Genomic DNA, 60,948 nt, shown 5'->3' with positions numbered 1-60,948 from the left:
TATTGTGGTGTTTAAACAATGAGGACTTACATGCAGTCTCATAAGTCAAACAAGAATAATTATGACATGAGACTAAGAGTCTTCAGCCATAGCAGCTAAAAACAACTGGACCTACAGTTTGTTATAGATCTTGAGTTGTGTACTCTCATTATCCCAAATGTTTCCAACAATGTTCAAACTTAAAGAAATCCCAACGGTCCGTTACATTTAGTCGCACTTAGAGGTGTTGTTGTTAACGTGGTTCTGTTGTTGTTAACGTGGTTCTGTTGGTGTCAACGCGGTTCTGTTGTTAACGTGGTTCTGTTGTTGTTAACATTGTTTTGCTGTTGTTAACCTGGTTCTGTTGTTGTTAACCTGGTTCTGTAGTTGTTAACATTGTTTTGCTGTTGTTAACCCGGTTCTGTTGTGTTAACCTGGTTCTGTTGTTGTTAACGTGGTTCTGCTGTTGTTAACGTGGTTCTGTTGTTGTTAACGTGGTTCTACTGTTGTTGACGTGGTTCTGCTGTTGTTAACCTGGTTCTGTTGGTGTTAATGTGGTTCTGTTGTTGTTGACGTGGTTCTTTTGTTGTTAACGTGGTTCTGCTGTTGTTAACATGGTTCTGTTGGTGTTAATGTGGTTCTGTTGTTGTTGACGTGGTTCTTTTGTTGTTAACGTGGTTCTACTGTTGTTGACGTGGTTCTGCTGTTGTTAACGTGGTTCTGCTGTTGTTAACCTGGTTCTGTTGGTGTTAATGTGGTTCTGCTGTTGTTAACGTGGTTCTTTTGTTGTTAACGTGGTTCTGCTGTTGTTAACATGGTTCTGTTGTTGTTAACGTGGTTCTGCTGTTGTTAACCTGGTTCTGTTGGTGTTAATGTGGTTCTGCTGTTGTTAACGTGGTTCTTTTGTTGTTAACGTGGTTCTGTTGTTAACATGGTTCTGCTGTTGTTAACGTGGTTCTGCTGATCCCCTATGAGCATATGTCAGCGTTGTGTTTGTTTTTACGATACACTTTAGATTTTTCTTTTTTAAGAATATATTTATTATCAGATGAAGGATTTAAGTCATCGGACGACTGGATCTTAAGTTAGCAGAAAAACGAGCTGAGCAAACACTTGTGTCTGCTGAACAGCATGAGAAACGCTGAATTTTAATGTGAAACTACTTTATTCAGTATTTTTACCTGTTTTAATCACCTGGTCGGTTTGTTTCGGAGAAGAGACCTCTGCTGATAATTTAGCTCCTAGTAAAAAACCTTTGAACGATGAAAGCTGAACTGGGAGAAGCTGACTGCAGTGACGCCAACGGCGGTGAAGACACAACTCCCGTGATCCCGCGCTACTTCAAAACATTACAGAACTCCATCTTTTGTTATTGTTTCAATCGTGACAAATGACCCATGGTGCGTTTAAGGGTTCACAAAAGTTAGTAGAATGAATCCTCTCTAGTTGTCTAGATAGTTTACTCTACACCAAAACAACCTCTCTGGTGCATGAAAAGAAATAGTCAAGGGATCACAAACCTCAAAAGGCTTTGGCTTGTGGGGAACATGACGGTCTGTACAAAATTTCATGCTAATTCATCCAGTTGTTGAGATATTTCAGTCTGAACTGATCGTCTGACAAAACAATGCCAGCCACAGCGTTACCATGGCTGGAAACACAGTAAAACATGCTTTCTGGTGAAAACATACAGATAATAGACTTAACAGATTGCCTACTCCAGCCCAAACCTTGAACTTGATGTGAAGAACTCTGCTCTATTCAGACTTCTCACAAGATGTGAGCATATTTCTTAGTCTCATTTATTTAAGTATAACGTCACTGTGTCCGTTTGTTTACATGTACACAGTCATTGGGTTAACAGCTCCTGGCTGTCCTCGTCTTGGTTATATTCAGGACAAACTGTTCGTGTGTATCATCACATCCTGCTCATAAATATCCGGATGAGTATGGATAGAAAAGATACAGTACTTGAATGAAGACAAAAGTTCATTGGATAAAGTGGATCCATGTTTCATTCTCCCAGTTTGTTTTTTTGAGTGATGCCTTGGTAAATTGTGTTATTTTTTTCCGCGATAAAATATGATGCTCACATGTTCCAACTATAAAACATAATACTTGAGTAGTCTAGATATAATGTCTGTATGGAAACACATGATACTCACAGTATTGTTGTACAAATCCACAATGAAGAGAAAGACAGCAGGCGATCACCCTCATTACTTTTATTAACATTTTTAGGTCCCCTTCCCTTAAATCAAGTGACAAGTTACTTACTGAAAATCACCATCTGTGAAACTGAAGCAGGGTTCCTGCAACTCATCCGCTCGCACATCCACGTTAAGAAACAGTCATTTGTGTGAAATGCCTGGCATTTAACTTATCATGCAGCTTTGGAAGATGAGAGGAGAGGGTCATTATGAAACCTGATTGAGGCTGCAAGCGCTTCTTCGAATGGTTTTTCACTCTCTCTTTTGCACCTTGCACGTCTTTCTTTTGCCCAAAATCTGTCTTTGCCTTTGGTGTCCTTTCTACTTTCTTCGTGGAATGTTTTTATTTTAGTTTTTCCAAATGCTCTCTTCACATTTTCCTCAGAGCAGATCAGATTCAATTACAAAACCAGAGAGCACATTCAATTTCACTTCAACCAAACAGTAAGAAAAAAACAAAAAAGGAAGCCCAGTCGAAAAATGTCTGACTTCTTTGGTCTTGGAAAAACGGTGATGAGTGCAAACGTAGAAGAAATGAAAGCAACGGTTTGTTAGAAGGTAAACACACACAACACCACATTTAGCCAACAAAGCGTTAAAGGCTGCAGATGTGGACAGTACCAGTAACTGAGACACTCATATCTGAGTCACACACAAACACTCACACACACACAGGGACCATTTGTTTACTGCGAAACCTGCACTGAATCAGCACTTCTTTGTTGTTGGAGAACCAAAATAAGGCTCTAACCTCCAATTCTGAAACTCTTGTGACAGGCAGATGTGTCACAAAATACATTTTCCTTACATATTTCATCCACACCCAAACACACCACTGAGAAATCAAACCCTCTTCCATCAAACTTAAGATTCTTTGTCTCACAACGGACAAATAAACTCTGGGAATTACTCGAGGAGAAGCGTGTCAAGCTGACACAAACGTTCCCTACACTTCTTGAGGTAATGCTTATAATTGCTACGCAGATTCCACATAAACGTCTAAGGTTAACACAATGCTAAAGATAGTCTAGTAAAACGAGCGAGTTGCCATGAATGTTTTTTTCTTCTCTTGTTAAACAGGATGAGTAATGCTACTGGAACAACTCTATTTAGTAATAAACACTCATTCAAGAAGCGAAAAGTGGGACTTGGATCCTCACAGTCACTTAATTCTCATTCAGTGTGGAAAATTTAGTGAACTAAAGAACAAAATGTAAAAAGTGAGCAGCTCACACAGCTGGAAGAGCCTGAATATACAGTATGTTAAAGTAATACTTCAACATTTAGGAAAATATGCCTATTTGCTTTTTTGCCAAGAGTTAGATGAAATGGTTGACACCACTTTAATTTAAGGCCCAAGCCAGCAGCTGGTTAAATTAGGTAAACATAAAGACTGGAAACACATAACGCATGTCATATTTAATTTGTTCAATGTTCCTTGAACCCAAGGAAGTTCAGTGTGGAGTTCATGCCTCTGAGATCTACGGAAAATATTTATTAGTAAGGTAATGTACACACTGTGTAGTGTTTTTGAGTGGAGACTACTCGCTTTCTGTTGCTCACTACAGTACATCCAAGAACATATGAAGAAAGTCAGACTGGAGGGACCGGATATGTTACATTTTCGCAAACTTTCAAGCATCAGCTGAATGAACGCTTGTGTTCCCTTGAGATAGCCTTGTCCCAAATAGCTAGCTGTAAGCAAATGACTCGTGTACTCTTGCTAGGGGACGCAACTATGCTATAGCTCAGGACCTAAGTAAGCGCAGTGTCCAGTGTGAAGTTGCTTGGATGAGCGGTTATCGAGAAATACCAGGGATCAAGTAATCGTCCCTTTACGTCTAGTCTTTATGCTTAGCTAAGCTAGCCATCTGTTGGCCATAGCTTCATATTTAACAGACAAATCTGAGAGTGGTGTCAATCTTAATGAGCTTCATGGCAAGAAGTGAATAGAGAATGGGTGTAGAGATAATCTAGATGATATAATGTGATTTTATTTGTGCATTAGCTGTTGCTTTAAGATACTTGATATGAACATTAAATCACACTGGGTTCTTCTTTAACCCAGACTACATTAAACACAAAACTGTAGCAACAGGAAGTATTTTGTCTGAAACTATGAGGTCATACAAACATTGAAATGCAAAGCTGATGTTCTGCCTCACACAACCAGTTAATCAACGTCAACTATACGACTGTTTCACACTAGGTGGCTAGATAAACGAGCTCCTACATAAAAAGATATCATTTTTTTTATTTTCCATTGTGGAAAAGGGAGTTGATCAGCACAGTAGTTGACTCATTTCACTCGCTCACCCACTCATAAACACACCCCTAACACTATGACCCACTAGTGTACAAAAACATGTGCAAACTTGTTTCTAAATGCAACTCATTGGAAATAATTTTCCCTATAAGACACAAGCCACGCTACAGACAAATGGTCCATTTAAGAATATTCCATCAGAATGCCTTAGATCCTTAAAGGCACTTAACCGCATGAAAATCGTAAGAAAATTACACTGCTAAACTGAATTACATTGTATCAGTAAGTCTTCGACACGGTGCAAAGTTAAGCTAGACATTTGTGACTTGTACTAAGAGATACCAGAAAAAGAAGCTAATATGAATTTCAAAGCAGTGAACAACTGTGCAAGATGAGCACTCAACAAGACCATGGTGGAATTCTACTTTCGTATGTACACTTAAGTGCACTTGTTTGGCCAGACATATGATATTTTCATGGTAGGACAAGAGAAATCAGGTACTTCAGGTATCCCTTAAAAAACATTTGGAATGTTTATCAGATGTTGGTGAGAATATTGTGTTGAATCAGTCCCAGGAGAAGCCAAAGTGCATGATGTTGGAGAGAAGGGGACGATTTCCAAACAGAACCCGTTTCATGGTGTTACACTACAGAACAATCAGCTATAGATTCACAATGAATCTGAAACCTATATTCTTATTTTAATGTTACAAGCACCTTAAATTATGTAAGTAGCAATATGCTGCGACATTGCCTATGTGGTGTGTAGTTCAGAAATAAAAAGGTACAGTAGCTTGTGAAAAAAAAAATGCGACTTTGAATCCATCAAAGTGAAAGACTGACTGGCTTTGTACGTCTTTCCAGCAACTATTGTTTCATTTATCTGCAAGTCTTCAAACCAACACAGAACACCTTGATAAAAGAGCCAAGACTTGGATCTTTCTTTCCTTCTCGTCCGTCTTTTTTTTGGCATCTTGAAGTGGGCAGCAGTTCGGTGTCTTCACAGACAGTCGTACATGCGCAGGGTGCGCTCCAGTTGCTGGACAACGCGCTGGTAAAAGGCTATCTGCTCTGTGAGGTAGGCCTGCATCATGTCTTTGAAGTCCACCTCTCGCTGCTGATGGAAGTGGCTCATCTCTGCCTGGAGAGCAAATCCAACTGTCCGGCAGCGTTTCCTTATGCCGTCTGCCTCGTCCTGGTCCATCTTCCCTTCGTCACTCATCCGCTGGCTCTCCTTCACCTTGTTAAAGGCACCTGGGTTGAGATAGAAAAGTTACATTATTTTAAATACTTTGATATTCTAAACACAAAATGGCATTGTCATTCATTGGTTAAAAAAAGAAAGAGAAAAGAAATACTTATATGCAGCACTCTATAGATCGGCTTATTTGAAGCTACTACACTTACTCAATAACCTGCTCTTCTGGTTTGTACCCTAATTGTTGGATGTACTTATTGGAAGTGAATGAAATGTAATGTAATGCACAGACAGTGAGCCGGTTAAAGGCCTTCCAAATGACAATACAAAAAAACTACTTTTCCTCAAGTGTTATGAGATGCAAATAGTTTCCTTTTTACTTTTTGAGATATCCGTCTCTGAGGTTTCTGCCTCCACCCAAGTACAACAAAAACATATTAGAAGAAGAATTCCTTTATAGGTCCCGCAACAGGGAAATTAGATTTTTTCACTCTATTATTATTATTCATGTTACACACACACATGCACAAACATATATATATATACATATACATGCAATTAATGGAAAGATGTTAGAGAGTTAGTGCGAGGGGGCTGCCAGTGACCAGCGCCCCGAGCAGTTGGGAGTTCGGCGACCCTCCGGTTCCCAACCAAGTCACCCATGGACAGAGCTACTGCCACCCCACATAGTGGTACCTAGTCTTATTTTTTGATATCTTCTTTTCATAAGATGTCTGCCTCCATCCCAGTACAATGCAGGTATGGTTTGTAAGTGCTGCTCACATGATTGAATAATTACATCTTCAAATATTTAACAGCAAGGTCTTTACAGAAACATTATGTACTGGCTGCTCTGGATACTCAACAGAATACATGTGTTAATATAGGGGCTTCTTCCTACCAAAATTGAGTTGTTAAATAAACTGCTGAAAGCGCAGGGGATTAAACAGAGCAACAGGGGCACTGATTCATGTTGCTGTTGAATTCTCTGATTATCATATTTTAAGCTGTGAGCACCACAAACTCATTTCTGTAGGTTTGTTTTCATAAATATCAAAGAAGCAGAACTGGGTAAATGCAACCAGAACTATCCCAAAAGCTAGATAACCTTAGAATAAACTGAGAAATCGTGTTTTGTTTTGTTTTTGTATCTGGTTGGACCTTTGAAAAGTCACCATCAATTAAAAAGTCACTATTTTTAGTAAAACTTATAAAGTACGTCCCAATAAGTTGCAGCGATGATGAGCTTGTGTTAAGGATAGAAAACCCTACAATAAAAAGGTAAGTGTAGTTAAACAACAATCTCAGGTTTTCATTGCTCTTTGGGTGTGTCTGCATTACTGTACATTGTGCTATATGAAAAACACTACCACAGTAATGTAATACCAATATCTCCTCCCAGGCACTCCGCAGTAAAGATCAGCATTTTAAACATTTCCCAGTAAAACTGTACCCTTTATGGGGTAGAGCAGGGAGCACGCCACACAATTACTTTTTGTTTCATAAACGTCTAGTTTCTGTTCGAAGTTGTAACCGCATTCACCCAGACTGAACATGACGTCACTTTCCAAGTAAAGAACACGGCAGCCTAACGGCATGTCGCCGGGCTGCATTTCCCACCAGATTAGTGAGTCTGTCTCGATACCAGGAAGAACACTCATTTTAGTCATGCAGATAAGATAACTAGCAGGACTAGTTGGCACAAGCTACTTGCTACGTCTTAGATGCATACGGTGCAGCGTAGAGGTTTTATCCATTTACTCTATCTGTGAGTTTAATGCCACCCTGGATTTCGTATGGACTCTTCTGGCAGAAGTCTGGGAAAGCATGAACAGCATTTCTAGTCTGTTCCAGCAAGGAGGCGTGTGGACCAGAGTCTGTGGCAGTGACCTACATTCATGTATTCTGTTTTCCACATGAGAGGAGAATGTGCATCACCAGATAGCATGTCCGTGGGACATAAAGGAAAGGCCCTAATGGTTGTGTGTATGTGTGTGTGCAGGAGGGAATAATTGGGGGGGGGTTGAATCAACATTTTTTGGATCGGCTAATGCAAAATCTCGTCACAAAGAAAGCTTGATGGGCTCTTCCTTGCAGCTAAATCTGCTCTCTAACTTGACGCAAAACTCTGCTATAAAAGCATCAAAATACAAGCTGTAAAAAGAAAAACTGTGACCGAATAAAAAGGAAAGCTGTGTAAGTTTCTTACTATTCTAAAACTCAATCCCTCTGTCTCACTATAGGCTTTTTGCCTCTTTTCACAGAGTTAACAAATGCTCTATGATACATGGCCAGTGGTCTTGAAAGTCACCAGATTTGTTTATCTTGCCCAACCAGACTGGCCACCGCATGTTTTATGGCTGTGGCCAAAGAAAGAATTTCACATGTGACAGCTTCAAGGGTCTGTGCTTTGTAGATATTTGTACTCAGTAGGGGATTAAGAAGGAGTGAGAGGAGGGGAAAGAAAAGAAGGACAACAGTGTGCGGGGGAGCTAAAAACACAAATAAAACTTTCTAGTAGGATTCAATTTAAAGGGGACATGTTCTCATTTTCAGGTTCATACTAACTGTATATTTTGACTTACTACTAGAATATGATTACATGCTTTAATGTTCAAAAAACACATTTATTTCCTCATACTGAATATACCTGTATTCACCCTCTGCCTGAAACGCTCCGTTTTAGCGCCTGTCTCTTTAAGACCCCCCTCCTTAAAAAGCTCAGTCTGCTCTGATTGGTCAGTGTTTCTAGGACTGCTGCATCACTTCAGCAGGGACTGACTGTAACAGCACTTGAGCACTTTCTACATAAAGATATAACATAGTTGTGACGTTATAAATGTACTGAAATCCTGACGGCACATTTAAAGGCACAGTTTCTGAATACGCGCTGTGTGTATTCATCTGTGGATTGAGTGTTTTGATACTTCCACAGTATTTATTTGCACCTCGACCTGCCTTATATAAAAAAAAAATGGAAATCTCAACTTTTAGAATATGGTACCTTTAAGACATTTTTTTTAAAACCACAGAGAATACAGTTTAATAAGCAATCTCATTATCATACCTTCCAACGTATGAAAGTAGTCAATCACAAACCAGTGGGTACAATGTGGCCTTGAACTATTTATTATCATGTCACTTTTTTCATCAGTAGGTCCAAGACCTTCTCCAAGTCCAAGTAAAAATAAAAAAAAGCTGACATAATGATGCAATTACTTAAATCAATGCAACCTGGACCTGCAAAAGCTGCAATAAAAATGGATGGATGGCTGAAAAAACGATTGACATTTAAATTTGTTTAAAGAGTTTGCCAAAATTGACACCTTTCAAGACCTCCAGATACCTTGTCTAGTTAAATAAGTCATCCCATATGTGAGACAGAGCAAAGGAATGAGGATCGTCAAGATTAATCATGGCCACAACCTTCTGGGGAATTGGACTCAGGCATCTGCTAAATTCCCCCCTTCCCGCAGCCTGAGGTCACTGCGGGATGAATTCAGGAAGTGCAGCACTTCTCCTCTACGTCTTCATCTGTCTTCTGTCCGTTTGACACAAACCGAAAATGAGAACGGAAGTCCCTCTTTAAGTGATCTGTGTTTGTTTTTACAACGTGTGTTGCTTGTGTGCGTGCATTTATACATTAGTGTTAATGACATTTCCCCATACCCCATAGCTGAACTCCTTTCAAGCAAAGCCAGCATTTTCTTTTTTGCACAGACTGCAGATAACTCTAAGACCCAAACATTACAGCCACTTTAAGCTATGTGTGTCTAATTTTAACTCATTCTCATCTGGGACCACAGTTTCCAGTCACAGCTAATTCATTTATTCTCCCTGTTCATATCTTAAAGTGGGGGCGTCATTAAACGGGAGTGGAGCCCCTTTAGTTGAGGCTATAGTTTGTATAAATCAGCTGACCCTTGTAATGTGTATGTAATCAATCAACATAACGTAACATGGGCTGATAGGTGGTGTAACCCATTACTGTAATGAAGCTGTATGTAGCATGACGTGATTGGTCGGACTTGCTAGTAAGCTGCTCTCAGAGCAAACTTTGCTTTTGCAGTATTATAGCCCAAGAGTTTAGTTTTCCTCCAAAGTAACTAGCCCTCATAACCTTGTTTTTTTGCAAAGATGACTATATTCCCAAAACTAAGACATTAGGAAATTGTTATTGGGTTGAACTAAAATGACCCCATCATGACAAATCAAGATATGTTCCTACAAAGGTTGCACAAAGGGGCGGAAGTAGCTCAGTCCATAGGTGACTTGGCTGGGAACCGTAGGGTCGCTGGTTCAAGTCCCCGTGTGGACCATGTATGGAGTGTGGACTGGTGGCTGGAGAGGTGCCAGTTCATCTCCTGGGCACTTCCGAGGTGCTGTTGAGCAAGGCACCGAACCCCCAACTGCTCAGGGCGCTGGTCACTGGCAGCCCCCTCGCTCTAACATCTCTCCTTACTTGCATGTATAGGCCCTGTTTGTGCATGTGTGTATTTCGGGTCTGTGTGTGTAACACGTATAATAATAAGAGTGAAAAAATCCAATTTCCCCGTGTGGGATTAATAAAGTAATTCTTCTTCTTCTTCTTGCCCTTTGGAGATTAAGTCGGACACAATCTCCAAAAACATCGCTTCTTTCTTCAAAATCCTCTAGAGGTGTGTGAGTATGTGTGTGTGTGTGTGTGTGTGTGTGTGTGTTAACAGCACTGGGCTAATATGTGAAAGCACAGCCACAAGTATGTTATGACGCTTGCTGCAATGCAGACCACAAAAAAACAACACGCCAATTTTTCCTTTCAAGAGTTGGAACTGAGCTGAAATTCTCTCAAAAATGTTTGGCAAATAATGGCATGACACTTTCAAATCCAGTATAAATGACTCATTGTTTGGTGAATCCAGTGACAGTGAAACAGCCACTACTGACGTACAGTATATGACCATACCGCAGTTAAGTTCAAATAATAGGAGACGGAAACCCTTAAGCTGCTTTAACGTCCAAATACAGAATAAAGAAAATGTTGTGCAGGCCGATTCCATTTCAAATTTGCATTATAATCAGAATGACTCATTTGTGCTTTCTGTACTGTAAAATAAACCAATCTGTGTGTTAGGTTCAAAGACTTTGAACACAGGAAGAACTTACATGACTGAGTAAGATTAGTGGATGTTATTCACATTGGACAGACGGGTAAACAGAGACATTTCTCAACTGGGGACAAATGAGGCTTGTCGCCACAAAACACTAACCATTAGTAAAGTGCTGTGTTTGTGTATGTGTATGTGTGTGTGTGTGTGTGTGTGCCTGTGCGTGTGTGTGTGCGTGTGTAAAGGGGCTGCTGACGTCTGAGTCAAGCACCACAGTGAACTGATGAGACGTTTGTTCTCTGTTGATCTCTCAAAAAAAATGAGATAGCAACAACAACAAAAAGGCTTCTTATACTGAAACCCTGACGCTACAAAGTGTTTTTTTTAGCTGAGATAACACCAAAATAATGTATCCGTGGTGAATCGGTGTGAAATAGGTGAAGAAGAAGCCCCTGGAAAATGTCCCCACAACTTCCTTCCTGCAGCCGAAAAAGTCTAATAGAGAACCTGTAGGGTTAGCGGGTGAGCTAGTGAGATAGCAGCTAGCACCCTAAGTCTAAAACATGCTAACACTAGCCCGACACATATTACCTCTGGCCTTCGTTGTCCTTTCACTGTACTGTGTGACCAGTACTAAGTTATATGAAATAAGTTATTAATGAGGGGGAAAAGAGGTTATGTTAGGTCTCTAATGAGATAACACAAAAGACAGATTTGTATCTTTGACTCCTGTCTCATAACTTTCTGTAACCATTCCTTATTCATGGAGAGGCTTATAAGCTTCCGCTATTTTGGAGTGAGGTCAACATTGACAAGACGTTAGGGCTGTACCGCATGGTCTAAAATTTATATCACGGTATAATTTGAAGCATAGACGGTAACAGTATTATATCACGTATATTTATCTTAAAGTACAAGTTTGAGGGTCTTGTTTTCTACTGGAGTATTTTCTTTTCATGCTACCTTATACTTCTACTCCACTACAATTCAGTGGGAAATATTCTACGTTTTACTCCATAACATTTATCTGATAACTTACTGTAAGTTACTAGTTACTTTACCAATTAAGATTTTAGCTTCACACCGATATAGATAGACACCCAATGCAGAGTAAACACACAGGCTTCATAGTGACAGTTATAAGAAAATACTTCTCTGTCCATTCGCTGTTGAATTGCAGGTTTTCTGTGTCAACCTTTCGTAGAAACAGACATTATGGTGTTGAATCAACCACGGATTTAACCAGACTGAAATGACTGCAAGAACAACAGGCGTGGAGGTGGCCATGAATTACTCTTTCACAGAGTCTTCTACTCAAAGGGCCAGTAACTTTTCCCCTGTGGGCCGACTCCGTTTTTGTTTTGCCTGTGCGTATTGTTCGGTTACGTCAGAGCTGCAGTGCCGGTAACACAGCAGAGTCAAAATCCATATCGTAGTACAAATTCCTACCTTCCTACCATCCTACCGTCTATACTGTTTATACTGTACACCCCTACAAGATGGCACAGATTTTGTGTGCCAAAGTTAAAAAAAATGTAAAATAATAATAAAGCAAATGCAAATTTACATCTACCCGGCTGGGGAAATTACTAATTGTAGTGATTAATTGAGAAAATTAGTTAATATTGCCGTAAAAATGCGTCATTTGAAATGCTGGTATGACTGGGCATTTTGTCTATAATGACAAGGACGATTAAAGTAAAAACTGACATTTGATATTGATGGAAAAGAGGATAGGACCAGAGAGAAGGAAAGGAAGGAAAAAAGACAAGACAAGAAAATGCAGGAGAGCTGAAAAAATAAAAAATAAAGAGGAAAGGGAGGCTTTAGAAGAGAAGAAGAAAAAGTGAGGCAGCTTCAAGAATGCATGGCAGGGTCAAAAGGACTCTGCGATATCTGCCAATGTTTAATATGGGCCTTAAAAGCCCAGAGGACACGCAAACATGAAAAAGCCCACTGTTGATTGAGCTAGCAGTAATATGTTTACACCAGTCAATCAGATACACGGATCAAAACAGAGCAGAAGTTAATGTCCTGAGCTGGAATGCGCTCACGACCATTTGTCCGTTTATCTTTGAGGCTAATTGGTTATGGAACACTGAAACAAATATTTCCAATTCTTTGTGTTTTGTTATTCTTTATTATTACTTCAGAGATGAAAAATGTTCAAAACAGAACCACCCTCTCTAGTCTGCACAGGGAATTAGTTACCAGATATGCTTAATCTGTGACCAGGCAGCATTGCTCTGCACGCTCGATATTACTTTGTGCACTTTTTTTACTTTTACTTTTACACAGAAATGAGACATTGAAACTCCTAATTGAAGCCATGCAAATGGATGTTCAACAGATGCTAATTTAATATGCAATGAGGATTTGATCCCAAACTATTATTTCACACAGATGGTGTTATAAATCCATGCTGCTGTCGGGCATGTTCCTGTCAAGATGTATTGGTTTATGAAGAGGGATCTGCTCAGGACTGATTTTGAGGGGTAGTATAATTCATCACCACTAATAGCCCTGTGCGCCTCACACTGTTCCTCAGCAAAGGGATTTACTTAATCCCTTTGCAGCTCAGGCTTCAGGCATTTGTATGAAAAAAAGGGAGTTATCACAGTGAAATCAAGAGTTGGACTGGATATGTATTAAACATATTTGGGCTTTCCAGTTGCCATTTGGAACAAAATGAGCTGTATTATGAGTGAAGCTTTTCAAACTCAGCAGCCTCGCAAAGTTCAGACGTTAATAAATAGATCGGTTGTCATCACATAGCAAGTACAAGAAACAATTGTGTCAACTGTGACATAAATTATTTGGTTGACTTATTAGTATTACTTTAAGCTTTGTGAGACAGGAGTTGTGATGTCCTGAAATCCCTCCATGTCTTCAGGCTTTCTGTTGTGTTTCTGATTGTGACTTTCAATTTACAGTTTCATCTCTTGTTATGGAACAAATGTGTTATTTGCACGTAACCTGTTATTAATTACTACTGAAGTGTTGCAATGACACAAATGTTTGTTTTTTTTTTAAATGCAAAAGATGTTCCTATGATTAAAGATGTCAGAATGCTAGTTGTCTTTGGTAACACAATAAATTCCCCAAGCGATGCGGTTATGCAACTGGCACATTCTACTTAATTAAATACTCGGTCAAATTACAAAGGTTTTCCATTGTCCTAGGTTTTATGATGGTCTTTTCATGACACAAGTAAAGACCAGAGAATGCAACAGCTAACAATGCTCTCCTCTGAGGGATGGCGTCTCCATGCCAACCACAAGCAACGTGTCAGTGCTACCATGACTACAGCTACGTTGGCAGAAACCAAGCATCTCTCTGACAGCTGAAGCTCCATTCCTGTCGGAGGAGGGAAAAGATTAGAACATGGATGGGGTAAACACTCTGTTTCAACTCAACACTTGCAAAAGGGAACACAAAGAAGTCAGAGTTTTACTTTTTGGTTACTCTAGCTGCACTGGAGCTCAATGGACAGAGCCATAAAAAAGTAATCTGTGAGCTAACTGCTGATGCCAAAGACTGAATTGATCAAAACAAGAACAAATGCCTTAGATGACTTCTATTTTCCATTCATCCATTACAACGCAAGTACTTGGGGAGTTAACCTCCAAAAACCACTTTTCTTGTTAAGGTATGACAGGTATGAAACCCATCCCAGAATTCATTGAGCAAGAGGCTCAATGAATTCCTGCAGGTTGCCAGTCTATCACAAGGCTGCAACATATAGACAAACACATTCACATCTACAGGCATCTTCAGGTTTTCCATTTAACCCAACCTGCATTTCTTTGGGCCTGAGGAAACCCATGCAGACAGACAGAGATCATGTACACAGAAAGCCTCCAGCTGTGAGGCTAATGGTGCTAACATACTAAGCAGGCTTTTAGACTAAAAAAAAGCATTGCGTTTAAGCAGCATTAATACATTCATGGCCAGTCGGGAGAAGTGGAGAAGTTGCATTTTTTATTTGGTTCAGTTAGAGTTTAAACTGCACTTTGCCAACCGCACCTAACATTGTAAACAAATGTCATGCGGTCAAAGCGATTGCTTGTCTGTTGGACAGAATATCTATCAATTTCCTTTCAATCGAACATTTTAGAAGACGGTGAACAATATGAGCATCCGACGAGGCTGCGAGTATCAAGATTTTCATTCTGTGAAGGGCGGTAACATAGGAGAATATAGGCCCTGATGAGTGAACCGAGAGCTGTTTTCAAGCGGACCAGAGCTCTGTTGTTTAATCCGCACTAGAGTTCGAATGAGCTTTTACACGACGCCCAAACCAAGCAGATTATCCAACGAAATGCTCCAGGATTTGGTTAAAATGAGCAAAGCTGCTCAGGTGTGAAAGCTCACTAAAATTCCCCCGGTCCTGACCATAACTTGCACTTCTTTTTTTTTTTGGCTAATTCAGCGTACAAATTGAACTTGCATTGCTCTGTGGCAAAAGTTAAACCAGGTTCAACTTGGCGGAGCACATTTGAAATTAAAAAGGAGGCTGTATTTTTTTAACCCAACACTACTGAATGTCTGAACATGGCGTTAGCTAGCCTTAGCCCTAGCTACAGCCTACCATGCCTAGTTCAAAACTGAGTTTCAGTTTTCAATAGCATGCTATCTTTAACACTCCTTTGACAAGCATAGTCTTTGTTGACACAGTGTTTGAGGTGTTCAACTCTGTTGTAACTGAGGTCATGTTTAGTGGTGGTGTTGTATTTGACTGAATTGTACACTGAAAGGTAAAAATGTTTTGTCCAAGTGCAGTTATTCTCAGACATAATATGAAAAAAGGATGTGGAACAGCTATGGCACTGGTCTTTTCAGCATGCGCTAACTATTTTCTTACCTCATGCCTTTTCTAGTCTAATGACTCTTAACCACAAAATCTGTGGTTCTTTGAGAGGAGGAGGAGGGAGGCGGCGGTGGTAAAGACCGAGTTCTTGGAGACATCTGTAATCTCCTTCAGTGTGAAACAGCAGTGCTCCGGGCCAACACAGGCAGGAATGCAGAAGCATGTGGATAGACAGTGTGTGTGAAGACGAGGGCCTAGCCTTTGTCAAGATTTATGAGTAAGCAAACAGGCGAGAGAAAACATTTTCTCTCCATAGTCACCACAGACAGCGATGGGCACTGTAGCCAACAAAATTACATATCATCAATGTTCAAAAGGTGCCATAACTGGGCCACTGCACGCTCCTGAAACCCTGGCCTGGTTTCACAGATTGAGGTTTGTCTACCTGCTGACAGTTCAGTCTTTTCTTGTGTGCTGTATGGAACGTTAATCTGTAGCATGCTTGTCGGACAATATAAACACAGCGTGAGCTCCTGGTCAGCACTTTGAAAAATTCAACAATATGGAAAACTGTTCAGATGAAACTGACAAAGACGGTCATGACTTCATGCAGGCACGAAAAGTGAAGTTAAGGCGCCCCTCTGTTGCAGATCAAGGGGCGCATTTGCACGTTTCCACAGAAATGGCAAAAATAAATATTTTTCGTCATACTGACGAGTCCTGCGTGCGGTGTTATAATGTGTAGTAATATGGGGACAACTAACCTCTTCTCCAGATAAAAAGTCTGTCTGGCATGCTAGAGGCATCTGTGTAGCATTTAAAGTAATTTATAACCTCAAATCAATGTCTTAATTCATAAAAAAGTCCACATTTGTGTACAATTACCTCTGCCAACAATCGGACTTATCCTCCTGAGTGAATCACTTCTTATCTGTATTTCCAAAGGACAGGTAAGCTCTATGGAGGCGTATATTTGAATGCAATATACAATTTTAACACAAGATGCTACACAGCGCTCCTTTAATTGCAAAGTAAATGCCAAAAGAGTCAAGATAAAAGGAGAACAACTTAAGTCTGCACATTGCCACAGTACATTTGTTATAACTTTTGCTTGGTTTTACGTCACTTATGACCTTTTACTTCAGGATTTCTAACTGAACTTGTTCCAGTGTTGCCTTTTCTAGCTTACCCACAACTTGGAATTCAATTAAATCCTCATTGGTTTGGGGTTTACACAAGAATTTAACAGTAATTGTTGCCTTACTTTGCTCAACATGCTATTCTGGGGACACAGGTGATGCAGATCCAGATCTCATGCAGAGCCTCAAATTTCTTCTTACACAACGTGTTTAGATGAGATCAGACTGATACACACACTGTGGGGTGGGTTGGTTTCACTCTATTGTGAACCCTTTTGTGTTTTTTCAAAGCTTCATGAAGTGGTTTTGTCTCGGATTAGTGCCTCACTGGTACAAACTCTGCAGAACATGATATCTGCTTTATTCTCATGAATACCAGATACAATAGCCATGTCTCGAGCCACGTAGTTTAAGCGTCACATTAGTAAAGCTGTATGAAAATGGCAGAATTGGATAAAACTTCCTCTGAAGCATTTAAGGGGACATGGAAATGCCTCTGCAGAATGAGTTCTGATGTAGCGAACATTTAACCCACATGACTGATCAGCTGTTTTCCGCTGTTGGCTTCTTCCCAGATATTCCCATAATTTCCCCTTGTTTTATTTCCAGTGCACAACCTTTACTACAGTTGTAACGTCTGATGAAACCACACTGTAGCCCTAGTTTACTCGTTCCAAAATAGTTGATAGAAACAAACCAAATTTGCATCCTTTTATTGCACAACATTTCAAAAGTTGGCTTAAAATGTGCTTGACATTTAAAAAGGAAACACTATTAACCTTCCTTCCAGAGGATTACATATTTAAAACCAGATTGATACCAGACCAGCTTAGCTCAGTTTATGATTATACGCAGTAATTCAAAAGAGACAGCACAATAAGAGTCCAGGATTACCAACAAACAAGGCATTGTAACAGGCAGTGCAGTTGTAGCCGGCATTGCCTCGCACTAAAGCCTCAGAGTCCCTTCGATAACAATGTAATTAACCCTCTAGATCAAGATTTTCAATTGTTTTCAAATGGGATCAGGGTCTATGGGATTAGTTTTAGCAGACAAGCAACATTACAACAGAGAACAGTAAGAGGTCCAAGCCTTTGGACCATACTAGATTCACTTTCCATATTATTGAAACAAGGGCAGCTGTCCAGACAGACAATTCTGATGAGTGTCTTCAGGGGGAAACAGGAAGTAAAGTGATGAGAAGAAAAAGACGTACGTGAAGACGATAAAACGGTGACGTAGTGACTCAAAGATTCAGCAAAAGCAGAGACCAAAACAGACTTAAAGATCTGTGGACTAAAAGCTAAGACAGATAACAAGATAACAAAAAAAGATGGATGGAGCAAAACACCCTGACATTTTTCTGACATTACCCAAAAACTTCTCCTCCCTAAGGAAACCTTAGCCCTGACCTCGGTAAACCTCCTAAAGCTCCTATAGGAACTGAGTGAAGGAGAAAGTCAGACAGGAAAGACGCAATGAGTACATGAAGAGGAGGAGGAGTGCACCGGAAAAGGTTGACCTCAGTTCTGTGTGTTCTTGGGTGTTGCCACAGCTGTATCTGGTTCCGCAGAACACAAGTCACATGAAGGGAAGGTATCTGGACCGGCAGGAAAGACTCAGCAGAGGGAAAAGGTCTCCTTTAAAAAAAACACTGATGCACAACCTCGTGTACAGTATGTGTTGGTGCTTGGCCGAGGTTGGTTATAGTTTTAATTGTTTTTATATTGTTTTCAATACAGACCTTGCTTTGAGGAATATAAACATTTCATAGAAATCGTCTTTGTAATTCCACAAAAGATGCCGAACTTTGCAACAAAGCCAGTTTTACAAGGCATTTGTACCTAAATAACCTATCTGAACCTGGCAAAATCAAACAAACAATGTCATTACATATTATGTAAATACGACCACAAGGCATTTAAGGGTTAATTTCAGTCCCAAAACAACAACCAAATAAATGAATAGCAACTTTCGGGCAGGTTTCAAGGTTCAATACGCTACTCTTCCTTAGTATATAGCAATGCTAGAATAAAGTAAACAACATAAGTCAACTGATACATGACATTAACAAATATATGTTGACAGACTTTGACACAAGACGACCAAGGTTAGTTAATTCATGGGCAGTTGTCTATTCTCCTCGAGATCCTCAGAAATATTACATGTGGTAAACGATCACTGGCATTAGAGCTGCAACCATTAGTCAACTGATTGATTAATCAATCGAAAGAAAAATAATGGGCAATTATTAATCTATTAATCTAAGTGATTTTTCAAAAATGTTGTTTTCAACCTCTCAAATATGGAGATTTCCTGCTTTTCTGTTAAATATCATATTAGACTGAATATATTCAAAGCCGCAGCAGGAAAAGCGCAAAGAAAACACCAGAATTTGAGGAAGAGTTTGACTTACTGCAGCTCTCCCTCTCTATCCTGTTCCACTCCCATCACACGAGCATGTGCAGCAAATTTATAGAGTGACAGTACGAATAGTAGCCATTAATTTCATCCCGATGCTGCTATATAGCAACCTGTCCTGGTTTCTTTGCAGAGCTGTGGGCCCATAAAGCTTTTTGAGAAGACAAACTGTAACTGGAGACTCTACAGGAACATGGACATCTATTAGCTGCAGCTGTTAGCCTTTAGCTATGGATAGAAGAAGAAGAAGAAGAAGAAGAAGAAGAAGAAGAAGAAGAAGAAGAAGAAGAAGAAGAAGAAGAAGAAGAAGAAGAAGAAGAAGAAGAAGAAGAAGAAGAAGAAGAAGAAGACATGCACAGACAGGACCTATTTACATGCAATTAATGGAGAGATGTTAGAGCGAGGGGGCTGCCAGTGATCGGCGCCCCGAGCAGTTGGGGGTTCTGTGCCTTGCTCAACAGCACCTCGGCAGTGCCCAGGAGATGAACTGGCACCTCTCCAGCCACCAGTCCACGCTCCATTCATGGTCCCCATAGGGACTCGAACCAGCAACCCTCCAGTTCCCAGCCAAGTCACATTAGCAACATTGATCCATCTCTGAAACGCTTCACCGATAGTGACACTTTTTGAATCGCATTTGTTTTCTGTCACACTCTCTCTTAGACTCTAACATTTAACGTGTCAATTATTGTTAATATCGGCCATGCTTTTCAAAGAAGCAGAGAAAATGTTGAAAACGGTTTAGGCGGTCTCCGTAAGCATGGATGCAGTGGACACTCCAGGTCTGATTAACACGGTGCTAAAAATGTTGATTACATCACGAAGCATATATCCCCTTGACAATAAACTATACTACATTTTTGCACAGTTTCATCCCTCTATGTACAGCACTGCAGATGGATAACAATACAGTCTCTTATCTAGTTTAGCCTTGAATTAGCAGCAGCCTTGAGCCTCATGCACTTAGCAGCAGAACTTTCACCAAAGGGATGTGCATTTGTAGAACAGCCAAAAGGAACGCTCTCTCTCTCTCTCCCTCTCTGAAATGACTTGTGATTGTCCAAAGAGCGAAGAGGAAATGCAGAAGTCTAGTTTTCTCTCAGAACACTTGAATTACAATATGATATTTTCCCCATGAGGCCAAAAATAAAGTGCCCACTCCTGCTTTAAGGACACCAACTTATTCCAAGGTGATGTCCTCAGCAGCAAAATCCAGCTTGACTGTGTTGAACTAAGTGTGTGTTATTGCTTTTTATTTGACAGAGGAAGAACATGTTATTTCTTCTTTCAAAAGTTACACAGTGTTATTTTAAAGGGTCAGGGAGACATATTTTTCTACTTACCCCCGGGGGTACACAGCCAAACAGATATTTGGGGGGATATCCATCCCTTTGTAATCGCTACATAACAGGAATAGATGGAATGTCCTCTTCCAAGCATTTAAAAACAAAGTTTCAAAGCCAAATATCTTAAAACTTTGGCATGTAAAACCGAAAGTCCACATGCCTGACACCACCGGGGTTAAATCATAACATTCATTTTTTTGTGATTTGGGTGCACTGACCCTTTAATACCATTCAGCTGGTTTTGTTTTTCTCATTTATTCATGGGTGGAGCGACTAAAAACTGAATTGTATCACAAATGACCTCCGCGATAATGATTGCCAGCTGTTTGGAGGAAGATAATAATATTTACCGACAGCACGATTCCACAATGGCAGCGGCCCTTTCCTTCCTACGTAACTGACTCCATCAGCTGATATACAGTTGTTTGTTTGAGAGCTGACACAGAATGCTGTTATGCCACTGCTCTCACTGTCTTGGACCAAAATCTAACAAGGGTCTCGGGAGAAAAAGTCTACAGTGCAGACCTGAGCAGAACCAATATTTCACCAGGAGGTTTATGAAAATCACAGCCGTCAGAGAGTATGTAAATCAGGAATGGCATGCTTTATGATTTCAAGTTACTGATTAAACACGGTAATGTTTAGTCACGTAAAGAGAGTAAAATGAGCCATTATTGCAGTGGCAGGGCAACGGTTTTCCACAAATATAATATCCAACAGTAGCTACTTCGAGCATATCTTGTCACCTTGGGAATTTATGCTGTCACTCACAGCTGTGCGTACTGATACCTGCAAACAAGTTGAACCGCTTTTCTGACATTTTCCAAAAGCGTCTCCTCCCTAGATTCATTTTTTTTTAAATCCTGAGTGAAGAAGAAAGTCAGGCAGGAAAGAAGATATTAGTACATGAAGAGGAGGAGGAGTGCACCGGAAAAGGTTGAACCCCTCTTGAAAAGTAATACCATAAAGACATTGCTCTATTTTTGCCACTATGATATGGGAAAATTCTTAAAGTAGCGCAGGACCCAGAATAACCCATATTATAATATTAAAAATTATGATAACTGAACTTTTTTTATACTTCTTAGAAACGTTTGCCTCTGAAGATGAGAATATGTTTGAAAATAATGAGAGATTAAAGTGTAGTAGTAATTTGGTTTAGGGGTAGCGTTGATATACAGTTTCTCTTGATTATACAACCACTGGATGAAGGATAAAGATGTCAAAAAGGAACCGCCAAATTAAAAGACCACAGGAATGACTGCTTACATAAAAACTGCAAAATTAAATAAACAGGGATTTAAGGATTACTACTTTATATGTGATGCTCTATATTCAATTACTTTTTGAACCCATAGAGCTAACTGGGAAGGCTGATAACCCTGCTAAAATATCACTTATCGTGATAAGTGACCTGCCCAAGTCTCGCAGGTGTCCATGTCACAACAAAGCCTTTGTCCATTTGTCTCATTAAACTTTGAACAACCCAGAGGAGTCTAAGGTGAATTTCCGCAACAAAAGACACAGCTGTTTGCACATGATATCAATGCTAGTCTTGTTATATCAGTCAATACATCCTTTTCAGGCTCTAGTGATACTTATGGTGGACACACTTTGTATAAATGCCAGTGATATGAAGAGCTTTTCATATTAAAATAAAAAAGTGACAATAACTACATACACAGTTATGATTCTTGGTTCTAGTGCCACCTTCTCTTCAAAGACCTGTTTGCGCAAGTTGTCAAAGTCCATCATGTAAGTATTTGTTAAGCCGAGAGTGTGGTATGTGGTAGTGGTAGTAAGTGTGTGTGTGTGTGTGTGTGTGTGTGTGTGTGTGTGTGTGTGTGTGTGTGTGTGTGTGTGTGTGTGTGTGTGTGTGTGTGTGTGTGTGTGTGTGTGTGTGTGTGTGTGTGTGTGTGTGTGTGTGTGTGTGTGTGTGTTGGTGTGTGTGTTGGTGTGTGTGTGGTTGGGAGGAGGTCAACGAGGTGGAGCATGAAACCTCAGATGCTGCAGGCAAACTCTCTTGACCTAATATTCATCCCAGAGTGACCTATAAAACATGCTAACGCTATGTTTCATTCATGGGTTCAAATGTCGTACATTTGCCTGTGTGCGTGTGTGTGTGTGTGTGTGTGTGTGTGTGTGTGTGTGTGTGCGTGTGTTTGTACGTGTGTGTGTGTGTGTGTGTGCGTGTGCGTGCGTGTGTGTGTGTGTGCGTGTGTGTGTGTGTGTGTGTGTGTGTGTTAGGAGATGCTGGAGGCAAAACCTGACCTAACCTGACATCCGTAACAAGATTAACCGTGCAGACTTGAGAAGCAAAACGTGATCATGGGCTGGTTGTTCCCATTAGCAAACCCTTCTTGTATTACTCTATTAACTCTTTTACTATCTAACTATTATTGAAGATTAGGTTTTGCACGTGAAGCTGCTGCTTGTCCCAACTGAAGGATGCTGCTCACGTATTACAAAGTTATTATTGGATGTTGTGGAGTAATTACGTTCAATAATAACAATCTGCTTGGCCCCTTTGATAAATTCCTATGACAAGAAGAGACTATTATGCGGACTGATGGCTGGAAAAAGTTTCCATTTTGTAATTTAAAATAGTCTTCGGACATTCAGTTCAAACATGAATGAATTTGCAGTAATTCAAATCAGATTGGAGGCTGGGGAAATACCAAACATCTGTTTTGATCATGTATGTTATCATCATCAACGTTTTTTATAACTGTGGCCACATTTAATAATTGCCCTGAATGAGGTTTGCATGCATATCACAAATATCTCTTAAATCTGCTCATAGAAGATTTTACCTTTCTGTAGATGAATAATGTCAGGGAAGTTGGCGAGCAGGCCTTGGTAGAGCGACAGCTTGTCCAGCATATGGAAGAGGTCATACTTAGGTTGCTCTGCGAACATCTCTCCAATGTTCTCATAGGTGCGGCCTGTATGGGAGATGGCTTTGTTAAGGGCCTCTGAGCTGTGGGGAGGGTCCAGCATGAATGCCTGGCTGATTGATTGGAAAGAATTTCCCAGCCGCTGGAACTCTTTCCTGAACCCACCCAGGTGCTTACGCACCAGCTCCGAGGCGACATGGGTGAGCTGCATTACGCTGTCATCCATTTTCTTAGCAAAAGACTTGAAGGTGTCGATCCGTTCCTCTACATCCTGAAGGTCCTGGTGCTCATTGGGGATCTGGAGGGTCAGCATGAAATGGGCACCCACCATCTCGTCCTTCTCAGCCCGTCTTTTGCCCAGTTTCCACTGCTTGTCATCAGCACACATTAGAAAATGCTCAAAGCCTTCATACTGGGAGAGGACCGGGTGACTGGTCATGTGGTTCATCCACAGTATCAGTCGTCTCTTACGCTTCTCGATGAAGTCTTCCTCGAATCGCCCCGTGGCCTGCTTCTCAGGCAGGTGAGGCACAGAGATCACAGTGAACTTGTGCAGTAAGCGGTTGTACAGCCAGTCAAAGTGTTTGTAGCGCCTGTAGACGGGACGTCCCGTGTGGCTCGGCGTGACCCTGTACGAAATGTACGTCTTGATGCCCTTGAACTTTGTCTGTTTTGTGGGGTCTTCAATGGAGCAGGAGAAAGGCTGTGGGCTCTCCTTCCACAGGGGCCCCACAGGACCCATGTCGATGGTGTATGACTCAGCTATCTTTGCCATCATGGGCACATCACCCAAAACAAACGCTTCTACCCCTGAGCGGACAAAGCTGGAAAATCTATTCAAGTTCCTGCCCACCATGCTGCCCTTCCTCGAGCTGGAGATGCTGTCCTGTCTCTCCATGTGTGGTTTGGCCCGGTAGTGCACATTGGGGTTGTTGGACAGTGGGCTCTGATGGGCATGTCCGTTGGCCCCAGGGCTCCTAGAGTGGTCATCATCCACCACTGTCGATCTGTCATCCCAGTCGTCCCAGTCATCATCGTCGTCGTCATAGTAACCCTGCTCCAAATGCAGAGGGGTGTTTGGAGTTGAGGGGAAATAGGAGGAGTCATTTCCTAAAGATCCTGCCGGGCTTATGGAGCAATCAGTCACATTAGAGTTTGAGCGAGTGCGAATAACTTCCACATAAGATGCAGGGAAGAGACCCCTCTCCCCTCGGCTGTTCTTCCCCTGGAACCAGCCGTCCACGGAGTTCTCGTCAAAGATAACCAGTTCCTCGTTCTCCTGGATGCTGATCTCCTCTTTGTTTTCACTTAGAAAAGTGTAGATTGCTTTGGCTTTCACTGACATTGTGATACTCCGGTGGGTCCTAAAGCAAGAGAAATCTACATGCACATGGTGCCTGGATTATATCGATGCAACTGTCTTAATGCATGTTGCGTTGGAAACATCTGACACTAGCTCACTGTAATATTTAAACTCATCTCAAATTACATGACAGCTGTTGGGTCAGGTGTGCAACAGCACAGTATGACTTATGTAAATTTAATGATGTGACACTTACTAAACACAGGAGGAGTCAACAGTTGCGTAAAACTATCTCTTCTGTGCGCCAAAACAAAACAGTCTAAAACATACCTACTGTGACCACTAGCATCCTCAGCCCATTGAGGCTGTAGCTCTATTGTCTTACTGACTATTCTGCGTTAAAACTCCAGCAATAACTTCAGGCTATGAACGCACTATAACACAATAACTTACTCATAACTAAGTGGTTCTCTTGCTTATTTCTCATCACAAACAGAGCAGCTCCAAAAACAAAACTGGTTCCCCCAAAAAAGAGCTCCTCCAAAAACACCGACGGTGGTTTTTAATCCTCAGAAACGGGACCGCAGCCTTCTCCCCGGACACTTGTTTCTCATTACGGGTCCTAAAAATGACCCTCGGTGAAACTATCTTTGAGATAAAGTGGCCTGGCGTGTAGAGAAACACAGGGATGCGTGCTGGTATCTGTGTGCATCGTGAAGCCTGCCCCGCATTCCCTCAGACTGAAACTCGCTGCGTTTTCCTCGTAAACAGGTTCCTGCGCATCTTCGGTCGATTCTTTCAACTCAACATAAACAACAACAACAAAAAAAGGCGAAATCAGCATCCAAAGCGTCTCCCTCTGCAGAGCATCAACACACACCACGGGTCACTGTTGTTCCTGTGGGTTTAGTCCTGTGCGCGCCGCAACAAAGTAACTCTTTCCATGACGTTAGGCTTGGACAATTGAAGGCAAGTTCGCCTCTTTTCTTTTTCTTTTTTTTTTTTTCATCAGCTCCTTTATATTCTTTGTAGAAGGGTAAAGTGGCTCAACACCGCCCCCAGCAGGAGAGAAGGAGCATGTGCAGGCTGCAGCACTGATACTGTGTGTGTATATATATATATATATATATATATATATATATATATATATATATATATCACTGGTCATGCAAATACACTCACTTATATTTCATGTATATAATTCAATGCTATGTGTTAATTTGCTTATGTTCATGTTTATATTTATGTAGGCACTGTCAAATCAAGTCAAATTCCTTGTGATGAAAATTGCCTGGCAATAAACCTGATTCTGATTCTGATTCTGATATCTTAATTCAGACTAAATATATATATATATATATATATATATATATATATATATATATATATCAATGGAAAAGCAATACTTTCATTCTCTACCCCTCAAAACTTCCCGTGGGTGTTATTTTATTATATTTTTTTTAATATAGTTTTTAATAAAGATTCTACATATTCAACCTTTAAGCTTCCCAGTAGCAGCCTACACAAAGTAACGAGAATGCATTAAATCTCGTAATATTCTTTAAAGTGTGTTTAATGTGATGGCATGCTTTTGTTGTTTACTAGAACTGTTTTGCACATTTTAATACATCTGTGAAGTGCAGACGCCTGCTCATTAAAACTCCGGGTTAGTTTTCACAGATTTCGTCGGCCAACTAAAAAGTTGCCGCTGCCTGGTGGGAAAAGATGGGAGCGTGACGTCACCGCAGCAGCAACAGCAACAGCCGCCACCGCAGCAGCAGTCTTCCTGAATGTCCAAGGTAACTATTCATTTAGCTAATGTTGTTATTATTAATGCTGTCACATGAACAAACCTCCCGTCCACTTAGTTCCGTTGGGCTCTGAAAATTATGTTCAACTAGCAGGAAATGCAAGCAGTGACGTAACGCTGCTAGAATGAGCGTTGCTAACTATGTTGCTATGCTGGCATGTTTAGCACCATGCTAACTTAGCTGCTAAGATGGAAGTTAGCACGCTGTTACACACGACTCCCCGGGTCTCTTAAAAACTATCTTAACGTCTGGGTGGATTACTTTAGTTACGCGTGCGAAGGTTAAGTGCATTGTGGGTGAAAACGTCCCATTTATACGTAACGTTAAGGCTACATTTTGTTATGTACCGGCTAACGTGAGGTTAGTTCAGTGTGTAACGTTAACGGTAGTTAGCACTGAAACTAACTATCCAAGTGAAGTGCTCTATAGTTTTTCTGTCGTGCCTGAGGTAACCCTGGTGAAGGGTACAGACAAATGAAATAACATATATTGTTAAAGATTAATCCATGCAACAGTTTATAAATAAATTTAGATTAACCCCACCTTTATCTGCTGAACGTTAAAGTGACATTTACATTAATCTGTCAATATAATCTGATACTCTGAAACAGGCCATTCTGCATAATGAGTACTCTCACTTTATGTACTTTAAGTATATTTGGTGATTATACAATTGTACATTTACCAGAGTGACCTTCTGAATTTTACTTGTAACTGAGTATTTCTAATTGAATTAAAAGATTTATTTGAAACAAGTTTCCCTTCACAATGAAATTCTTCATTTGCTGCCCACAGAATGCCGAACAGTGTAGAAAAATCTAAGTATAAGAAAGAGAAATGTAGAAAATACACAAAAATAATGTACAAAATGCCACTGCTCCTTTGCGTTGAAAGGAGCCAGTTGAGGTGGTTCGGGCATCTAGTAAGGATGAACCCTGGGCGCCTCCATAGAGAGGTGTTCCAGGCACGTCCAGCTGGGAGGAGTCCTCAGGAAAGACCCAGGACCAGGTGGAGAGATTATATCTCCACACTGGCCTGGGAACGCCTCGGGATCCCCCAGTTAGAGCTGGTTAATGTGGCCCGGGAAAGGGAAGTTTGGGGTCCCCTGCTAGAGCTGCTGCCCCCACGACCCGACCCCGGATAAGCGGATGAAGATGAGATGAGACAAAAAAAGCAATTTTAAAATGGTAGTTTATTTAACAACTAAATGAATCAACAGTAACTACTTTTACTGAAGTAAGAGCTCTGAGTACTTCTTCCACCACTGTTTCTATCCCAATATAGTAATGGTATCCCACAAAAGGCCGTTATAAACAGGCAGAGTGTTTTGATAATCAGTGATGAAGCTTATATGGTTTTACATTTTCAAATTGAAGGATGTACTGCTTTTCTATGTTTTGGATTATTGTAAATTGAATGTAGTGTGGTTTAACACTTTTGGCAACATAAGAAATTTTAAGACATTGCCTTTGTAACTAGATTTTTCACTTTTTTCTGACATTTTACAGACTAGAGAAACATGAACGATAATCATGAGAGCAATCCGCATTTGAAAAAATTGTTACATGCAGTTGTAATCTACACATGGGTAAACTTTGTGTCCACAGTTGTGTATCTTTTAATTGCAAAGGCAGCTGAAATAAGTCACTCATTGTACATAAGCACAGGTCAATGTGTGCCTTCAGCTAAATGTCAAACATGTTGACTGGTGAAGGACTGAACTGCCTGAATACAGAAAATGTCTTCAGTAAATTATGGACACACTTTTGCCTTAGAATAAAAAAAAAATGTAATGCAGCATTGGGTAAATATTATAGTGCAATATCATTTGTTCCATCATCCTGCTTGCATTTCATCATATATTGTTAATTTTGCACATGATGATTTGTAGGCAGGAAAGCATATATAATCATGACTGTATTGATTTAACAGAGTCCCCATGGATGACCTGACCCAAGCTCTCTCGGCCAGCTTCGCTGTGTCGAAGGAGCCCAACTGCACTGCCGCCCCTCACCCTCGGCTGGCCCAGTACAAGAGCAAGTACAGCGTGCTGGAGCAGAGTGAGCGACGGCGGCGTTTCCTTGACCTGCAAAAACTGTGAATATCCCTATATTTCAGTGTATGATCCTGAAGTTTTTAATTAAAGTGGAAATGACTCGAGGTCACACTCGAGGTTTAGAATTTATCAAGTGCAACAATATGAATTACCTTTTTTTTTCTCCCATCACTCATCTCAGTAAAAGGTTAAACTACGTCAACCATGCGCGGCGTCTGGCTGATGGGGACTGGACAGGGGCAGACAGCGATGGAGAGGAGGAGATGGAGAAAAAAGAGGAGGGGGAACAGGAGAAAGATGGCCAGACAGAGGAAGAGGGGATGGAGATTGAGAGGCGGAAGCTGCCAAAACATTATGCAAACCAGGTCAGTGTTGGATGACATTTTGAATGACAGCTCATTGGGCCATGTACTTCTCTGTTGCATTCTTCTTCTGGGCCAGCAGGGGGCACAGGAGTTTCTAGAATAACAGGTCAACTTGAGATTCTGATTTTTTTGGACTTGAATACAGTGTTGATGAAGATGAAATGGTCAAAAGTTTGTTAACAGAGTTCCTCTTCATCCTTAGCTCATGCTGTCAGAGTGGCTGGTTGATGTGCCGTCCGAGCTGGACACTGATTGGCTGATGGTGGTCTGTCCTGTGGGGAAAAGATCTCTCATTGTTGCCTCCAAGGTAAGAACCTGCCTCTGCTTTTGTAGTGTTTAACATGATGTGTTATGCATTTTTGATTTTTTTTAATTCAGCAAGGAGGAAGATGATTATTTTAAGGCACCACATTTATTTTTTCCACCACATACACACATATATCAATCGATCTGGCTTTTGAAAACGTTTCCATCTCTGCTTTTTCTGATGTGTCATCTTCCAGCCCGGATCTTACCGCTTTCAAAATGTAATTAACATGAACAGCAGCAGAAGTCAGGATGTCTTCTAGTTTGAATGCTCTGTCACGTACAGTATGTACCGAATCAATATTTTGAGAGGATTATGGTACGTTGCATCTATTACTTGTAAATTCAACACTGCATTCCTGGCATCGTGGGGAACGAGATGAGGCACCTTATCCGAGCAAGCCTACACAAAATGAATAATGTGGGTGAACAGGGAAGAATTTTCCAGAGCCTGTGATTTCATTATGTAAAGATGTGCTTTCATAGTACCATATGAATCGTTTCTATGTGAGGCAGTTTCATATTCACTTGCATTTAATTGCTTTAAAGAACATGAGTACGCTACATGACTACAAGAATATACAGTAATGCAAAAGAAAAGGGGTTTAACCTTGACACTTAAGAAATTTGGGGAAAATTGAAAACAAGAAGTACCAAAAAAAAAAAGCTGTGTCAGACATGCAAGCAGAAACAGAAATTTTGTTATAACCTTTTCATTTGGAAATAAGAGAAGTTCTCATCATGCTCATGTAAACATGACGTATGTCATCAGATTGTGATACAGAAACAAAAAGAAAGATCAGCAGAAAATAGATTTATTCTATGCTGGAAAAGGCCCCTGCTTAAAAGAGTGAAGGTTTCCATATATGTAATATTTGAATTGATCTCCTGCTCTTGGGTTCATTTAGCCAGCAGACCAAAGGTTTCTGTTTCATATATAAGGCTATCATAAAATACAGCAGTGGTTCCCAAACCTAGGGTCGTGGACCGGTAAAGGATCGCACAGCATTTGCAGCTGAGCTGTTGGCCAACTATTTGGTATAAAAGCTGAATAATTATTGTAAAGCTTTATTTAATATTTGTGCTGTAATTTCTTTAAACTTTGCACGCTCTGTCTGTTCGGCATTTCTTCCTGGCCTTTCCCAGTCAAGCAAAGAAAAACAGAATTAGAGCATTATTTTAATTTTCAACGGTTTAGTCAATGAAATGATAAACTGGGAAGAATATGGCATTCGCTTTATTTCAGAGGCTACAGAAGTGTTGAAGAATACAATTGTTTGATGAATGAAAATAAGGAAATAGCAAATCATCACATTTGAGAATGTAGAATATAGAATTTTTGACATTTCTGCTTAAACAAAAAGATTCCTAAAATAGCTGCCGATTCATTTTCTGTCGATTGACAAAGGGTTGCAGCTGTAAACGTTGTCTCATCTCATCTCATCTCATCTCATCTTCATCCGCTTATCCGGGGTCGGGTCGCGGGGGCAGCAGCTTTAGCAGGGGACCCCAAACTTTCCTTTCCCACATTAACCAGCTCTAACTGGGGGATCCCGAGGCGTTCCCAGGCCAGTGTGGAGTTCTAATCTCTCCACCTAGTCCTGGGTCTTCCCCGAGGCCTCCTCCCAGCTGGAGGTGCCCAGGGGGCATCCTTACTAGATGCGCGAACCACCTCAACTGGCTCTTTTCAACGCTAAGGAGCAGCGGCTCTACTCCGAGTTCCTCACTAATGAATGTCATCACCTACTTAGCTTCTCATTTGGAAGATTTCTGTACCAAATATATTGAAAAGCAAAACATTCGGGAGACAGCTTGGGGACCGGGTGATGCTAACTAGAAGCCGGTGAGTTGCGGTCACCAGATCTGTGTTGAATCATGAGAAACCTGTCAGTCAAGTTAAATACACCCTTTCCTCTGCAGTGGTTTCAAATTCATCATCAAGACGTGTGAAATTGGCCGTCCATAACTTCTTGTAGTTTACGTTCTTGCAACATCAGATTTTTTTCTGTGGATGGTGTTAAATGTTAAACAATTGCCTCATTTACCAAGTATTGTATCAGTTTTGTGGTTTATGAGTAATAAAGATGCTTGAAATGTTTTAGAATTCGATTAGTCAACTCTGGTAAATGCCTGTCTTTTCATACTGGCCCGAGACTAAAGTTTTTCCTCTCTCAGCACCCACAAACCTCTGTTGTACTCCACTGCCTGTGATGCAACCATCTGTATTATCAAAATGACTCGTTCCTCATTCAGTGTTTCAGATCCTGACCTCATTGACGACAAATCTTAGAAACACCACAACACAGCACTTTTTGCAAAACTTTATCTTCTCTAGATTGCCTGCACAGCTGTGTGGGAACTTTAAGCAGCAATGTTGCCAGGAGTTATGGGTTTTATGACTGTCGATACCACCTAAATGGCTAAGCTCTCTGTGATCTGTGAATCAATTTTTAGGTCCCTTTTGTTCTCATGACCCCAGCTGTTACAAATGTCAAGTTGTCTTATCCATTTAGGTCACGCTTTTCTATTTTCAAGTGCATGTAGGGAGCTCAAAATACAATATGCCATAAATGATTATATATTTTAGAATTCAGGAGTGGTGTCCTCGTACTTTCAGTGAGAAAAATTGACGATTGACTTGTTAAGTTATTCACTAATCTTTTCAGCTTATGACTATGACTGTTGTTTTGTTTTTTTTGACTAAGTTCTGTTGGATAAACAGAAACTATCAAAGTTAGTCATCCCAGTTTTTGATTTACAAATGTGAAGAGTCTTGTCTTATGTGATATATTTATATGGATAGTGTCACGTTATACACCAATGTCTTTGGAAGTATGTAGCAGATAGGGCCGCCTAGTAAAAAGAAACCAAATTATCCAATATTCTGATCTGTTTTTATCATCTTATATAACCAATAACATAAACACGCGACACATTTCAAACTCATTTAGCAGTTAAAATCACCCGGTGAGTAGCTGACGTGTTAACAGCTGTCTCTTCCCTCATGTTTGTTCTTTGTTGTCGACTTTCTTTCCCTGAAGGGTTCCACTGCAGCGTACACTAAAAGCGGCTACTGTGTGAACCGTTTCCCCTCCCTGCTGCCCGGTGGGAACCGACACAACTCAGCCATGGGAAGAGGTAGGTGGGCCTATTAATGTGGAGCTCGGTGGTTAACTATTTCTTTAGCAACACATAAATAAAAAAGGGATCCACCAACAGTAGGTTCTCCCATCGACTCCCACTCACCTGACAGTTTATTTCCACTTCCAATTCTGTGCCTGCTAAAGTGTAGCAAAACACACCTTAACTTTCAACTCTCACATCACAGATGAAGCTTTTAAGGGGAGAGGGGGGATACATTTTCCAAATGTACCACATATGACAGAATATTGACTAAATGTGTTTAAACTGAGGGACCATTTGTGCGCTAATCCAGTCAAAAAAGTCAGGTGCAAGACTACAAATAAACTTAACTGCAGGGAACAAAGAAGTCTATCAGGCTCCATTGGTGATTTATAGAGAAGAGTAGGAACAGGAATTGAGAAGCGTAATGGTATGCCTCTGTGCTAAGCAGGTTTTTCTGACTGTTGAGCATTTACGTTAGTGGAGAGTTTTAGTGACGGCAGACAGGAAGAAACAATCCACAGTGTGGTGTTTTAATAACATTAGAACAGATTTTCTTCTTTGAAAAAACACCTAAATAAAAAAAGAAAGCTGTACAACATCTCATTTTGTCTACACAGTGTTCAGACTCAGATATGATACAACAATTGCCTTAAAGCTAGAAATCTGTTTTTTCCACACAAAAAAATGTATCAGACCGATAAGCAGAAAGCAGAAACCGCCATTAGTATCAATAAAATGAATTCCCATCCCAAGTGAAGAGATTTTTACAATATCAAATCTACTTACGGTGAATTAAAAATGGAGAAACTGAATATTAATTGGGTCAATTAAAACACCTAATGAAGAGTTGATATTTTTCGATCATAGTTTTGTCTTTTTTAATTTTTTTAATTGTGAACCAGCTTTATTTGTCTATATTGTATTTTGGCTAAATCTTGGTCCAAAACACTTTTGGACCCAAACGTGATTTGCAACGCTGAATATATCATAACGTTTAACTTTTAACGCCTTGCAGATACAGTATGTTGAGGTTATACTGTGAGATTGTAAAAGTCTTCTTGTTATGAAAAAGTTTTATAATAGTGCCCTTTGTATGTGTCCCTTGCAGACTACACAATCCTGGACTGCATTTACAGCGAGGTGGACAGAACGTACTACATCCTTGACGTCATGTGCTGGAGAGGCCACCCGGTCTACGACTGCCCGGTAAAACTGGCTTCTAATCCTCGAGCAATCCAGGAATGCTTGTCTAATTGCTTAAGTAGCAAAGTCTGGTCCACAGATGTGCTTTTTTGCCACGTTGCCCATCTCATTGGCCCGGGATTGGAAAAAGGAGGTTTTTGTTTATAGTACTTGTTTTCTCATCAACAGACTGAGTTCCGTTTCTACTGGCTCCAGTCCAAAGTCCAGGAGACAGACGGCCTATCAGAAATCGCCAAACGCAACCCCGTGAGTAACAGGAATTGAGCCTCTTCACTTCATGCCCCATTTTGTCCCTCCTAGTTTAAGTACTCTGTATTGTTATTTGAGATTCTGTAACGTGTTTATTACATTTTTAGCTTTCGCCATGTTGTCGTTGCTTTATGCTTTGCTGCACCTTATTTTCACATGTAGGATAAATTAAGTCCTAACTTGAACCTTCTCAGGGGGAAATGAGACAAAGCAAAATCAAAGGCAAAGTTTCATCGCATCTTTGGTTCTAATAGCACACTAGAGTTATTATTACACCCAAATCTTGATGATTATGAGGCTTTGAGGAAGCCTGAGTGAACTTTGAGTTCATGTTCCACCTCTTCTGTGGTAGGAACTAAATCAGGCTTAGTGCTTGCAGAGTAAACGCGCCATCGGAAAGCAATTCCTCACATTTGACAAGAAGACAAATTTTGTTTGGAACTAACGACGTTGTGCTCTGGTTTTGTTTGGTCCAACAGTTCCGGTTTGTGAGCCTCCAAAGCATAGACTGCAAAGCGGAGCCGATTCAGAAAGCCCTGGCAGCTGAGTACAGCTTCAGTGTAAGAAAAGTTCTCTTGTCCATTTTCTGCTAACACCTTACTGCCGCCCATTGCAAGAAGTGTTAGAATGAAATGACTGCTAATAATAATTCATTCTCTTTTTATGAAACAATCAGAAAACCATTTTGTTTGCTTTTCATCTGGATTTGGTTAGTCTAATTCGAAATTTCTGGCTGCAGGTGGACGGTCTGCTCTTCTACCACCGGCAGACCCACTACACGCCAGGCAGCACCCCTCTGGTAGGCTGGCTTCGGCCCTACATGGTCACCGACATCCTGGGCATAGAGGTCCCCGTAGGACCCCTCACCAACAAGCCTGAGTACGCCAGCCAACAGTTGCAGCAGATAAAGGAACACAAAAAAACATCAAGTGAAGTCCGTCCGGCCTACCGAAGTGGAGGCTATGAGTTAGAGTACCTGTCCACACCAAGCCAGGACAGTGGGGACCCTCTGAACTTTTTAAATCAAAAGCCAATAAGGGAAGCACAGATGGAGGTCTGAGTGGGAGGCTTAACAAGATGCAAATTGCTAACTCTGTGTTTCTGAGTGGTGGTGGCCCACATATGGCTCTTTAGAATGTCCGCTGAATGGTTTTTGCCGATCTGACCAATTGTGAAGCATGGCTAATTCTAATCCGGCACTGCTCAGGACACCCTCAGAGTGCAGATTAGTAGAGCTATGCTGTATATTTACATTGTGTACTACCTGTTGCAGAACTGCGGAACAGATTAGTTTCTTTGGGAGCAATTGCACAGTATTTAGCCACAATAATTACTTACTCACAGTCTGTTATGCAACTCCCTTTCATAACACCGTGGTAGTTTGCATACGATCAAAAATAATAGGACGAGAGGGTTCCTGTGCAAGATATACTGCAAAGTGCAGCACTGTAAATGTTGTGGTGAGGTGTTGTTTTGCTACTCACGTTTTGCACTTATCTTGCATAAGAAACACATTTACTGTTGTCAGTTGTTTTCAGACTTTCTACAACATCATTGAAGTTTCCCCGAAGAAAATACAGTTTTTATTTCATAAACGAAGAGTTGCACTCAGCGTTGCTGACTGATCAGACCCTCTGAGTTGCAACGTGCTAATCAGGCAGCAGCGACCTGAGCTTTTACAATTTAATGTTCCATTTAAAATTTCTTCGAAGATGTTTTAAAGTGTATGTTTCTTAATAAATGTTTTTTATAGGCCTACACTCGTTGCACTGTTCCCCCTGCTTTTATGAAAGATCTATTTCAGTATCTGTTCAGTTCTCACAGAGAGACTTTTAATTAGACTTCAAAGAAAATTGTTGAAATTTGTAATGTTTGATACATTAAATCAGATTCTGGTTGTTTGGATATAACTAAAAGAATTGAACCTTTAACACATATTCTAGGAAATAAACATGTAAATTTATTCTATTACTAAAAACTGATTCTGTGATAAAGCAAATATTGCTATAAAATAGTTTTTATATAATTTTTGCAATCCATATATACAATAAAGTTAAGTGAAAGTTAATAAAAATCCTTTAAATGTGATTTTAAATCCCTCTGCAAACATCACACATGACTGTACGTGCTCTATCACTATAACCGTAGTAGCTGATGCATCACAGTATGTGGTAAGATGTGACTCATGCTAACGAAACCAGCGCTCATCATCCAAATTCATGAGCCTTTCCTCCGTTCTGTACTGAGCTTGCTGTGCCATTTGCGCATTTGTGAAGGGCTGCGTGCGGGGACATTGTAAACAAGTAAAGACGTGAAAGGGTTTGGCAGGGTTGTGAGATTGGTTTTCACCGACTTGTGCCAACACATCCTCAAAGAAGGAACACCTAAGATCACTGCCTCAGGTTACCAGATTTGGGCTGAATGAAGTAGTTACAATACCTTTGAAAGGGAGGCAACCAGATTTTCTTTTTCCTTTTTGTTTCCCTGTTTCTAGTGGGAAAAGTTTGGAAGTAAAGTGGTGATTTTAAATGAAAGTCCACTGTTTTTTATTATGTGATTAATTAGTTGTATGACTTTAAAGGTCACTGAGGTAATAGTCGGAACTATTCACCCCCAAAACTTTGTAATTCCAACTCTTGCTAGCAGCGTGGCTCGACAGATTGCAATGTCCATTGATCAGTCCACCCCTTTGGTCCAGACTGAAATATCTCAGCAACTATTTAATGGATTGCAAATCATTTTGTACAGACACATTCATGGTCTACAGAGGATAAAGCATAAGACCTTGGTTAACCCCATACTTCTCAAGCACTACCATGAGGTGGACATTTGTGGTTTCAAATGGGTTTGAAATTACATTTGATAGATTCACGTTCCCTTGAGGAGGAATCCTTTAACCTTTATCTAGTACCAAATTACACTGTAAATCTAAATTCATAACATTTTGACACATGCTTTTTGAACTAAGGTTAGTCCAGGTTAGGTAAGGTTACTGGACTTAGGTTAGATATATTTAGTGGCCCAGTTACAGATAAGATGACCCATTTCAGAATGCCCTGCTATCAATCAATTATAAAAGTTTAAGCTGCCTGAACAGTGCAGGGTTTTGTGTTTGAGTATGCATATTTCAGTAAAAAGTAATCGTAAAAAAAGCGTAGTTCTCTTCAGCCCGTGCAGCTTCATTAGAACAGTTTGCACTGCAGCAAAAAGACAAGTTGCGTCTTGTGTTTCACTTTTCTACACTGGAAAAAAAACATCTTGTTTTCTCCTTTTCTGGCTCTTACGATGGTATCACTATTGCTCTCACCACCTACACGGAACATGAACAGGTGAAAATAACACGTTCACCACTCTTCTGTGGGGGATTGTTGTAACTTATTCTGGGAAACGAAGTAGAGGAAGGTTCACAATGCGGCTGAAGGAAACTCAGTATACCACAATTACAATATCTGACCATGTGATCACTCTTGGAAAGCATCAAACATCAGACTGGTCTGGAACAGATAACAGTATTTAGTAGTCACAGGTTCTTGGTTACCTTGCTACGTGGCTTTATAATATATTGTCTCATAGCATCTGTGGTCAAAACGTGTGAGATTTCTGCAAAAGGGGTCAAAGTGAGACTTGTAGTATTCGAGAACAAGATGTTGTGCAAATGCATTTCAGAGCACAGTCGTTTTTTTTTTTCTTTCATATTCAGTCACCACCTCTAAACCAAGAGGCCTGTCAAAGAGAGCACAGTCAGGCATGGGGTTACTGCTATTAGTCAGCAGCATCGAACACTTTCCAGGAACTGAGCACCCGTCAGTGCACAGTTACACATTTCAGAGTGCACTCGCACATATCTAGTGTCTCCCACACAAACACACACATAATGTTGGTTACTTTAGGCCTCGCTGATCTCCGATCAGAAGCCGTCTAAGGAGGCGGATAATGTGTTTCACCCTCCAGCATGTCAGACACAGGATGTTTCACCTATGCGGTCGGTAAACACTGCTGCGTTAATGTCTGAAAAAACATAGTAAAAGGCATTTTGATTCAAGGTCCACACAACATTAGCCACAGTAATGTTTTTTTTTTCAAAATAGTGATTGAAAAAAGTAATGTCTGTATGGTAAATATAAGCTGCAGACTGGAGAAAAGGAAACTGATAACATGGCAGGTAACAAAACCCACTTACTGGTTCCTCTAAAGCTCAAAAATTAACATTATATTTACATATCTTCTTTGTTTAATCAAAAAAAGGTCTAACCTTAAATTCCACAATGTGTATTTACACTTCTGCTTGTACTTATTTATTGAGATTTCAAACTGCTTGTAGGCAAATCTTCATTACCCTCAGACAGAGCCAGGCTGTTCCCCTGTTTCTTGTTTTTTGCTAAGCTAACTGCTGTTGCTTTATTATTTATTTACAGTGCAGGCGTGAGAGTTGATTGATGTTGGATTATGCATACTTCCTAAAATGGTGAACTGTACCTTGAAGTGTTGTTATATTTGATGTAAATATAATTTTCCTAACTGCTGATTCGAAACCCTTCTTGACACTGCCACAGTACAACGTTAACACACTACTATATATTTTTTTAACTGTAGGATGTAAATGCATCTTCATTAGAAGGAATTCCAGACTTGAAACTCCTAAATTCTCAGACACAATACAGAGGGCATGACCTCGACAGTCCCTGAATTGCCCCCCGGGGACAAATAAAGTTTTTTTGAATTGCTGCTCAGCGGCAGAGTGGGTCGTCCTCCATTCAAGAGATCGGCGGTTCGATCCCCACCTCCCCCGGTCTTCATGTCCTTGGGCAAGACACTGAACCCCGAATTGCTCCCCGTACTGCGCATGGGTGTGTAAATGTGTTGTGAATGGTTATATTAGACGATATGTAGATGTCCACTGCCGTCTGTGTGAATGGGTGAATGTGACAAACACTGTGAAAGCGCCTTGAGTAATCAGAAGACTAGCAGGGCGCTATATAAGTACAAGTCCATTTACAAGTCCATTTACCTCCAAGTCCTCAATGCTTTGCTCAGTACATTTGGGATTCTACTAAAATGAGATTTTCATCCAGCCTGAGTATCTACAGTACAGTATAAAGGGCCTATTGCCCAGTTTAGACTTAATGCGGAGCCTGGAGTGGCTTATGTTAAACCAGAGCCGTCCTGTACATTCAGCATCACCTGGGAGTAATCTGATATTTCTTGGACTATGAACAACTTTATCTCACTATTCAATCAGGCCTCCATCTCTTACATGTCTGATGCATTCAAAGACTTCTTTTTTGTCAGGGTGGACATTATGTGGGAAGGGCGAAGGGCTTTACCAATCACACTTTCCCAAATGGCATGATGTCAGCTAGTTTGACAGGAAGTCTATTGTTGTCCACTCCCTTTTCCCTTTGGTTTTCAAGCCCGACTTTCTCACGCCTCATTATTTACAGTGCACCTATTGTGGGATCTTTTTTGTGTGTGTGCGTGGAATGAAAATATAAACAGCATGTGAATGTGACTACAACTTCCGACCTTTTCTTGCAAAAACACTTGAAGTCGGGTGAAATGAATCGCCAATCTGCCTCCAAAGGCTTTTGCTTCTTCAACTACTGTGATACGAAAGTTAACGCAGCATTGTGAAAACCTTACCAACTTCTCACACACACACACTCCTTGTTTTGCATCAGATTACTTATACAATCTTATTAAAAACCAAACAAGGTATGAATTAAAGGCGATCAATAGTCTTGCAGGAAATGCAATCTCCTGAAAACACTTGAGCTCCAACTCCCCTGCTAAAATATATTAGAAGCATATATTTCTACGTAGTCCTACAGTGTGTTTGTGGGTCATATCACAGTGACTTTATGTAACGGTTGGGTATTTTCTGTTTTCCTATGATGTCATACAATTCCTGTAAAGTGTACTGGGTTATTATGTAGCCTGGGGGATGCATGGGTTGAGAGTTTCACTAATTAAATTGCTATTCTTGCAACCAACTAATGTGTAGGGGCCTGCTCTCTATTATTAGTTGTTTCCTCTCACTTTATTCCATGCATAAGTAATGTGCAGTGATAGTTTGGAGAGTGCTTTTGTGCTGTAGAGTTGTTGTTAATGCATGGGTGTGCACAAAAACAGTGCATTTTAAATATAGAGTGGATGATAAGAAAGATATCGAAGATCCCTTCCTGACGTGTTTTAAAACATAAAGTGCAATTGTCTGATGTTTTTTCCTCTCACAGTAACACATTCTTAAAAGTATGCTGAACCCATTCTCCCTCCCTGGAAAGTGTAGAAAGTGTGAACAGGAACTGAGGCTAAAAGCAACAATTCCACTTTTTTGGGGGAAATAAACTTGTTTGCTCAGGGTTAGATGAGAAGATTGATACCTCTTTCAAATTTGTGCATTCAATTTGAAGTTAAATTACAGCAGCAACTGGTTAGCTTAGCTTAGCTTAGCATAATGTCTGGAAGCAGGAAAAAAACCCACCAAACAGCACCTCTAAAACTCTATAATATGTTGTATCTTGTTTGTTTAAATATCTAATAAAAACCTAAGGGTAAAAACAACAATTCACAGTTGGGCTATGTGGCAGACATTTTCCTGGCTCTGAGCAGTTGCCAGGCAACCAGCGGAGGCTACAGGAAGTACAGCTCACAACCCCCTTCAAATGGTAAATTTAGTTTTTAAATCCTCAGTTTTATTATTGCATTATTTAACAACAAAAATGTGAATCAGTTAATTTTATAAAGGTTTTGTTGTGCCTTTGGACTGAGCCAGGCTAATGTTAGCTGTTTCCTGTCTTCTTGCTAAGCTAGCTGGCTGCTGGCTGTGGCTAGGTTAGTTTGCTTAATATTTAAAGGTTGAATATGTATTATTATTTATTAAAAGCTATATTTAAAAAAGATAACAATACACCCACAGGGTTTGAGGGGTATAGAATGAAAGTATTGATTTTCCATAAAAAATATATTTAGTCTTAATTAATATATTTTAGACTGAGATAAAGGAGTTCAACGGCATTAGAAACGCACGCCCCAAATGGCTACGTTTCTCCTTTATCGGTTAGCTAACTTTCGTGTTTATTTTGTTTTAACGGCTAACAGTAACTATCAGTCAAACTCCTCAACAATACTTGTTTTTATGGTGGGATTTGCACCATAAAAACTCCTGTAGGCTACTGGGTCGGGTCTGACAAACCTGGCAACCCGAGTGCCCAAATTATATTTTGCTGTTGCGACTACGTTCTTGAGACACTAGATTGCGGTGTTCTGCTCATTCTCCATATTCAACCTTTAACTAAACCGACAACTATTGGAGTTGTAGCTAACTCTTGGCAACAAAACGTAGAACTTCTAAGGTTAGACGAAACTGCACATACAAAGAAATTACATCTTTTTTTTATCAGGAGCGCTGCTTGCCAGTAGGCAAGGCAGGCAACAGCTTGGGGCTCCAGGCCAGTAGGGGGCCCCAGAGGGCTGACAGACTTTAAACAATAGCAGTGACAATGTACAAAGTTTGTACATCAGTTAGGAGACCTGATGTTGCAAGTGAGGTGCATGATTCAGTTTAAACAAACCTATAGTGGTGATGAACGCTGAATCCGTCCCTGGGATTTTTTTGCCTCGGGACCCAACAGACCCTAGAGCCGCCTCTGAACACTTTCGATATAATCAACAATATAAGCAAATACATTTTGAGTGAAAGGATGTCATAGTACAATAAGGCTGTTAGCCCATTTTTATAATGATATAATAACTTTATTTATATAGCACCTTTAAAAACAATAGCTTACAAAGTGCTTTGATGGACAGAGCAAAGGCACATAGAGATCCATACACATATACATATATACACATCAGCAAGGCGAGATAAACAATAGGACACTTTTAATGAACATTAACAAACAATTAATACAAATTAAATTGACAGATAAGTTGAAAAGACACAATACAAATAAATAAATATGTTAAATAAATAAAAAAGACATCACATAAAAGCAAGTCAGTCAAACATGTGTGTTGTTGCATACAACGTTGTGTTTCTGTATTTCAGAGTCCTCCAGGTGCAAACTGACACTCTAAATGGACGTGTTTCTTCTTTGGTTTCCTATTTTTATGAATGAAGGCGGAGGTTTTTCTTTTTCTGCTCTTAACCACCAGGGGGTAGAGCAACATGCAGAAACACTAGCCTCCAGTCTCTCATCGTGCAGGGTTGTGTGTATGTGTATGTGTATGTGTATGTGTGTGTGTGTGTCTCCCTCACAACATAAAGGCGACGATCGGCAGCTAAAAACTTGCAATTCATGGCATGGAGGAGTCCGCGGACAGCTGCAGCCCTCTGATCCGTGTCAGGCTGGGTGGTTGAGCGGCAGATCACGGTCTGAGCACAGTTGGGGCTATCATCGAGCCTCGTCTGTAGCTGTCCTCTGTCTTTTTTTTCTTCTCCTCTTCCCTGTCCTCCTTTTCTTCTCCTCCTCGGTGAAATCTGACACAACAATCAGAGGGTTTTCTACCTAGTTTTTTGGGGGTGGTAGATCCGGGCAACAGTACCGGGAGAAAAGAAGCACTCGGCTCATACTGCAGAGATTCAGATGCCTTCCACTTTGAGCGAGAGGGACAACCCCTAAACCCCCTTTTTTTTTACACGAGGGACAGACACAGACATTTCCGTCATCTTCCGCTTCATGAAAAGGACGCGTCTTGGTAAAAGGTGATCGGAGAACTGACGGGGGGGATCATGGCAGCTACTTTATCGGCGGAGGAAGAACAGGTAGGCCTTAACAAGTCTTTTACGCTCACATTTCTGTAGTTTCCGTGCTTCATTGCCTCAAAACGTCCCAGCCTCGGCCCTACCTGGAGGTGTTTATTTTTCGCCCGTGTGCGCAGCGAGCGGCGACGGCGGTGCGCAATGGATGTGTTGCGAAACGCGTCCTGAACGCGGAGGAGCGGAAATATTGTATCGATTTCTGGCGCTTTATTGCTCCCGTTGCATCACTGTCAGTTCCTCTCTAGTGAGCTGAGGTGAAAGTGTTGCGACACACACACACACACACACACACACACACACACACACACACACACAGGCCGAGGTCGCCTCCGTCAGCACACACAAATGTAAAGAAGACATTCATTCCGGGTCTTTTAGACTTTTTCTTTAGAGACCGTGATGTTGCACCGGGAAAGGGTTGTTTTTCTGTGGGAGAGCCGGAGACCCTGTCTGGTTCCACGTTTAGCTCCCTCATGAATGTATACAATAGAGACTTGGTTTACTGTAAGTGTTGGTAAAAACTGGGCAAACTGACGCACATTTTGCATTTTCCTTCTTTTATAATTTGATATGATTTTGGTATAAAAACTTCAAGTGTCGGAAATAGACTGTACATTATAGATATTCTACTGTTTTGTCAACTCATCACATGACTTTGCTCTGTTTTATGCTTCACTTAAAAAGTCCAAAGTTATTTAGGTTACTATTAGAGTTAATTTGTACTAAATATTCACTTTTGAGGACTGCGATTACCTGATTATTATTGAAATGTTGCAGATAAACCGATTTCTTTCAATCGTCTAATACCTGAATTACACTTCATAGATTCAGACCCTGAAGACTTGACTGACTTTTTGGATTATAAGGCCAAATCTGAATCTTTCCTGCTAGACTCATACTTTTCAGTGTAATCTAAATACACAAAGTAGCAAGATTATTATTATAATACACATGAGGGCTGAAACCTTATCTAAATAAAGGAGGACACATATGGAGCCAGAGTGTGCAACCCTTTTTTTTCCCTCTTTAGAATCAACTTTATGGTCAAATTGGATGCTGTTTAATTATATTGTGTTATACTGAGAGGCGTCTCTGAGATATGGTCCACCTCATTTATATCAATGCGAACACACCATAAAGTTAATTTAACCTCTCTCTGATACAGTTTTACAGTATTACCTTCGCAAAGGCATTCATCTTGGTTTGTTTAAACGTGACCAGTCAAAGTTACAATGAAAATCCAACCTGAGCAAAAAGACGGTAGTAACTGTTGTACATTTTGGTCCTACCAAAGAGCAGTTACTGCGGGGGAATAATAACCAGTTTGCAGTATCTAGATTTTGAATCTATGTTTGATTTTCTTCTTCTTTGGTGCGTTGGTCACATGCGTGCCTTCTCTTCCCGCTGACTCCTCATCATCTGGCCAGCAGAAAGCCTTATCTGGCTACTCCATTTCCTGTGTGAGCCAGGGCCCCCGCTAGGGTACCGGACGCCCTCATTACATCCACAACCTGGTGGGGGGTGTTTGGTTGTAGTGTGTGAGTGTGAGTGTGTGTGCGTGCGTGTGCATGTGTGTGTGTGTCTCTCTCTCGGGAGCATACACGGGTGTAGTGGAACTTCATTCTAAAGGCAGCTGTTAAAAGCATTTCCACTAGACTCGGGGGAAGGGGGAGTTTATGAGTTACAGAGTGTGTTTGTGTGTGTCTATCATGAGCTTTAGAGCAAATGTGTGTTGGTTTGTGTGTGCCTGTGTTTGTGTGTGTGTGTGTGTGTGTTGAGTCTACTCCCAGGAAGCAGTGGAGTGAGAGAAATTGGGGAATAGGGAGAGGGAGAGAGTGACGTCATTGACTTCCTGTTTTGGTATTGACTCGTGCCAAATGGGACTCACTGGAGTGAAGCAAAGCCGCTTGGCAACAGCAGTCCTACATTTTTAAATAGATTAGCAGCATGGCATCTGTAATCAGATAGATTCTGGAAAGACGGATGTCAAGGGCAGCCGTGAATCCTTTTTCAAATATAACAATAAAGAAATGCATTAGACCTGTCCGTAGGATCAAGGTGCAATCATGACACTGCAGTAACCCCCCCACTTCTTTCCATAACCCTTTCAATAGAGTTTCTCTCTGCTGAGACACTAATACAGTCACCACGTACAGTATGACTCCTTCTGTCTGGAATGTGAATGCAATAGACAGTATGTCAATACTGAGAAAATAATGACCAATTCCTGTAACAAAGGATCAAATCATTTAAAAAAGCAGTTTGTGTGCCAGTAGGCTCTCCTACCCATCTAAAGGTAAAACAGCTATTATTTATAAAAAAGAAAATATAAACCCGTATATTTAACAGCTCAGAATGTGCACCACGAGAATGGTCTGTAGACAGTTTTAGTCTACGGTTTCATTGACATGATTAGTCAATTAAATGAAAAAAGTAAAGTAAATCAACAGAAAATAAACTTGCAACTATTTTAATTGATCTCATTTACTGTAATTTGGGTTTTTTAAGCTATTGTACTGGTTCCAGCATCTGAAATCGGAATAAGTGCTAGTTTTTGTAATAGTTAACTAAATATGTTTGGGTTTTGTACTATTGGTTTTGTACTGAGTGTCTTATTACTGTTACTTACCTGGGTTGAGTAAATGAGTGAGTTCGGACACAGCCACCGTCTCCCAGGGTCAGGGTCTCCAACCTTTTTGGACCCGTGGACTTGTTTTTAGGGCTGTTTGGCAAAGAACCAACTACAACTTCATCCACTGATTCACAGCACAGCATGTTCCCCCTACCGTGAACTGAATCAATTAGTTATCGACGTCATTGTCAACACCGAGGAACAACCCTCGACAACAAACAGGATTATATAATATTGGCTGTTTTATTTAAAACGTCTCACTCAGCATTTGAGAATGGCAGCTGAACCCGTGTGATCAGATATACACTAATTCTGTACGTGCACCTATGTCTCGGTCTGTTTAGAATAATGTCAGGTAGTTTAAACCAGAATTAAGTGTTTCAAGAACTTCGAGGAAAATATCTCCTGTCACATCAGAACTGGAGCAGGTCAAGCAAATATTTATGCATCCTCCAGGAATTGAGTAAGTCACTCCTCCGCAGTGAGTCTTCCAGTGCAGTCTGGTGTGCTATCATGAAAACAAACTGGTTCATCCTCAAATTCCACTCTGGCGGATATGGCCCCTAGTGCAGAAAAACCAAACAAGACCGGCTTCTCCTGGAACAGAGGGTCACTGCCTGGAGTTGGCAGGCTTTCCTTAAAAGGCTAAGAGAGAAAGAGCAGCTGTCAGACCATTGAAATCTTGGAAACCCGAGTGTACCTGACAGCAATCTGACAGGAAGTTATCTTTGGCTAACACCGCAGGATTAACGCTTCACAGTGCAACAACAAAGAACAGACGCCCCACATTGGATAGAACTCCTGGACTCTCTGTTAAAGGACAAGGGCACAAAATGTAATTATTCATCCGGTAAAGTGAAGTCCAAAACACTTGTATGACCCCAAACCACTCTGAACTAGTGACAAAGATTGAAATACTGACTCAGTAGATCCAAAGAACTACAAAGTAGGGATATAAAAACTTGTTTTTCTCAGAAGAAAACCCTGTTAACCTTTTCACCAGTTGCATTTTCTAAAGTAGCTCAGGTAGATTTAGTGTCTAATTGACACCAGATATTAGTGTGCCTGCAGTTTTCTCAGTCAATAATTTGCAAAAATCAAATCGTGGTGGTTAGTACTGTCGCCTCACAGCAGGAGGGTTACTGGTTTAGATCCGGGCTGGGGCCCTTCTGTGTGGAGTTTGCATGTTCTCCCTGTGACCGCGTGGGTTCTCTCTGGGTTCTCCGGCTTCCTCCCACAGTCCGAAGACATGTAGGTTTAGGGTAAATGATTACTCTAACTTGCTCATGGTGTGAATGTGAGTGTGAATGGTTGTCTGTCTTGCGTCCTGTCCAGGATGTACCCCGCCTCACGCATAATGTCAGCTGGGATCGGCTCCAGCCCCCCGCGAACCCGTTAGGGACAAGCAGTTGCAGATGATGGATGGAAGACAAATCATTGCTTCATATAGTATCTTCTCTAATCTGTCTTTCTCTATTTGTCTTGTTTACTTAGTTGACAAAGCGGATTTTGCACCAGTCAAGTTTGAACCATCTTGAACCAAACCCGCTTTTAGAGGACAGAAGACTTAAGTCATGAAGTCAGCCTCTGTTGTCAGTTGTCTAAAGCCTGAGTCGTCATCGTCCTTGCGATTTCCACCATCAACTCATTGCACATCTGTTAAGCTCACTAGATATTGAAAAAAACAATACTGGCTAAGCTGCGGGACCATCTTTAAACACTTGGTCCTGCAACATGTGGTTGTATGTTCAAAGATGGTCTCCGGCAAGGGATGTGGATGACCTCCTTGATTTTTTTTCTTTTTCCTCTGACCGTCCACTGGCTCCTGGTCAATGACTTTGACACTTTCTCAATCGATGCTCGATGGTGTTGACAGACGGATGGTGTCATAACACTCTATTTGGTAAAAAAAAAATACCATGAGATGTGGTTGAAAGCTTTTCCACACGTACTGTTAGCAAAAGCAAAAAAAAAAAATCAGTATGTTGTGTGTTTGTAGTTCAGTTGTGAGATCTGAAACCTTTACTAGTCAGTTCATGTTTAAACTATCAATCTTTTATGCCAGTATCGTAGAATCCACTTTAAATTGATCTGAGATCCAGTCTCTACTGCATTGAAAAGCTAAGGACTCAAAATAACACCCCTCCCCATGAGAATCGGGTATGAAACGACCTCAGCCCTGTCAGGTGCAGTCATCCCTCATCCCTTGCATGCTAAGGCGTCTGAACAGAGCAGAGGCTGCAGGCCCTCCTGTCTGTGAAAGCACTGTCTTTCCCGAGGAGAGACAGTGGCATCCTGTCTCAAGGCTCAGCGCTCGTCAGTGATCGTTTTGTATTCCTAAAGAGCCGCGGACTCCCAGCGCTTGATTTCCTGTCTCCCATGCATGCCCCTCCACCGCTGTGTCTAACCAGAGAAGTGGGAGCCTGTGTTTAAAAAGTGTGAGCTTTCGTCGCCTCCTGTGTCGCCTTTTGACGATTCACTGGGTGCCGACTCGCTAACTCTGTGGGTGCTGAGGAGGGGTGGGGGTGGGTTCCTGAGGGAGGGTATAATAAGAGCAGAGGGGAGGACAGGAAGCCCCTGAAAGACTGCTGCCGGCAAAATGCATAAGTTATTCGCAAGATGGGTGGAAGGCCTTTATGGTAAACACATTTAACAAATTTACAAGTGGTACAGGATCTGAATCTGATCGTTGTTTTTTTATTTGTTTGAACAAATGTCTGAACACTGATTTTTTTAATTTTAAAAAAGTGTAAAAGAAAAATAACCAAATTTTTCAGGCTAACACAATTTTCTCTGATTACGTACCGTTCCTATAACAAACACTTTTTTATAAATGGATCACTACTGTTATGTGAAAGGTGTCACTGCAGATTGAATGTTTGGATTCACTCTCACTGCTCTTGTAGCACATTTTTGGCCACGGCTTGCAGCTGTTTTCTGCAGACAAGCTGTAAAAACCCACTGTGAGTACTAAACCTTCCCAGCACCAAATGGCAGAGAGACACTTAGCAATTAGATGGTGAACATATAGAGGGACATTAAGTGGCGAAAGAGACTGATTTGGGGACTTAGTGAAGACCAAAACAGAACCAAAAGAAGCATTTGCATTTATATATTCACCCGGTGGACCAGAAACAGGCTCCGAATGAATGCTAATGTTCTGTATCTGTTAGATGTGTATTAAACTGTTTGCTAACACTGAAATTGTATCAACGTGCAAGATCCAGTATGTCAGTTATGTTTCCGCTGAAGAGGTTTAATATACACTACTTTTGTTCTGTTATTATGTGAATACCTGACGCAACAGAAACCCTCCTATAATATACTTCACTCTCACTAAGACTCAATATGAAACTAAATAGTAAAGAACAAACAACAAAGATTTTTTTGATCTGATATGGCGTCTAATGAATGCCACGTAATCACCAGTAATCCATCATGATGTCGTCACTCGCCGTTTTTAGCTCTTTTCCACTCTGGGGCTCTTTCCTGTGGCTGCAGCCAGATTTCACAAGACACTAATTAGCATCTGCATCTTGAAACATGTTAGATGCACATGTGTGAGCTTTACCATCACAGCATTTGATGACCAATTAATCACGTTGCTTCCTGTTGAAGAAAAAGATCCAAAGTTCAAATAACAAATCAAACCTAAAACCCTTTTTTAATTCCATGGCCAGTAGTGTCATACTTTCACAAACAAAATTGTGTTATTAAGAAGAAGAGCTGCTTTATTAGATAATATCTCAGCATTCAACAACTTCATGTGACTGGTTTTACTGCCAAGTCGTATTGAAAGTCAAGAGTACTGTACGTTGCCCTGTCATTACTGCAGCAAGTCATAAACACCAGTTCAGCAGGATTCCAGCTTCTCCGTGTTTCCTGCTCTTGCGTGAACATTGTTAGCTCTAAAGTTGTATTTCAATTCCCTGTTCATTTACATGCAACACTAGTCAATTTACTTATTCTTTTTAGCTCAACCATTGACAGACTTTTTATTTTAATCTCTACATGGCTTTGACAAAGTGCCAAAGCTTTCTCCAAGATAGCTGTGGTTAACAGACGAGACACACTAACAAAGCTGAGGAATAACTTAAACAGCCAAACCAATCGTGTTTGATTGCTGCACAAATTACAGTTTACAGAATGTATCAACACACGGGGAGGCACAAAATTAAATGCGTAAACTCCCTCGCAGTAAGCAGACTGTGAAATAAGATTCACAGATATCGAACCAGGCCCTTAAAACTGTGTCAAATCTTCTGTGAGGCTGTGGATGACACTTCCTGTGAGGATGTATCAAGTTTAAAGCCCAGTTTCACTTCCTTTCTGTTTGACCCTTCGATTATGGGAGTACAAAGTTTGTGACTGCGTCTGTGTCTGTTTCAGGCTACCAGGCAGTTTCTGGAGGAAATCAACAAGTGGACCAGTCAGCATGGAGTGTCACCGTTGTCCAGGGAATTGGCCGTCAAGTTCCTCATGGCGCGCAAGTTTGACGTCCTCCGAGCCATCGAGCTATTCCACAGCTACAGGGTGAGAGGAGACGAGAGAGTCTTTTACATGCAGCTTCTTATGTATACACAACAGCAGAGCGGCGGTGACGTAACACCCTCCGATAGCCATATTGGAAGTCCCTAATCTCTTAAACAGTAGCTATAAACAGCTGAACAATTTGTCCGGTAGACACCAGGAGTTCATGCACTCTCCATATTAGTGTTGGAGTTTGTGACTCATATTTAATGTTTAATGTTAACAGCTAACCGAGTGGGCAGTTCACCCAATTATGACTTAACTAACACCTTTTTGGTAATATCAGGTTTTGGTCTGATCTTGGACTTTATTGCATTATTTTTGTTTGCACTCTTTAAAGTTAATTTCTCATATTAAAGTTCTTAATGCGACAAAGCCAGAAAACAATATTCTCACTCTACACTGTGCAAACAGGTGTTTTTCTGAAAGACTTTTAGCTTTTGTCCCTTTTCGACTGAGCTATAGGTTGTGTGCGTGGGTGAAGGGAGACCTACGTGACAGTGATGCTCATGGCTTAAGTCATGGCTTCTGTCAACAGGTTCCACCAAACACCCAAAGCTGCTTGCTTTACCATTATTGGCCAATTTGAAAGGTATAACAAAGCCAAGAAATGTCAGTATGTGAAGAAATGGTTTTAAATGATATGCCAAGTCATCTCAAGCTGCAACTGTTGAACGCTGTTGCTTTGATGAAAACAGTTTCCACTTTTCTCAAACCTAAATTTAGAAACCCATCTATGTCATCATTCTAATCACTTTTTTCTGTTTCAACATTATCAAAATAATCTACACCCTCATTGGATCAATCTAACACCATTATACTAAATATTTTTTCCATTATTTCCACAGAATCATTTGTTGTGTATTAACCTCTTTAATGATTATTATGACAGTCTGTATGTCTGTAACATGTTGCTTCTCGCTCATAACTGCAGATTTCTCCCTTTTGTGAGTATTTCCAATGGAAAGAAATAACGGATGACATGAATAAAATGAATAGCATGCAAAAGTATTAAAAGGCCTTTTCTAAGACAAAGGATAGCAGTCAAACGGCACAGAGATACAAACTGACCCCGAGGTAGGAAGGTGGAGGTCATGTCTGTGGAGCATCTTCACCACACCCACAGCACAGTAACACAAGGCCTTTTTCATTGAACAAATGGCTTCAGAAGCTCTAGTCAAGCAAGAGACCTCCGAAACAGATGCACCAAAAACCTGGGGCCAAACACGCACATACCAGGCGGATATTTCAAGACGCAGCATGCAGGCTTATTCAGCTTTCAGGGAGCTTTAAGCTTATCACAAAATAAGTGTTGTGTTGTCATGAGAAAAGCTCTTTTCTTGGTAATGCTGAGGTTAGAATAAATGAGGAACATAACGTTTGACAGGAAAGGGCCTGCATGCAAAACAATATTAACCACTTATAGAATTGAATATAACATACGCACAACAAGTCAAATAAAAGAGTTGGCATGTGTGTTCTCTGTACATAAGGTTATTTATTTTGGGAATCTTTTGGAGCTTCGTTAAAGTGTTAAAGGTGACAAGAGCTTTGCATCTCCGTTGAACACTGCTGATCTCCTCCTTTTTGTTTCCTGTCTGTGTGCAATGCTCTTAAACCACCACACTGGCGGAAAAATTTAAAGCCGAAACTGGGCCAAGTTTAAAACATGCATTAAAGTATCTTTAGCTTTAACCTATAGCTGCATGCCTATAAGTATCTGCTATAGGGGTGTTAAGAGGACACCTGTTGGTGTACCACAGCATAGCAGAGAAAATGTCATTTCACTCCATATCACTGAAAAAGCAGTTGGTGACCTTGGTAATATTATTACCATCAAACTGGAAAATCTTGATCAGGATGATACCTCCTGGGCAGCGCCGGTGGCTCAGATTGCAGGTCTCATTTACTGTATGATCTGAAAATAACATCTCGATAATAACATAATCAAGGCCTTCTCCTCCGAGCCGTGGAATAACTACCAGGGAGTCGAGGATGATGTCTCGTTTTGTCCCTTTAAGGGCTCTACTGCTGTCAATTTCATTCTGGACAACTTTTAACATGCAAAATGGGGTTTATCTGCTCAAAGCTGCTCCAGTTTATCCACTGCAGCAAACCGAAAGTTCACGCACGTCTCGCATAAAATCTAATGACCTGAATAGCTTCGAGACATGGCAGGGTTTCACTTCCTACCTTTTAGCGACGTCGCTTCGATCAGCAAGGTGGGTTCTTATTCCTGCAGTGAATAGTTGGCCTGCATAAACGCCTCATCTATGAATGCCTTGACTGTGACTTTGAGAAGGACTAGTCTCCCCTGCTTCACCAGAGTTCATTTAACTTGGTTTAATACTGCGTCAGCACCGGGACAGAGGCTGGGGACAGAGGCAGGGGACAGAGACTAGGGACAGAGGCTGGGGACAGAGGCTGGGGACAGAGGCTGAGGACAGAGGCTGGGGACAGAGGCTGGGGACAGAGGCTGGGGACAGAGGCTGGGGACAGGTAATTTGTCAGAAGAAAAACTAAAGGGGAAAGTTTCCATTGAAGTGTTTGTGTGGTTGGGGGGAGGGGGCTAAGCTGGCGTTCAGCTGAGGTGGCTGGCTTGGCATAAAACATCAGTGCTTTGGGGATTTTAAAGTATTTTTTTTGGCCTTTTCATTTTTATTACCCCAGTACAGCTGAAGATTGACAGGAAACAGATGACATGCAGCAAAGGGCCGCGGGTTGGAGTCGAACCTGGGCCTGAGCTACCTGGCACCCCAATCATTATTGTTTTTGTATTGTATCATCTAATTTCACTGCTGCGTGAGTAGTTTCAGCCAAAACTTGCTGTATTTCGATGAATCATGGCACTTGGATAAACCATTACACGGTTACACAGTGAAAGTAGATGGATATCCTTGGTCCCAGGTTATTTTAACTTGTCTTTGTTAAACATTTGCCTTTCGTTTGTGTCATCAATCATTCTCTAGACATTCTCAGTCTCTCAGAATCTGTACATGTTGGTCTTTCTTATATATCACAACTGTGTCTCTGCTACCAAAGTAACTCTGTTTAAATCAGTGTAATTGACATTATATTGGGTCTGATGACTTCTCCTCCACCAAGCGGGTTCATCATCCTATATATTTGTATTTAATCAAAGTTAAAAGCCCACATTATTTAAAAGAAACACAACAGTAAATGAAAATGCCTCCTCTCATGCTTGGCCCTTTTTAAAACGAGTTCAAGAAACTCACACAAAGCCTCGCTGGGGGTGGAAAAAGGGAATGGAAACCTTGCGGAGAGGGATCCTTCTGGCAGGAAAGAAAGGCTGGTAACTCTCCATTGTTCACAGAGAGGAATTTACCTCAAAGTGACGGCCTGTTATAGTTACCGCAAAAGCCCGACTTCACCTGCTGTGATCTGTTTTCTTCAGGAAACGCGTCTTAAAGAAGGAATCGTCAGACTTCAGCCTCAGGAAGAACCTCTGCGCTCCGAGCTGCTCAGTGGAAAGTTCACTGTTCTGGTAAGAGTGTTCTTGAAATCACCCCTTAAATGGAAAAGTTCAGTCTATTGTTACATTCCATAACAAATTCAGAATAAGGCAGGCAATGTTCTTTAATTTTCCCTATTATAAACAAATCAAATGGAGACCAAAGCCAACACATAATTAGTTGTACTGAAGTATTGTATGTGTATCCAAAGCCTCTCGTGTACCTCCATTGTTGTCTGAAAACTATTGAAAACACATGACTGACGAGACAGATTGTTGCACTGTCACATGTTCTTTCATTACCATGATAAACGTATACTGTAGTTTCTTTCTGGTAGATCCCACATGTGCTTATTACAGCACCAAATGTGTATTAATCCTCAGCAAATAGCCTCATCCTCAGCAAATAGCCCTGATAACCACACTATTTACTCCTACTGTTTGATTAATGTTTGCTAAAAAATACATTGCAGCTTCTTTTTAGGGAACTACTTAGCTTTTTGTAAAACTAAAACTTTACACTTGTTTTAAGGATTGAGTAGAAACCAAGTACCAAAGTATGGAGACAGGCATTGTTGGTTTCGATATTTTCCCAGGATTTGTTGACAAATAAAGAATAACATCCTTTTATCCTTATATGTTGAAATTCAGCAGTTGCTTCTCAAGTTCTGTGTGATTAATGTGGTAAAATGCTGCTTCTCTGATCTTTGTTTCAGTACATTTCTGTCTCTTCTGATTGAATGATGGAATATATAGATAAACATGCTTCACCTCTGTGCTGAATAGAGTAACTCAAAAGCTGACAAAGAATTGCTGGGTCATCTTGCCGTGGGTGTTTTTCCTCTCCCTCGTGTGTTACCTTTTAGAATTGTACGTAGGTTCTTCTGGACTTGTTAAGTAAGTGTCTTGGCTCTAGGATCGATAAATCGATAACTTGCACTTCAAAAGATCCTTATCTGCTAATGTAATGAGCTCACTTTTTCATTGGCAGGAAAGGTTTAGGGCCAACATTTTGAAAGCAAGTTCTCATAATGAGAAATTTTAGGTCATTTTGGGGTGCAAGTTATTGATTGACTGATGTGCCCAGTGGATTTCCTGCGGCAGATAAATTTAGCCTTTTGTCAGCCAAATCGCAATCATAGAAGATGCCGCCCTATCTAACACACACACACACACACACACACACACACACACACACACACACACACACACACACACACACACACACACACACACACACAAAGGCACGCACACAAAGGCACACACACACACACACACACACACACACACACACACTCACACACTCACTCCCACTCTCCTGCATTTCCCTTCTTCCTTCCCCGTTGACGTGCCACAGTGGCATTGATGCTGCACATCCTCTTGTCTGACGTCGGAGGTCTTCAGCCTCCAGCCTCCACAGCGGGCTTCATATCCTGCCTGAGGTATTTTTAGCGCCCGATGCCCCGAGAACACAGGCTTATTTGCTTACAAAGGACGGTTCTGTGGTATCTTCGGTCAGCAGCTTCATTCAAGTTAAGAACCTCTTGTTCTCTTGACACCAGCAGCCGTGACACTGATCAGCTTTGACATTAAAAATGTGTTCTGCCTCCCTCGCAGGATGAAAAAAAAAAGGCCCCATAAGACCTGCAGCATCATCATTGACAAGAATTGTTCCTCCTGTTGAATTGTTGACAGCCCTTTTTCGGCAGCCTGCCAGTAACCAGCATATGAACTTAAGTGCCCCCCTGTGGTCATTGTTCATCCTTAATTTCTGCGGAGCTTCCATTTGGCAGCCTTGTTGACACTTTATACAGTCTAGGGTTGACACACTTTAAAATAAAAGCCCCGGTTAACATTTTCTTCATATGTCATAATTAACTAAATCCAGTGGTAGTGAGGGGACAATAAAACCTTCAGAATGCAAAGCAAATACTTAGTTTTTATTGGAAACCTTGAGCCCAGGTTTAAAAGAACAGACGGATGCATAGAGAGGAATTAATCCAATGCTGATAACGGTCAACAGTTTAGCATTCTGTAGTTTGAGTTGGTAGTAAAAAGTCCCACTAGGTTGAATGCTGATATAACCCGTTAGTTTTGTGTATTTCAGAGTGTACGGGATCCGTCGGGGGCCTCCATTGCCTTGTACACAGCCAAACTTCATCACCCGAACAAGACAGGCAACCACGTGGTGCTTCAGGCCCTCTTCTACCTCCTGGATCGGGCCGTGGAAAGGTGAGGACTGTGGTTTTAGATGGATGAAGTTGTAATAAAATAGCTACATTTTTGTTTGAAGTTATCAGTGAAATGTTATCTGATCAATAGTGGGCTTCTCTCCCTAGAATAATAGGCCCTGATTTAGCATCGGAATCTGGTGCAGCAGAGTATTTTACTTATACGTATATACCACCCAGTTTATTTCTAAGTGTGTTAGTTTTCCTTGGAGGAATCCTGAACATGAAATATCAAATTTGACTGTTAAAAACAGCTTTATCTGTCTATCATGATAACTGTGCTGTATCCGAAGTTCTATTATTTCAGTATGCCGTCTTGGGAAAAATAAATCTTGCATTTGCCTGTGTAAGTTAGTTGTAATTGTAACATAACCTGTTGGTTAAGATATATATTAACAGCGAAGTCTTAACCTCTGTTGTGTCCACAGCTTTGAGACTCAGAGGAATGGCTTGGTGTTCATCTATGACATGGCGGGCTCTAACTACACAAACTTTGAGCTTGACTTGAGCAAGAAGATCCTCAACCTGCTCAAGGTTGGACTGACAGTGCTGCATTTTACATTTACACGTTTTAAATGATTTTATAGTTGTACAGTAAATGCTAAAGACAAATGAAATTATCCTGAAGTAAAACATGTGCCATGAACAGGATTAGATGTAAATGTACTTAGTGTAAAAATAAGGTAGGTTGAAGTGTCTGCTATGGTTGAAAACGATTCACTCTTTGCCAGGGTCAGGCTAATACATATCTGAAGAGTTATGTCCTCCACCTTGTGCAGAAGCAGATTGATTAAAGCAGAGTTGGTGGAGGTGGGGGTGGGGCGGGTGGGTGTTTGACAGTATTTAATCCATACTCCATGGCTCTGTAATACTCTGATTTAAGCATATTTGCAGGTACCTGCCAAAATAAGCACCACTCAAAGTGATTTGTGCTTTAAGGATCTAGTGGTATGTCATCTGGAGTCAATAACACAGACACTTATGTGGCCACATCAGCATCAACGGCGTGTATTTTGTGCCCGCATATTGATCTAAAGATTGGCTGTACTAGGAGAGTTGTGCTCATCAAATTCACTTAATAAGTATAACTAAGAGTCTTTTGAGGATAAACTATTTTGTTTCAGACCCAATGAACTAGCACATGATTGTCTAAATCCGGACTTTAAATAAGAATGGATTAAACCCAGTTGAATGTGATATAAATTGTAGGGTGTTGTGCTGTCTCTCTCCACCAGGGGGCGTTCCCTGCCAGGCTGAAGAAGGTGTTGATTGTCGGGGCCCCTGTTTGGTTTCGAGTGCCCTACAATCTGCTCAGCCTGCTTCTCAAGGAGAAACTGAGGGAGCGGGTAAATGGAGATGCGCATTTTCTAACGCTTGCTAAAAAAAAACAATTTTTAAAATCTGTTTCGTTTATCCAGAGTGGCAAACAATGAGTGAGCAGGCAATTCAGTGTTATTGATTGTTGTTGTGATTATTTGATTAGGGGTTTCTCTCTAACCACTCATCCACCCTGCTGCCTCATATGTTTCCCTGGGATGTTAATGCTTGGATCACACGAGTCGATCACCCTGCCACATTACTGTCCCTGACAGCTTTAGAGTCACGTGATTGTCTACTGTAAATTGTGTTTCAGGATCATTCATGCAGTCAAGAATAAACAAACACTATGTGACATAAAAAAACGAATATTGAATACTAGTTGTCAGCATTTTCAGCTCTCCACCACATGAATTTAGTCACTGATCCCTTTTTCTCTTCTAACTCCAGGTTCAGATGGTGAAAATGGCCGAGCTGCGCCAACACCTCCCCAGAGACTGTCTCCCCCAGCACCTCGGCGGCCTGCTGCCTCTGGAGTCATACAGCTGGAACCAGCAGCTACTGGCGGGCCAGAACGGTCGAGTAGACCCAGTGGACGAACTGGTGGGCATTCCCGTGGAGGATGCATCCATTCACGTCCCCGGACCCGAGTCCATGCGCCCGCAGGAGCTGCTGACACACCTCGGCAGGCTTCAGCGCTCAGGCATCCATCAAGAATATGAGGAGCTTCGCAAAGAACCGCCGCCTGGAACCTTCAACTGTGCACAGTGAGTTTACAGCAGCAGACACACATATCACCGTACATATGGCTAACATCTGGATTACAAACATGGAATCATTACTCAACAAGGGATTATTACACATTTTCCATACGAACTACTTAAAATGATTATCCTAGTTTAGGCTACTTGGGTTAATTTATTATTTATCATTCTTTGTAAGAACTAATTCGTTAATCATGTCAGCCATTTTCAAGCAAAAATGCCAACATTTTAATGGTTTCAGCCTCTCAAATATGAGGATTTGCTCTTTGTCATGTAAGATAATACTTTGAATTTATTTGGATTTTGCACTGAAGGCTGTATAAAAGAAGAAATCCAGCTAGCCAGCTTGCTACAGTAGTAGAGTCATTAGTAAATGTTGGTATTGTTTGTCTATAGATCAGCTTACAATCAGGAGAGGAATCGCTACGGAGATGTGCTGTGCCTAGATCAAACAAGAGTTCGTTTGAAACCCAGAAGGAACGAGGTTGGTGCTTTTTTAAATCTGCCTATTACAGATGTCATTCATATGAGAAGAAGAAAAGATTACCAGTTCCATTCATGATCACTCCCATCTGCCAAGAAATGCGTCAGCTCAAAGGCTCCCACACACTGCCAGTACACTGATTCACAAGCTAGCTGGTGTTTTTGGAAAGTGTAACCAGAGTATTTTCATTCTGTTCAGTTTCTCCTCTAAAATAATTGAACTCTCCCTCAGCCCCACGTAGACAACTGAGCTGTACAGTTTCCTTCAGGTCATAGCACGATTCACCTTTTCGTGTTTTCATGATCTGACATGGTATACAGATGTTGTGAAGGTTACCTCCATCTGTAACGAAGCCTTGTTGTCCCCACAGCGATCAGACTACATCAATGCAAGCTTCATGGACGGCTACAAACAGAGGAATGCATACATTGGTACTCAAGGTATGACAACTGTCACGTATTCAATATTATTCATTTGTGTGTATAGATACACGGATGGTTATACTCGTATAAGAAAAAACTTAATTATGCAGTCAAAAGTTCAAATTAATAACTTTAATTTGCCAGTTGGGTGTTTGTGGGTTAAGAAGAGACATCTTATCACAAGGTGGTCAATAAAAAAAACAATCAACAACAATGGACCAAACACTGAGCCTTGTGGTACACCGATTTTAACTTTTTCGTTCAGAGATGATATTTTGGAAATATCGCAGTGTCGGGACATTTGACACGTGCTCAAAGAGGCAGGATGTTGTTATTTTTGTGAAGTTATTTTCTGAAGAGATGAAACTTAAGGCACTGCATGTGTAAAGTATACAATGATAGACTCTGAAGAAAGTCATTTTGTGATTTAAAGAATCACAGTAAATGAAGAGCTGACAGCAGGGAAGGGTCTGAAGTTAGTTTTCATTACCATGCCTAAAATTAATGGTTGTCTTTATCAGTGAATAGTACGAGTGTAGCTCGTGCAATCACACGGATATGCTCGGTTTCACTGAGCTCAATCATTTTAATGGGCTTTGAATCTCCTGTTGTACTTGTGTAGGACCACTGGAAAAGACCTACAGTGATTTCTGGAGAATGGTCTGGGAACAAAGCGTGCTTGTTATTGTCATGACAACCAGGTAATTTGAGTTGATGTATTTATTTTTTTGTAAAGTGTCAGAAAACAGTTACCTGACTCCCGCCAGATGAATTTTGTTCCGAGCTAGGCGGAGTCAAGTCGGAAGCAAGGCATAACAAAATTCATCTGGAGAGAGTCAGGTTAAGAAATCGGGGCCAGTTTCTCCTTTTTTTTAAGGTTAGTCAGAATTAAAACTATTGCTTAAATGTATTTCATCAAGTTTGTCCTGTCCCTGTGCTGCAGGACAGATGAGGGCAGTCGGAGGAAGTGTGGACAGTATTGGCCTCTGGAGGAAGGCGGACAGGAGGTCTATGGCCACATGGCAGTGGTTAACCAGAGGGTGGACCACCACACCCATTACAACCACACCACCCTGGAGCTGCACAACACTGAGGTACAGACATGGATCACTGCAAGAATATTTATCGTAACAGGAAAGTGCATACCGGGTAGGTTTTTATGAAGCAACAGTGTTTCTACGAACAACGAAAAGCACAGAGGCAAAGATATTGATCAGTTTTTTAAAATCTGGCTTTAATGAGATCCATCTTCCCCTCTTCAGACGGAAGCAGGATATGCTTTATAGCCCTAATTCCCCCCCCCCCCCCCCCCCCCCAAAAAATCTCTTCATTGAATTTTTGCAGACAGGCAAAGAAATGTTGCATACTGCGTCAGAACGTCTGCTTTAAAAGAGTTCCCTTTTCAAAACATATAAAAATGTTAATTAGTACAATCTAAAGGTGACTTTGCACAGAGCCAGGCTGGTTTCCAGTCTTAACTTTATGCTAAGCTAAGATAAACACCTGCTGGTTTATATATAGTGTACAGACACGAGAGTGCTATTGATCTTCTCAACTGTTGGCAAGTGGCAAGCATATTTCCCAAAATATTGAGCTATTCCTTTTAATGGTGCTATCAAGCCAAGAGCGTAAGTTAACATGAAGCATGCAGCTAAAAATATTTTCTTTATTCATTCAGACATGTGAACAGAGACAAGTGAGTCATTTCCAGTACCTCAGCTGGCCTGACTACGGCGTGCCCACCTCAGCAGTGACTCTCATTGATTTCCTGGGAGCTGTGAAGAGACAACAGAGGAAAATGGTGAAGGCTTTGGGACTTCAGTGGGCGGGCCACCCACAGGGACCCCCAATGGTGGTCCACTGCAGTGCAGGGATTGGGAGAACAGGTGAGATCCCTAGACGTATTTTTCCAATAAAAGCGTGACGTCTAATTATTGGCAATATTTCACAGACCTTTGTTGACTTGTTATGTTATGTTGTAAATGTTAAACACCCAGTTTTGAAATGATGTTATGAGCTTCAAGGTTCAGGTAACATGGTTAACGCAGAGACGGTGAATGTTTAGAGAACATTTCTACACAAAAAGCCTGAATTTGCCTCATATTGATGTTAAGACAGTATTAACAACAGTGCTTCGTGTCAATAATCCCTTCTTAAAAAGTGTCTCTGCTAACATTTCCTGTTGTATGCAGGTACCTTCTGTGCCCTGGACATCAGTCTGTCCCAGTTACAGGACGTAGGCTCCCTAAATGTGTGCCAGACGGTGCGACGCATGAGAACACAGAGGGCCTTCAGCATTCAAACCCCAGACCAGTACTACTTCTGCTACAATGCCATTTTGGAGCATGCCCAAAGGCAGGGCCTGCTCCCAGCCAATCAGTGAGCTTCAGCCCTGACTTCCCAAATTAATCCGTGAGCTCTGAGATTTCTGCCGTCAATCTGTTAACCCCACGCTGTGTTGTGAGACCAATTTGTGAGCGCAGGACAGTTTACTCCCTCGCAGAAGCTGTCTTTTGAAACTAGGCCATTCGTCACTGGCAAGCCAGACTAAGACAAGACGAGA

General features: G+C 41.0%; 3 protein-coding genes across 3 annotated transcripts in view; 2 read left to right on the top strand and 1 right to left on the bottom strand.

The window, feature by feature from the left end:
* Window positions 1–2,210: 2,210 nt before the first annotated feature.
* On the bottom strand, window positions 2,211–25,573 carry snx33 (sorting nexin 33). The gene is made up of 2 exons (XM_083917191.1): window positions 23,270–25,573; window positions 2,211–5,709 (listed from the first exon to the last, which is right to left on the bottom strand). The coding sequence occupies exons 1-2, from the start codon at window positions 24,696–24,698 to the stop codon at window positions 5,456–5,458; spliced, it is 1,683 nt and encodes a 560-aa protein (XP_083773317.1). The 5' UTR covers window positions 24,699–25,573; the 3' UTR covers window positions 2,211–5,455.
* Window positions 25,574–26,437: 864 nt separating this feature from the next.
* Window positions 26,438–35,526, top strand: snupn (snurportin 1). The gene is made up of 9 exons (XM_083916289.1): window positions 26,438–26,455; window positions 28,400–28,564; window positions 28,705–28,888; window positions 29,091–29,195; window positions 32,236–32,332; window positions 33,429–33,526; window positions 33,692–33,769; window positions 34,252–34,332; window positions 34,512–35,526. The coding sequence occupies exons 2-9, from the start codon at window positions 28,407–28,409 to the stop codon at window positions 34,830–34,832; spliced, it is 1,122 nt and encodes a 373-aa protein (XP_083772415.1). The 5' UTR covers window positions 26,438–26,455; window positions 28,400–28,406; the 3' UTR covers window positions 34,833–35,526.
* Window positions 35,527–41,836: 6,310 nt separating this feature from the next.
* ptpn9a (protein tyrosine phosphatase non-receptor type 9a) overlaps window positions 41,837–60,948 on the top strand; it is a 21,422-nt gene continuing 2,310 nt past the window's right edge. The window contains exons 1-13 of the mRNA XM_083916491.1: window positions 41,837–42,536; window positions 49,555–49,698; window positions 53,111–53,200; window positions 55,275–55,399; window positions 55,827–55,932; window positions 56,634–56,744; window positions 57,166–57,482; window positions 57,876–57,963; window positions 58,334–58,403; window positions 59,008–59,086; window positions 59,329–59,479; window positions 60,064–60,271; window positions 60,578–60,948. The exon at window positions 60,578–60,948 is cut by the window's right edge and continues 2,310 nt beyond it. Coding sequence (XP_083772617.1) covers window positions 42,504–42,536; window positions 49,555–49,698; window positions 53,111–53,200; window positions 55,275–55,399; window positions 55,827–55,932; window positions 56,634–56,744; window positions 57,166–57,482; window positions 57,876–57,963; window positions 58,334–58,403; window positions 59,008–59,086; window positions 59,329–59,479; window positions 60,064–60,271; window positions 60,578–60,768 — 1,713 coding nt within the window. The 5' untranslated portion in view covers window positions 41,837–42,503 and the 3' untranslated portion in view covers window positions 60,769–60,948. The remainder of the gene's footprint in view (window positions 42,537–49,554; window positions 49,699–53,110; window positions 53,201–55,274; window positions 55,400–55,826; window positions 55,933–56,633; window positions 56,745–57,165; window positions 57,483–57,875; window positions 57,964–58,333; window positions 58,404–59,007; window positions 59,087–59,328; window positions 59,480–60,063; window positions 60,272–60,577) is intronic.

This window comes from Echiichthys vipera, assembly GCF_963691815.1.
Source record: "Echiichthys vipera genome assembly, chromosome: 7".
NCBI lineage: Eukaryota > Metazoa > Chordata > Actinopteri > Perciformes > Trachinidae > Echiichthys > Echiichthys vipera.
The sequence above is the reverse complement of the archived record's forward strand: the minus strand, read 5'-3'. Positions and strand labels throughout refer to the sequence as shown.

What these genes read in the sequence shown, in the direction of transcription:
- snx33 (XM_083917191.1), bottom strand. Translation starts at nt 24,698, where the DNA reads ATGTCAGTGAAAGCCAAAGCAATCTACACTTTTCTAAGTGAAAACAAA. An exon ending in CATTATTCATCTACAGAAAG is followed by an intron (nt 5,710 to 23,269) that starts GTAAAATCTTCT and finishes ATCTCAACCCAG; the next exon opens with GTGCCTTTAACAAGGTGAAG.
- snupn (XM_083916289.1), top strand. Translation starts at nt 28,407, where the DNA reads ATGGATGACCTGACCCAAGCTCTCTCGGCCAGCTTCGCTGTGTCGAAG. An exon ending in TTCCTTGACCTGCAAAAACT is followed by an intron (nt 28,565 to 28,704) that starts GTGAATATCCCT and finishes CACTCATCTCAG; the next exon opens with TAAAAGGTTAAACTACGTCA. An exon ending in CAACTCAGCCATGGGAAGAG is followed by an intron (nt 32,333 to 33,428) that starts GTAGGTGGGCCT and finishes TGTCCCTTGCAG; the next exon opens with ACTACACAATCCTGGACTGC.